Genomic DNA, 72089 nt, shown 5'->3' with positions numbered 1-72089 from the left:
GGTGTAGGCCAGAGAAATAGAACTGTGGTTTTCCTCTTCCACGGTTCTAATCTACTTTTTATTACACTCGCACTATCAATGGAAAAAGGGTTAGCTATTTTACTTCCTTTACAATGGGCAAAGCGTGTGGCAAGGGACGTGGAACTGGACGTTCTGGTGATGGTGCGTGCAGAGGACGGGGCCGTGGCCAAGGTGAAAATGTGCCACAACCAACAGCCACATCTTCTCGCTCCCACTTCTTGATCGAATTACTAGGGAAGCACAGAACAACACCAGTATTGCGAACTGATCAGTGTGAACAGGTTATTAATTGGATAGCAGATAATACTTCCAGTTACCTGGGCACCACCACCTCCGCTCTGTCTTCCACACGGTCAACTCTTAGTAGCCGTGAATCTCGACCGCATACTCCTCTTCACCCTGATGCTCCTTCCTCCCACCATGCCGAGTGTCGTCAGACAGCAATTGATCCCACACTTGGACACTCTGAAGAGCTGTTCACTGGTCCATTTCCATATTTGTGCCCCTCGCCTGCTACGCTTGAAGTGGTGGAAGAGGAGATCCCATGTAGCGATGCCCAAATATTTGAACAGCCACGGCCACAGGAAGTCGACGCTGTCAATTTGTCACAAGAGGTGGACGATGACTAGACACAATTGCCAGGAAGTGAGGAGGAGCATCGTGGTGCGCAAGTGGAAGAGGGGAGGTGGTGGATGATCTAGTAACTGACCCAACGTGGCAGGAGGACATGCAGAGTGAGGCCAGCAGCACACAGGGGGAGGGAGGCAGAGTACCCCAACAGGCTGGAAGAAGCAGTGTGGTGGCCGCAGACAGAAGGCAGGCAACCGTTTCCCGTAACACCAACACGAGGGACGTTGCCAGTACAAGCGGTAGGTCTTCCAGAGTCTGGAATTTTTTTAAAGACTCTGCTGATAACCCCAAAAAGGCCATTTGTACCACCTGCCATGCCAACATCAGCAGGGGTGACAAAACTACCAGCCTGACCACCACCAGCATGATCAGGCACATGGCAGCAAAGCACCCAACTTTGTGGGACGAACCCCAGGGTCCACGACCAGTGTCAGCGGGTGTCACCACTGCTGCTTCCGCTGTTGTGCGTGCAATAGAACCCCCTGTTGTGTGTGCAAGGCAATCCCCTGTCCATACTGCATGTAAAGATTCCCCCCTCCTCTCAGTCTTCACTTGTTATGCCAGTTTCTCAAGAAACAGAATCCACGTCCACGTTCCACCACAGCGTTCAATTGTCCATATCCCAGACCTTTGAACGAAAGCGGAAATTCGCAGCTAACGCCCGACAGGCCACAGTCCTAAATTCGCACATTTCACGACTGCTTGCGTTGGAAATGCTGCCTTTTAGGCTGGTGGAGACGGAATCCTTCCGCAAGCTTATGGCGGTGGCCGTCCCTCGGTAGGTACTCGGTCCCCAGCCAACACTATTTTGCCTGGTGTGCCATCCCCGCACTACACAAGCACGTGTCCCAAAACATCTGCCGTGCCCTCAACAACGCAGTTACCAGGAGTCCACCTGACAACGGACACGGGAACAAGTGCTTGTGGCCAGGGACGGTACATCTCTCTGACGGCACACTGGGTAAACATAGTGGAAGCCGGGACCCAGTTGGACCTTGGGACGGAACACATCCTCCCCACACCGAGGATTGCTTGCCCTATGTCAGTCAGAGTTGCCCCCACAGTGTACAGCTCCTGCGCATCCTCCTCCTCCTCCTCCTCATGTTCAGCCTCCATCTCAGATATCACCACATCAGTTACAAGCTGGAAGCACTGCAGTACTGCCTCCGCCAAGTGGCAACAGACTGTGCTGAAACTCATAAGCTCAGGTGATAAACCTCACACTGCTTGTGAGTTGTGGACAGCTGTGAAAGAGCAGGCAGATCTGTGGCTGAGACCGCTGAACCTACATCCAGGCATGGTCGTGTGTGACAATGGCCGTAACCTGGTGGCAGCTCTGACGTGAGGCGAGATCACACACGTACCATGCCTGACTCATGTGCTTAACCTCATGGTTCAGCGGTTTCTTAAATCGTACCCCGAGTTGCCAGATCTGCTCGTGAAAGTACGCCGCCTGTCAGCTCATTTTCGCAAGTCGGCTACAGCTTCCGCCGCCCTTGCTGTGTTGCAGCAGCGTTTGCAGCTTCCGGCACACCGACTGGTGTGTGATGTCCCCACATGTTGGAACTCTACCCTCCACATGTTGCAAAGGATTTGTGAGCAGAAGAGTAGTTGTGGAGTACCAGCTGCAACAAGGCCATCAATATTCAGGTCAGACTCCACACATATGACCTCATGAGTGGACCTGGATGTCTGACATATGTACCATCCTGACAAACTTTGAGGAGGCCACTAAGATGGTGAGTGGTGATGACGCCATCATTAGTGTCAGCATCCCACTTGTCTGTCTTTTGCAACGCTCTCTGCAGAGAATTAAAGAGGAGGCATTGCAGCCGAAGTATGATGAGATGGATCAAGAAGCCGTAGTGGGCGATTACACACAGCCCAGCCTCATCTCATCCCAACGTGCATTGGGGGACAGAGGGAGAGGAGGAGGAGGAACAGGAGCTGTTATCATGCGCTGTAGATGGTAGTACCTGTACAAGTGTCATACCGTCGGTTCAGCGTGGGTGGCCTGAGGACAGGGGGGAGGAGGAGAGCATGGTCAGTCGTCATCTTGGTGAGGACACGGAAATCTTGCCCGTTACCAGTCTAGCACGCATGGCTGACTTTGTTGCGCTGCCTTAACAGTGATCCTCGCGTTGTTAAAATGTTGGGTGACAGTCATTACTGGTTGGTGACACTTGTAGACCCCCGCTACAAGGAGAACTTTCACTCTCTTATTCCTGAGGTGGAGAGGTCTACAAAAATGGGCCAGTACCAGAAGGCCCTTGCTGCAGAACTGTTTAAAAAAAAAATTCCCATCTGAACACTCTAGCGGCAGAGGTCACAGTTCGTTGACCAACCAAAGCGTACAAGCGAGAGAGAGGCAACTCCAATCTAGTAGAGGCAGGGGGAACACTGTCAACGTTCTGGGACAGTTTTCTCAGACCCTGAGGCGCGGGGTACTCTCACAAGGAGTGGAAAGTTTCAAAAGATGGTGAGGGAGTACCTTGCCGACCGTACCAGCGTGCTCCCTCTGTGCCTTTTAATTATTGGGTATCCAATCTGGACACTTGGAATGAACTCGCTCTGTACGCCTTGGAGGTCCTGGCCTGCCCTGACGCTAGCGTGTTATCGGAGCGTGTTTAGTGCCGCTGGGGGAATTATAACTGATGAGCACACTCTCCTGTCAACTGACAAAGCTGACCCTTATCAAAATGAACAAGGGCTAGATTGGGAAAGACTTCTCATCACCACCAAATAACAGCAGAGTAACATAAAGTCAAATCCACGGTGTTATTTCGGGAGGTGTATTCCCATGCACCACTTCACACCCACACATGGGTATACGCTTCCTCATTTCGGCTGTTTTATGTTCTTCTCCTTATCCTCAGCCTCCACCACCACTATACCACCAGGGTGACCGTGGTCCGTGTTGCCATTATTGAAAGTTCCTCCGTCCTTATTTTTGTCAGCTTTTGCTTGGAAGGCATAAGCAAAGACTGTGGGAGACCCACTCCCCAATAATGGGAATAATATTTTTAAGATGCTGTACTGTATGGCTCTTGTAAGGGGCATTAAAAGCATCTTGTTATACCACTCTAACCTCCACGTCTCTTCTGAGGGGCATTAAAAGCGTCTTGTTATACCACTGACCTCCACGTCTCTTGTAAGGGGCATTAAAAGCATCTTGTTATACCACTCTGACCTCCACGTCTCTTCTGAGGGGCATTAAAAGTGTCTTGTTATACCACTCTGACCTCCATGTCTCTTGTAAGGGGCATTAAAACCATCTTAAGCTACTGGGACCTCCACGAGCCTTCGAACGGGCTCTGCATTTCCTCCTAATTTTTTGAAGCTTTTGCTTGGAAGGCATAAGCAAATACTATGGGAGACCCACTCTCCAATAATGGGACTTATGTTTGTAATATGCTGTACTGCATGGCTCTTGTAAGGGGCATTGCAAGTTCCTCATAATTTTTGGAAAGCCTTCCATTCACTGCTTAGGCTAACAGTGTACAGGAGACCCAGTTGGTATAAATGGAAAAAACGGTTTAGTTAAGGCCCTCTGACCTCCATATCATTTCCAAGGGGCATTGGAGTGCCTCAAAATTTTTGGTAGGCATTGCACTCACTGTATGCCCTAGAACTGTGTAGCCGAACCGCTCCTTTTGTTACAGAAACATATCCTACAAGACATATGTGGTTGACTGGCCTGATATTGATGTGAATGGTCCCTGTTCCTCCTGCTCCTTCTCCTTTGCCACTACCTAATCCATCATTTATCACCTGAAGCTTTGTTTTAACGGGAGTCATAGAACTGTGATAGTAGCAGAAAAACATCCAGCAATCCTCGGAGGAGGTAGGATATGCGCCAAAACGCTGACTACCTCAGGCCTAGCCGCTACTACATACATGCGCTTGCATTTCAAGAAAACAAAGCAGATGCTAACTTGTATCATCATCATGGTCCTCACCTTGGCACTCTCAACTCCCCTGATGGAGAAGCCAGGGCCCACCAGAGGAGTCTGGTTCTCTGGTGGTCTCGTCCAATGCTGCCCTAAAGCAGGCCGGGCTAAGAAAAGTGTGTGGGGGGGAAGTTGACAGGAGAAATAGGGGCGGCTGGGGACCGTTTATGCAAGCAAGCAGTATGGTATTGCAGCCTGGGGGTGGGTGGGTGGCAGGCTGCATACTTGCGCTTGCATTGCAAGGAATGGGAGAGGTACAATTGAACACTGCCCTGGGACAAGGACTTGAACGGGGATAGTTGCAAGTCTGCAACGACAGGTGCAGGGTGGGAGGCAACTTCGCATGTACCATGAACAGGGGTTTGGCATGCACACACTACAGCGGAATAGGCTGTCCTTCCCACTATATGCACTGGGGAGGGCACAGGTAATGTTTTGGTATACACGTTTAACCTTATGTATAAGGCACACCGGGACAAATAGGGGCTGCTGGGGACTGAGTTTGAATACCTCACTGCCGAAGCAGCCATGAGGTAGTGGCCAGTTTCGGCCTCCTCCAAACTAAAAGGCCCCATTTCAAGTGCAAGCTAGCAGTATGGTATTGCAGCCTGGGGGTGGGTGGGTGGCAGGCTGCACACTTATGCTTGCATTCCAAGAAAACAAAGCAGATGCTAACTTCTATCATCATCATCATGCTCCTCACCTTGGCACTCTCAACTCCCCTGATGGAGAAGCCAGGGCCCACCAGAGGAGTCTGGTTCTCTGGTGGTGTCGTCCAATGCTGCCCTAAAGCAGGCTGGGCTAAGAAAAGTGTGTGGGGGGAAGTTGACAGGAGAAATAGGGGTGGCTGGGGACAGTTTATGGACACCCGGCTGCCCTCAGGCGGCTGGGGACCGTGTGTGGACACCCGGCTGCGGGGCGGCTGGGGACCGAGTGTGGACACCCGGCTGCCGGGCGGCTGGGAACGGAGTATGGATTCCAGGCCGCCAACGCAGCCACGACGTGGTGGCCAGATTTCGCCTCCACATGCCTAAAAGGCCCAATTTCAAGTGAAAGCAAGCAGTATGGTATTGCAGCCTGGGTGTGGGTGGGTGGCAGGCTGCATACTTGCGCTTGCATTGCAAGGAATGGGGGAGGTACAATTGAACAATACCCTGGGACAAGAACTTGCACGGGGATAGTTGCAAGTCTGCATCTTCTGATGCGGCAAGGAAGATTTCTGATGGGCACACTTTTAGGCAGTGACCTGGGTGTCAGAGATGCTTCCAGGGGTCTTCCCCATGCTGTTCCCATGTCTTTTCAGCACTGTATGTGACTCGCCCCCTGGGCCGTGGGGCACGCGGAACCGGGCAGTAGGGGGACGCTGGGAGTAGTAGTGGCGGCGCGGTCCCGCGGCTCAGGGTGGTCAGACCAATGGTAGTCTGCTATGCACTATGGATAATGTCCGACTACGCCATCCGTGGATTGCGGTTATTAGGAACCGCCGCTGCAAGGCAGTCCGCTGGGGGCCGATGTATGCAGCTGGGATGGTGTGACTCCCCACGGGAAGAGTGCAGCCCCAGGGCAGTGTAGTGGATGGTGGGAGTGATAGTGGTGATAGTCCCAGTACCGGTAGTGCTGGAGGAGCGAAAGAGTACACAGACAACGTACTGCAGTCCAATGTCTTTTACTCACAGTTCAGGTACTCCAGGTCACTTCTGTACAGGTAGTGACCGCCCGAGCCGTGCTGCGTCCACCAGGTGAGGGGCTCAGTCAACTCCCAGGCAGTTCAGGAGTATGGCTCAGGACCCCCTTTTGTCCTTTCTCTGGCCTGCCTCACCAGTGACCCACTTTTGTCCAGCTGCCGCGGAGTTGTGCGGTTAAACGTGGGCCCCGTCCTCCGCTGTCCTATATGGTGCCTTCCTAGCAGGTTTGATGAGGTGTCGCACCAATAAATGATCACGACGACCGGTCTTTGGCTGAGGGTAGTTTCTCCTCCACCAACTTGGGATACGGTACCCTTAATCTGCCTGACCCTTCACCCTGGATTCTCGTGGGTTCTTAGGGTCCCTTCCACCTTCTTGTTCCTGAGCCCTTCTGTTTCTCTGTCTCTTCTTCTCCTTTTCCGTTCCTTCCTGTTCCCACTTCTCCTCCTTCCTCGGCCTCTTCTCTAGGATCACTTCTCCTTCTCCTCTCAGGCTCCGGCCTCTCCTCTAGGCCTGCCTCGTGGAACTGGGCCCAGACTGAGCCACAGCTCCCTGTCAGCCCTCTCTGGCTGCACTCCTTCTCTCACTGAACACTGTTCTAAGATGGTGCCCACCTTTTATACCTCCCTCTGACCATGAGCCCAGGTGACCAGCAACCAATGAGCTCCTTCCTACGCTCAGGAACCAACCCCTATCTGCCCCTACAGCACTGGGTGTTCCACCCCCCTCCCCACTCTAGGCAGGGACATAGTCGGTCGTGCCTGCACTTCTGTCTAGTGGGAGCACCGTTGAGCTGTCCCTCGGAAATGGGGTGTGTGCGCTGTATGCAGCTAACTGAGCCCTGGTCCATACTCCATCCTTACCCGGGAGTGGAATATCACACCTCTGGCAGAGGTGCAATACCCCTGTAGCGGCCGAACCCTCGGGGCGCTACATATGCATCTGTCACACAGCACATGGTCAGATAAGGTTGTAAAATGTTAAAATGACATTTCCCAGTGAATGCATTTGTCACGGTTGAAAGCAATACAAAAGTGCAAAAACGCATAAAAAATGCTACTTGTTAACATAGCCCAAGGTGTGGAGGAGTATTTTTTTGGGGGGGTTATTTATTTTACCTTATACACAAGTCTTTACCCAGGAAAGGCAGTTCCTTAACATATTTCACAGGAAAGCAGTTTTTGAATGTTTTATTGTGAGCCCTTAAAAGTGGCTTAATACCTCTGACCACGTTGTTGACAGCAGTGACCTGGGCATCAGAAATGCTTCCTTGGGCGATCCCCTTGCTGTCCCCATGTCATTTGAGCACTGTCACAATCGTTTTGGGCACTTGTTAGGCTTTTAAAAGACGGCCGGGAGTGCCATGCCAAAAATGCTCGGGTCTCCCATAGACTAACATTGGGCTCGTTGCTTGGGTCGAGCACCCAAGTATCACGGCGAGCTCGGCCCGAGCTTCGAGCACCCGAGCATTTTAGTGCTCGATCAACACTAGCGGGCACGGCTGCTGGTCCTCAAACCGGGCGGACCAATCGAAGACCGGCGCGCCGTACACCCACTCAGGTGCCGGAGGTGGAGGCTCCGGGAGGGAACCCAGCAGAAGGTTCCTAACTTCAGTGCCCGGGGGTGGAGGTTCCGGGCTGAGCAGCTTCTCCAGGGAGGGCATGGCGGGGTACGGAGAGTGCTGGTGTAGGAGGCCCAGGAGCAGGTCGGCGCTTGCAGCACCTGGGACAGGGGATTTCTTCCCACCTGCTCGTGTGCTGCACGCGGCCTCCTGGTATTCAGCGGGCTCCGCTGGGTTGCCGCTGCTGGCATCCTGTGCTGCTCTACACCGTGCTGCAAACTTCTCCAACAGCTCGCTCCTCCACTTGGTAACTGCTGCTTGCTGGGCCCGGTCCACTTGTTGGCTCAGCTCCAGAATCTCACTCTGGAGGAACTCCGCGTCCTCCGGGGATAACTTACTGGCTTCTCCCTCCAGGGTGAGGGGGGTCGCTTGCCACGGCAGCAGGCCAGAGGCGGAGGCTTGATCCTGACTTCCGTCCATGTTGTCTGCCGGGTGCGGTCTGTCTAGACTGGTTAAGACCACACCCTGTCTCCATTCCTTCTTTCCTCCTCCTCCTCCTCTTTCGGGGGCGGTCCCATGGCAATCTGCTGTCGGTCACTCCTTGTGACTGCCTCCCTGCCTTGACGGACACATCTATGCGGACAGTTGCAAGGGGCAGGGTATGCTTTTGGTGCCATTCTGGGACCCGGCCCATGATGGGAGGTTCCATACTGTTGTCTTTGGTCACGCACATAATGGCGCCCGTTCTTCTGGGGCGGGCACCACATTCAGTATCATTACACAGTTCTTTAGGCACACTTCACCCGCCGATAACTGGTTGGTCACGTATCCTGTTCGTGACGCCAGAGCTGACGCGCCCCCTGGGCCGTGGGGTACTCGGCAGCTGGCCTATGGATGCCGGTATAGGGGATATCACCGTGGCTGGCCCTGTCCGTGACCCAGGGCGGTCAGTAAAGAGGGGAAGATATTGGAGGATCTGGGGAAAGTGTTCATGACTCCACCTGTGGAAGGCAGCCAAAGGGAGCTGCCGCTGCGGAGCCGTCCTCTGGAGCTGGTGGCAGCAGGGATGGTGTGGCTCTCCACAGGTAGAGCTTGCTCCAGGGCGGTGTAAGGCGGTGAAAGATGCGCTGGGCGTTGTAGTGCAGGGAGGGAAAGATGGCGCAGATAAAGAATGGACGGAGGCAGTGCGGTGCAGTCATCTGAGTCTTTATTCACAGTTCTTATGACAGTTCCATTGGTGCACTGTACAGTTGTCGGGCCTCCCACGTCGCGCTGCGTTCACCAGGCAGGGGTTCAACACTTCGTCAGGTAGATTAGGAGCACCTGACAGAACTCCACTTTCTGTGTTACTAGCTAGACCGTCTTCACGCTGGGTCTTTCTCCCTCCTGCCCTGCGCTTCCCACTCTCAATCCCGTTCGGGTGCTCTGAAGCCCCTCCTGTACGTTGGAGTTCCCGGACCTGCTTGTCCCTCACAGGGATTAGAATGAGGCTTCGGCAACTGACTATATAAGCCAGAAGCCTCCCAGCCAAGACCTGGAGTTACACGGCTGGACCAGGGGTCCGTCCCCTTCCTGCGGCCTACGATCCCTGTCTTCTGACAGATGCGGGGCATACAGGTGCCGTCCTGCACTCGCCGTACACCCTAGGATCCCTTCCTTAGATCGGAGGCTACTCCTCTGCTCCCCTCCTGGGCCTCTAGCACTGGGCCCTGCTTGTGGAGCAGAGCTCCTAAAGAGACTCTGATCCCTGACTGTTCTCCACTGACTCCTCTACCAAACTCTCCTGCCACCCTAAAATGGCTCCCCTTTATATACCTACTACTATAGTGCTCCCTTAAACTACTTCCTCCACCCACACCCACTACTGGTTCCCCCTACCTCTGGGTTCCCCCTACTCCAGCCAGGAACAGGGCTCAGCAGTTGCGCTCATGCATGTTGCCCCTCCAGCCGGCCTGGAGCAGTGTAGTGTTGAATGCGGGTGTTGGGGTTCTGGGCAGCACTCCCTCCTTACCTGAGAGAAGGAGACACCACACTCTGGGTGAGGTGCAGTACCTCTGTAGTCACTGAACCCTCAGGGGCGCCACAATTACAAGTCACATTGTTTTCTGTTGGATTAAAGTGGGCTAATATCTGGCTAATCTAGCTGTGTAATGTGTATGGGGGTCTCCTCGCTGCCCTAACAAATGTTCAGTTCAAATATCCGCTCCTTGTTCTCTAGGCACAAATTGCTTAGGGGCAGCAGATTACCCTCCTCCCCACAGAACACATGAGAGCTCATCTGTATGTTGGGAGAGATGGCTGCTAGCCAAACAGTGTATGGCAGGCCACAAGGACTTGGCTGACTCCTTTTCAGTAGAGATGAGCGGTGTTCGACTCGAACTGTTCGCCAATCTCAACTTCGAGCTGTTTTGGGCGGTGTTCGAGCCGTTCGGCGAACACGAACAATTTGAAAATAATTCGGCTGTTCGAGGTTATGTTCGATAACTGTTCGTGCACCAAAATCATAACTGAATTTTTTCTCAGTAATGCTGAAAATTAATGTAAATACGCAGTTTGAGTGTACAGTGGGATGGGTGGAGGGGCAGGGGATGGATCTCTGCATAAATAATGAAGATCTCCATTTTTTTTTCTCTTTCCCGCATTTACAGTAGGGAGGTGCAATCTGTCAGCCTATCAGCAGCGCACACACGGAGCGAACTGCTTTTTTCACACAAGCAAGGGCATGTGTCATTGGCAGTGTATGTCACATGTCCTTGCCCTATAAGACCCAGCCATTTTCCCCGTCGCCACCATTTTCTCACTGCTGCAGCTGCGTGTTAGACGGCACCGCTGTTGCTGTGTGCGCTATACTTTGTGTTAATTTCAAGCCAATTTTCGCACAAATCTACAGATAGCTTGGGAGTAGGGAATAGTTGTGATTGCAGTCCTTTTGAGGACTAGGTTACATAATTTCCTACGACTTTTATCAGGCAGGATTGTGCTCTTAAATAGATAGGTTGGGAGTAAAGACTAATTGTAATTGCAGTCCTTTTGAGGGCTAGGTTACATCAGTTCCTATCCCTTTTTGCCAGGCAGGTCTGTACTAGTGCTGTGCAAGTTTTTTTCACAGCATTTGGCTAAATCTAGCAAAGCAAATCCTTTTTGGCCTCTTGCAGTGTGTTAGTCAGTGGAGTAGCCTATCTGTGTTGCAAGCTACACCACCTGTGTATAGAATGCAAATTTTTTTACTGCACCTAGTGAAGTAAAACCTTTTGGGCATAGCATCATTCTATTAGTCCATCTATACTTACCTACACCAGGTTGCAAATTCAAAATAATTTTTATCTGCATCTAGCTCTGAAAAAATATTTTGGCTTGTAGCAGTGTGTGGGACTTGTTCTATTAGTCCATCTATACTAACCTCCACCAGGTTGCAAATTCAAAATAATTTTTATCTGCATCTAGCCCAGCCAATACTTTTGGGCTAATACCACAGTTTGGCCACTCAGCTCTGCTCGGTTCCCATCCATTGCACAAAAAACAAACAACTCCAGAGTTGTTAAGTGGTTAACCACCAAAATGAGTGGAAAAAGGCCTGCTGCTGGTGGAAAGGGTAATAGGCATGTTGGGAAGGGAAAGAAAGGTTGTATCCATGGGGTAGGTGTTAAAGCAACAGTAACATCTGCTGAAGAAAGACCATCTTCCAGCCAAACTAAGATGTCTACTTCTTTTAGCGGACAATGTGAGAAGATCCCTTTCTTACGGCCATGCCAATCGCTACAAATTCCAGATGAGGCACAAAAACAGCATGTGCTTCAACGGATATCAAGTGCTCCTTTAAGTGGGCTCTCCTCCACCTCAACTTCAACATCACAAATACTCCAGTCCTCAGAGGTGTCACCCCAATCGCACTTGCTTCCTCACAGCTCCCAAGTCTCCAGCTGCCCGTCTTAGTATGGGGTAACACAGATGGTGGAGTCTGCAGAGCTGTTTACTCATACTATAGCCTGGGAATTAGAGGTCGGCTCCAGAACTTCTGTGAATCCAGACGAGGAAATGATCTGCACTGATGCCCAGGATCTTTGAGTCGGATCCAGGACCAGAGGCAGAAGGTTCTGACCATAATGTAGACCCTCGTTCCCTAACTGTAACTCCTGTTGGTGGAGACAATGAGGAAGACGATGATGAGACTCAAATACCTGATTGGAGCGACAACTTTAGTTTTTTGTCAGGGCAGGAAGAGGTTGGCTCTGAGGACGACGGGTGTGATAACACACAGGGTGATGATGATGAGGTTGGAGATCCCACTTACTGTCAACCCACAGTTAGCCAGTCGATGAGGTCAGCAGAGGAGGTGGAGGAGGATGCTAGTGACGACGAGGTCAGGTTGCGCCTTCCTGGACAGACGTAGTACTGGAAGCACGTCAACAACTGCATCCTCAAACACAACTCTGCCTCTGACCACAAGTTGTGGTGGCTCTTCAGGTCGCATGGGTGCTAAGCCTTGCATAGCCTGGGCATTTTTTCAGATCGATAAGGATGACCCAACTTGTGTTATCTGTAACATTTGTCAGCAAAAGCTAAGTAGAGGCCAAAAAATACATAGTTTGAGCACTTCATGCATGAACCGGCACATGGATATGAAGCATAAATTGCAGTGGGAAGCTCACTGTGCTACAATGCGGCCTAGCCGGCCGGGCCAACCGCCGTCTGCCACATCTTGTGCATCCGCGGCCTCTTCATCCTCTGTGACTGGGGGGACAGCAGTCACACCTGTTTTGGGACGCAGACCTGCCACCTCTTTACCTGCAACAGCCAGCGTGATTGGCAGGTCATCATTTTCTTTGGAGGTGGAAACACCAGCTGGTGTTCAGCGCTGTCCGACATCGATAGCACCACCTTTGGATCAAGGCAACCTAACATGTCCGCCTGCATCTTCCTCACGGACCGGCAGTTTGCCGGGGACACCCTTCTCAACCTCGTCTAAGCACAACAGCCAGCCCTCGGTCCCTCAGATGTGGACAAGTAAAAGACCATTTCCTCCTAGCCATGAGAAAGCTAAGAGGTTGAATTTCACCATCTGCAAGCTTTTGGCTACAGAAATGCTGCCTTTCCGCCTGGTGGACACAGAGGATTTTCGAGACCTTATGTCTGTCGCAGTGACCCAGTACCAGATGCCCAGTCGGCACTACTTCTCAAAGAAAGGTGTGCCTGCGCTCCTCCACCAGCATGTCGCACACAACATCACCGCTTCTTTGAGAAACTGTGTGTGTGACAGGGTGCATTTCACCATAGACACTTGGACGAGTAGGCATGGACAGGGGCGTTACATGTCGCTGACTGGGCTCTGGGTAACTATGGTGACAGCAGTACAAGGGGCTGCTGTCCAAGTCTTGCCGTCCCCATGAGTTGTGCGTCAATCCTCTTTATCTCGAAGTTCCTCCACTGCTTCTGCCTCCTCAACCTCCTCTCGGTCCTCCACCTGCACCCAAAGCCTGTCTGGTCATTCCACAAGCTTTCTAACTGCGCAGAAGGGATCCTGCACACCTCCTTACTATGCTGGCAGCAGGGCTCAACGTCATCAGGCGGTTTTTACTTTGAAATGTCTGGGAAATGTGAGTCACACAGCTGAGGAGTTGTGGTCAGCTCTGGAGAACCAATTTCATGAATGGTTGTCTCCACTGGACCTGAAACCAGGGAAAGTCGTGTGCGACAATGCTGCAAACCTGGGTGCGGCCCTTTGCCGAGGCAATGTCACACGCGTGCCTTGTATGGCTCACATGTTGAACCTGGTTGTCGAGCAACTTTTAGCCCACTATCCCGGACTAGATGGCCTTCTGCAGAGGGCACGGTCGCTGTGTGCTCACTTCCGCCATTCGCATCCCGCAGCTCAGCGACTTACATCTCTACAGAAGTCGTTGGGCCTGCCACTTCACCGGCTAAAATGCGATGTGCCTACCTGGTGGAATTCAACTCTGCACATGTTGCAGCGACTGTGGCAGCACCGACAAGCCCTGGTGCAATACGTTCTGACGTATAGCCTGGGCCAACGAGATCCAGAGGTGGGGCAAATCATGCTGGAGGAGTGGTCTCAGATCAGGGACCTATGCACCCTTCTGCACAGTTTTGAAATGGCGAAGAAGATGTTTATTGCTGACGATGCCATTATCAGCATGACTATTCAGGTGATTTACATGCTGGAGCACATGTTAAACAGAATTCGGAGTCAGGTGGTGGCAGAAGAGGAGGTGGAGGAAGTAGAGGAGGAGGAGTTGCATGAGGAAGGGCTAACATCTGCAAGGTCCAGATGGTCGGCAGCACCAAGGCGGCAGGCATGTGAGGGTGGGGGAGATGGTTTTACCAGGGCGCATGGTAGCAGCCAAACTAGTGAGGAAGGTGCAGGAGTGGAGGACGAACTGATGGAAGACTCATCAGATGAGGGAGACCTTGATCACATTTCTGTTGTGCGAGGTTGGGGGGAGAGGGCAGAGGAAGGAAGCATGATTGTTACCTCGCCACCAACACAACAGGGACTTGGTGCTCCTGGATGCGCAAGACACATGAGTGCCTTCTTGCTGCACTACCTGCAACATGACCCTCGAATTGTGAGAATTAGAAATAATCCTGACTACTGGGTTGCCACACTCTTAGATCCCCGGTACAAAAGTAAATTTGCAGAAATTATTCCTGCCATAGAAAGAGATGCACGCATGCTGGAGTATCAGCAGAGACTGTTTCAGAATCTTACATGTGCTTTTCCACAAAACACTAGTGGTGCACGTAGTGAGTCTCACAGTTCCAACTTGCCAACCGTGGGACCGTCGAGTGTTCAGCACTCAAAACTGTAACGGGTCTGGGAGGCGGAACCTCTGGGCTACTATACAAGGGAGCGGTCCTTGTAAGGGAGCGGGTGGCGACCAGGCAGGCAGTCACAGCAGGTGACCAGGACAGTCTCTGGAAGAACGGGCTGGAGGTCACGGCAAGTGACCGGGGCATTCTCTGGAAGAACGGGCTGGAGGTCACGGCAAGTGACCGGGGCAGTCTCTAGGTAAGGGGTAGGTACGACCTGTGATGGCTGAACCTCCAGGTAGGCTAGCAAGGCAGATGGAGGATGTGTGCTCCCAGGTGAGCAAGCGAGAGTCTCTGGAATAGCAGGTGGTCACAGCACGTGACGGCGGAGCCTCCAGGTAGGCAAGCAGGCAGGTAGCGGAGAAGCGCTCCTAGGTGAGCGGGCAAGAGTCTGGAATAGCTGGTGGTCACAGCACGTGACAGCGGAGCCTCCGGGCAGGCAAGCAGGCAGGTAGCGGAGAAGCGCTCCCAGGTGAGCGGGCAAGCTGGTCCATAGACAGACTGACCGGAGTTGTAAGGCAGACCGTCGGACCTCAGGCAAGCAGGCAGGTAGCTGATGTGCGCTCCCAGGTGAGCGGGCAAGTTGGTCCATAGACAGACTGACCGGAGTTGTAAGGCAGACCGTCGGACCTCAGGCAGGCAGGCAGGTAACAGGAAATCAGGCAGGATTAGGACAGCAAGCTGGCAGGAATCTGGCAGGTAACTGGCAACGGGACCTGAGGGCTGAAGCAGAGTAGAACGGTGCAACAATATTGCTCGGGCACCTCCATTTTGGAGGAGGTGCCTTATATATGGTAAAGTCCTCCGGCCATTGGCCGGGGACTCCTTAGGACGGCGCGCGCGGCCCCTTTAAGAGGGAGGGAGGGCGCGCGCCCTAAGCACAGTGGCCAGGAAGGAGCGCGCGCTGCCAGCAGAGCGGGAGAGGGATGCCGGGCACGGAGCAGAGCGGTGAGGGGAACAGCGTCCCTGCCTAGCAGAGGGCAGGGACGCCGGCACTACAGTACCCCCCCCCTTTAGGCCCCCCCTTTTTTAGGCCAGATAGAAATTTAGCTAGGATGAGAGGGGCATGGATGTTCTCCCGGGGCTCCCACGTTCTCTCCTCAGGACCAAACCCCTTCCAATCTACCAGAAAAAAGGTCTTTCCTCTTACCCTTTTGGTGGCAAGAATGTTCTCTACCTCAAACTCGTCCTCAGCAGAAACCGTAGCAGGAGGCGTACCTGTAGACTTGGAAAAAGAGTTAAGCACCACGGGTTTGAGGAGAGATACATGGAAGGAGTTAGGGATCCGTAAGTTGGCCGGGAGTTTCAATTTATAGGCCACCGGGTTGATCTGACTGATGACCTCCAGAGGACCGATGAACCGAGGCCCTAACTTGTAAGAAGGTATCTTGAGTCGGACATATTTAGATGAGAGCCAGACTTTATCTCCTGGACGAAATTGTGGAGGATCCAGGCGTTTTTTGTCAGCGTGTCTTTTCATACGCTCGGATGACAGAAGGAGTGCGGACCGGGTACTCTCCCATATGGAGGAAAATTTGCTAACGAGAGATTCCTCAGCCGGGTTGTCCACAGAGGTGGAGACAGGAAAAGGAATCCGAGGATGCTGACCAAAGACCACAAAAAACGGGGATTTGGAGGAGGATTCGCTCTCGTGATTATTATAAGAGAACTCGGCCCATGGTAGGAGATCCACCCAGTCAGAATGGTGGGCATTAACGAAGTGCCGGAGGTAACTGGTCAGGTTCTGATTGATCCGCTCCACTTGACCATTGGACTGTGGGTGGTAAGCGGAAGAGAAGTCCAGGGTGACGTCTAGTAGTTTACAAGTGGCTCTCCAGAAACGTGAGGTGAACTGTACCCCACGATCCGACACGATGTGGAGGGGCAGGCCATGAAGACGGAAGATGTGGCGGATAAAGTCTTTAGCCAGCTCGGGTGCAGACGGAAGGCCTGGCAGGGGAATAAAGTGAGCCATCTTGGAAAAGCGGTCAGCGACCACCCAAATGACCGTACAACCGGCAGAGACGGGGAGATCAGTTATAAAGTCCATTGCTATATGCTGCCAGGGGGCAGCAGGTACAGGAAGCGGAAGGAGGCGTCCGGCTGGCAGATGTCTCGGGACTTTGTTGCGGGCGCAGGACACACAGGCAGAAACAAAGTCTATTATGTCCTTGTGCAGGGTAGGCCACCAATAGTGCCGGGCAATAAGCTGGAGGGTCTTTTTCTGACCGGCGTGGCCAGCTAGTTTAGACGAATGGCCCCAGTGTAGGATCTTCTCCCGATCAGGTACTGAAACAAACGTGTTACCGGGAGGGAGACGATTTAGACTCACGGGAGCCACCTGCATTACTCTGGCGGGATCGATGATATGTTTAGGTTCTTCCTCGAGATCGGACACCAGAAAGGATCGAGACAAGGCGTCCGCCTTGACGTTTTTGTCAGCCGGGCGAAAATGAAGAACAAAATCAAAGCGAGCAAAAAACAAGGACCACCGGGCTTGGCGCGGGTTAAGTCTCTGGGCATGCTGGAGGTAAGCCAAGTTCTTGTGGTCAGTGTAAATTATTACCGGATGAAGAGCCCCCTCGAGTAGGTAACGCCACTCCTCCAACGCCAGCTTGATGGCCAATAACTCTCGGTCTCCTATGGAATAGTTGCGCTCAGAAGAGGAGAAGAGTTTGGAGAAGAAGCCACAAGTTACCATTCTCCCGGAAGATGATTTTTGAATAAGTACCGCTCCGGCTCCAGAGGAGGAGGCATCAACTTCCAGGAAGAACTGCTTGTTGCCGTCCGGGCGATGCAGCACCGGGGCGGAAGAGAAGGCCTGTTTTAGGGAAAGAAAGGCCTCCTCTGCTTCAGGCGGCCACTCTTTGGGATTAGTACCCTTACGGGTGAGCGCGGAAATTGGGGCAGTCCGGAAGAGAAGTGCGGGATGAAGAGGCGGTAATAGTTGGCGAAGCCCAGGAACCGTTGAATAGCCTTCAACCCCTCTGGTCGGGGCCATTTCTCGATGGCAGACAGTTTCTCAGGATCCATTTGTAGGCCGGTCTGAGAGATAATGTAGCCCAGAAACGGAAGCGAGGTCTGCTCAAAGAGGCACTTCTCATATTTAGCGTAGAGATGGTTCTGCCTGAGCCTGAGCAGGACCTGACTAACATCCCTCCGGTGAGTCTGGAGATCCGGAGAAAAGACCAAGATGTCGTCCAGGTACACCACTACGCAGGAGTAGAGAAGGTCACGGAAGATGTCATTGACCAACTCTTGAAAGACGGCAGGAGCGTTACAGAGGCCAAAGGGCATTACCAGATATTCATAGTGGCCGTCCCGGGTGTTGAATGCCGTCTTCCATTCATCCCCCTGACTGATACGAACCAGGTTGTACGCCCCACGGAGGTCCAGTTTGGTGAAGATTCTAGCCCCCCTCAGACGATCAAATAACTCCGGAATGAGCGGAAGGGGGTACTTATTCTTCACCGTGATCTGGTTAAGGCCTCTATAGTCTATACAGGGACGGAGAGAGCCGTCCTTCTTTTTGACGAAAAAGAAGCCTGCTCCCGCCGGGGAGGTAGATTTCCGGATGAATCCCCTGGCCAGATTCTCCTCAATATATTCGGACATCGACCGGGTCTCAGCAGCGGATAATGGATAAATACGCCCACGGGGAGGAGAAGTACCAGGTAACAGGTCGATAGGGCAGTCGTATGGTCTATGAGGGGGTAGTGTCTCTGCCTCCTTTTTATTAAAGACATCAGCATAAGACCAATAAGGAATCGGAAGTCCAGGTAGATTAGCTGGGGTAGGAGAAGGACGGACGGGATGAACGGGAACCAGACAGGTCTTATGGCAGCCCTGTCCCCAGCGAAGGACTTCTCCGGTCTGCCAGTCAAGAACGGGTGCATGTTTCTGGAGCCAAGGTAGGCCTAGCAAGAGGGCGTGAGAGAGTCCAGGCAGAACATGGAAGGAGATACTTTCAGAATGCAGCATTCCCACCTGCAGAGTAATGGATTCGGTGATGAGTTGGATGGGGCATGGTAAGAGCCCCCCATCCACGGCAGCAACAGACAAGGGTACAGCCAGAGGTTTGGTGGGGATGCGGTATTTCTCTACCAGGGACTGTGAAATAAGATTCCCGGCTGCTCCAGAGTCCAGTTGGGCTAGTTCGAAATAACGTTTCTCCCCGTAGACGATTGAAACTGACAACAGCAGGGATGGAGAGGATTTATTCTTGTCTAGGTGGACCTTTCTGAGCGAACCTAGACACAGGCGTTTCCCGACCTCTCCGGGCAGGCACGGATCCGGTGCTCCTTACTGCCACAGTAGAAGCAGGTCCCCTCGGCACGGCGTAAGTCCTGACTGGTCTTGACCATCTTGGTCTGGTCGACCTGCATAGGCTCAGGAGGGTGTACCTGGTTAGAGACAGAAGGAGTGACAGGTTTCTGGAAAGTAGGAGCTAGACGTGGTAACCTCCTCTCACGGGTGACCTCTCTGGCACGCTCCTGGAACCGTAGGTCAATCCGGGTGGCAAGAGTTATTAAGTCATCGAGAGTGGTAGGAATGTCCCGACCGGCAAGTTCATCTTTAATACGGCCGGACAGACCCTCCCAGAAGACGGAAACCAGAGCGTCGTTATCCCAGGCCAGCTCCGAGGCAAGGGTACGGAACCGTATGGCATATTGGCCCACGGTGAGACTTTCCTGACGGAGGCGTAGCAACGATGATGCGGATGAGGTCTTCCGTCCGGGTTCGTCGAAGACTTTCCGGAAAGCCGTGAGAAAAGCAGGCAAGTTGGACACCAGGGGGTCTCCTCTCTCCCATAGAGGATTTAGCCAGGCCAGGGCCTCCCCGGTGAGATGGGACATGATGAATGCAATTTTGGCTCGGTCGGAGTTAAACTGGTGGGACAATAGTTCAAAGTGCAGGGTGCACTGATTTATGAAGCCCCGAGCCTGGGCTGAGTCGCCTCCGAAGCGAGGAGGTGCAGAAAGCCGAGGTCCGGGGTAGGATATCATGTTGTTAGTGGACAGCGGAGCTGCCGGATTGCGAGACATGGCACTGGCGGAGGTTGTTGGTGGAGCAGTCAGTGTCCAGGCGAGTATTGACATTCCGCAGGTGACCCAGGATGGACTCCTGTTGGGACCTTTGACGGGACAGTTCATGACACAGGTCCGAGAGCGAGGGAGCTTGGGTGCCACCGGGTTCCATGGCCCGAGCAAACTGTAACGGGTCTGGGAGGCGGAACCTCTGGGCTACTATACAAGGGAGCGGTCCTTGTAAGGGAGCGGGTGGCGACCAGGCAGGCAGTCACAGCAGGTGACCGGGACAGTCTCTGGAAGAACGGGCTGGAGGTCACGGCAAGTGACCGGGGCAGTCTCTGGAAGAACGGGCTGGAGGTCACGGCAAGTGACCGGGGCAGTCTCTAGGTAAGGGGTAGGTACGACCTGTGATGGCAGAACCTCCAGGTAGGCTAGCAAGGCAGATGGAGGATGTGTGCTCCCAGGTGAGCAAGCGAGAGTCTCTGGAATAGCAGGTGGTCACAGCACGTGACGGCGGAGCCTCCAGGTAGGCAAGCAGGCAGGTAGCGGAGAAGCGCTCCCAGGTGAGCGGGCAAGAGTCTGGAATAGCTGGTGGTCACAGCACGTGACAGCGGAGCCTCCGGGCAGGCAAGCAGGCAGGTAGCGGAGAAGCGCTCCCAGGTGAGCGGGCAAGCTGGTCCATAGACAGACTGACCGGAGTTGTAAGGCAGACCGTCGGACCTCAGGCAAGCAGGCAGGTAGCTGATGTGCGCTCCCAGGTGAGCGGGCAAGTTGGTCCTTAGACAGACTGACCGGAGTTGTAAGGCAGACCGTCGGACCTCAGGCAGGCAGGCAGGTAACAGGAAATCAGGCAGGATTAGGACAGCAAGCTGGCAGGAATCTGGCAGGTAACTGGCAGGTAACTGGCAACGGGACCTGAGGGCTGAAGCAGAGTAGAACGGTGCAACAACATTGCTCGGGCACCTCCATTTTGGAGGAGGTGCCTTATATATGGTAAAGTCCTCCGGCCATTGGCCGGGGACTCCTTAGGATGGCGCGCGCGGCCCCTTAGGGAGGGAGGGCGCGCGCGCGCGCGCCCTAAGCACAGTGGCCGGGAAGGAGCGCGCGCTGCCAGCAGAGCGGGAGAGGGACGCCGGGCACGGAGCAGAGCGGTGAGGGGAACAGCGTCCCTGCCTAGCAGAGGGCAGGGACGCCGGCACTACAAAAACTTAACATAAACACAGTATCTGCTGGTAACATCAATTTTGCGGAATCATTTCACCACTTTTTTAGCCCATCCTTTGCAAGGCCACAGGAGACAAGAAGTCTGACATAGTCAACGCCTAGAGACGATGGTACAGGAGTATCTCCAAGTAAACATTGAAGCCATGACTGTGTCACTGGACCCTTGCTCTTTTTGGGCTTCCAATCTGGATAAATAGCCGGAGCTTGCCACTTACGCCTTGGAGATCTTGTCATGCCCCGCAGCCAGCGTTCTGTCTGAACGTGTGTTCAGCGCTGCTGGTGGTGTGCTGACAGATAAGCGCACGGGGCTCTCCACTGATAATGTAGACAGACTCACGTTCATAAAGATGAACAAATCATGGATCCGAAATGACTTTTCTACCCCTGTGTCATGCTGGGGAGAGTAAAAGCTTGATGATTTGTTAAAATCACCTCACCAACCGTTATAAGCTTTCAAATTACTAATCATGTTTATCTGTATCTTGGCTGGAAAATAATTTGGGCCTTGTAGCTGTGTGCAGTACTGATTCTATTAGACCATCTATACTAAGCTCCACCAGCTTTCAAATTAATAATAATTTTTTGCTGCATCTAGCCCGGAAAATAATTTTGGGGCTCCGAGATGCGCAAGACACATGAGTGCCTTCTTGCTGCACTACCTGCAACATGACCCTCAGATTGTGAGAATTCGAAATAATCCTGACTACTGGGTTGCCACACTCTTAGATCCCCCACACTCTACGATCAACCTTTTCATTTTAATAAAGAGCAAAAAAATGGTCATTTTTGAAATTATAAGCATTAGCCGGTTATTACAAACTGTAATCAAACAGTTTTCAGCTCAAAACTTTATTCTAGGTGATGTTACATTTGCACATAGGACCCCTTGTTCGAAAGGAGCTTCTGAACTCTCTCGTCCATTGAATTTGTCAGGTTTTGGATGGTTTCTGCTTCAATTGTTTTGCATGAGGACAGAATACCCTCCCTGAGCTGTTGCTTAGATGTGAACTGCCTCCCGCCATCATAGACACTCCTTTTGATGATGCTCCAGAGGTTCTCAATGGGGTTGAGGTCAGGGGAGCATGGGGGTCACACCATAAGTTTGTCCCCTTTTATGCCCATATCAGCCAGAGATGCAGATGTGTTATGTGCAGCATGAGACGGTGCATTATCATGCATGAAAATGATCTTGCTGCGGAATACACGGTTCTTCTTCTTGAACCATGGCAGGAAGTGCTGATTGAGAAACTCCACATACATTATGGAGTTCATATTTACCCCTTCAGGGATCCTAAAGGGGCCGACAATCTCTCTCCCCATGATTCCAGCCCAAAACATTACTCCACCTCCTCCTTGTTGGCGCCGTAGCCGTGTTTGCATGGGGTGTCCATCAACCAGCCATCCTCCACTCCATCCATCTGGACCATCGAGCGTTGCACGGCACTCATCGGTGAACAAAACAGTTTTGAAGTCCGTCTTCATGTATTGTTTGGCCCACTGTAGCCCTTTCTGCTTGTGTACATTAGATAGAGGAGGTCGACAGGATAACTTACGCACAGCTGCAAACCTCTGAAGGACCCTGCATCTTGTTCGGGGGACGTTGGAGGCACCAGCAGCTTCAAAAACTTGTCTGCTGCTATGACAAGGCTTTTTTGCCGCTGCTCTTTTAACCTGACGTAATTGCCTGTAGGAAAGAGTCCTCAATTTTCCCTTATCAGCATGCACACGTGTGTACTGTGAATCAGCTACATACTTCTTGATTATGCGATGATCAGGATGAAGTGTCTTAGCAATGTTGATTGTAGTCATGCCTTGACCTAAACACTCCACAATTTGTTGCTTCTCAGCAGCCGACACATCCTTTTTCTTTCCCATTTTGGCAGAAAATGTAGGCTGCTTAATAATGTGGGACAGCCTTCTTAAGAAGTCTTGCCTTTCATTGGACACCCCTGCCAAACTAATTAGCACAGGTGTCTGCAATTGCTTACAGTGATATAAAGAGCCCTGACACACATCACCATCAATGAGTTTAACTGACAAACAAACAAATTCTTCCCTTATCACTCCTAAACACTTTTTGCATAAGAATTTGGAACACAGTGTACATGTGCTTTTCCACAAAACACCAGTGGTTCACGTAGTGAATCTTACAGTTCTAACTTGCCAACCGTGGTCTGTATGGAGTTGTTCAATAAAGGGCCCAAAATTAAGATAACATAGACGGGAGAGGTCTCTATGAATACGAATTCCTAAGTATTTGATACCCTGTGAGGGACAGGCAAAGGGAAAGTTGGACTGAATGGAATCCTGTATGGATTTGAGGAGGGAGACATCGAGGGCCTCAGACTTCGCTGCATTGATTTTAAAATTTGACCATGTAACAAAGTGATCGATTTCAGCCATAACAGCAGGGATGGATATATGTGATTGAGTGCTATATACTAGGACATCATGAGCAAATGCAGAGCACTTGTACTCTGTGCCTGCCACCTCAATCCACCTAATATTGGGGTTATGGCGAATTGATGAGAGCAGGTGCTCCATCACTAGGATGTATAAGAGAGGGGACAGAGGACGTCCCTGCCTTGTCCCATTGGTGATTATGAAAGGTGATGAAAATGTTCCATTCATCTTCAGCCTAGGTGACGTATTGCGATACCGGGCTGTGATTTTGCCTATGAAAGGGTCCCCTAGATCCCTACCCCAAGCTTTTTAAGAAAATAATATATGGCGTGCCAGGAGACTCTATGGAATGCTTTCTCAGCATCCAACGAGAGTATCTAATTACAAATTTTTAACTGTATCTAGCCCAGGAAATACTTTGGACCTAGTAGCAGTGTCTGCTAGTCAGCGGATTATCCCAACTGTTAAGCAAGCTGCACCACCTGTAGTTTGGACACTTAATTTTTTCAAAGGAAATGCTTCGGGCCCCCGGGACACTCAGTGAAAAGCATCGGGGAGGCACCCCAAGGCATAGGGGCTGGGACTGGCGGTAGGACGCTTTGCGGTGGACCGCCAAGCTCAATCCTTATAAAAGCTTTTTAACTGTAGCAGCTTTAGTGGACGCTACTGGAGCTGGAATTACGCGGCTGCTGGCATCAGACTTGCCCTCCAATAGATCCTTGTAAAAGGATTTAAAGTGTGCTCATTCAAATTACAGAGACAATTTAAATTAAAAAGCTTAGACCTGCCTCCACCGCAGGGGGGCTCGCTCGAGCCACCAGAGGACAGGCACCAGTATTGGGAGAGGGGGGGCTGGCCGTCAGGTTCCACCGCAGCTCTGGCGCAAACCCCGCGACACGGAGGTCGCACGGGCAGGAACGGACTGGCCGTGTTAGCTTTGCATTTTTGGGGTTTTAGAAGGGCATGACATGCCTATATCTGTGTCTCCCCCTCCTTTTACTCCTCCACCTCTTTTCTTTTCGCATGACTATATGTACTTGTCACTTTTACATGTGTGTGTTGTGTCCTCTGAGCAGTTTGTCAGCTTTTGGACACCTTTTGAAGGTGTTTTCTACGTGTTTCTATGTGTTTTTGTTTGCCTGCCATTGGTTTTAACGGTGTTCGAAGGTGTTCGGCGAACATACAGGTGTTCGACGAACCGAACTCTAACACTACGGGGGTGGCTCAACACTACTTTTCAGATCATATATGGAGAACCTAATGGTAAACCCTGGATAAATGAAGCTTGTGACCTGGTTCCTGTTCCCCACTAGGTTTCTGGCACTTCTGATAAGACAGACGAGCAGCAGTACCCCGACACTGAGAAGTTTGTTCCCTACAATCCTGCAGGTAACTTTTCCACACTTTGCTGTACCTATTGCCTGCCATTAGCCACTGGCCTTTACATTTAATTTTGAGCATCAGAATCAATTATAATACTTGCATCTGAAGCTGGATGGGGTTAGTGAATTTGTCACCAGGATTTTGCTGCCCCATCTGAGAGCAGGGTGATTTAGGAGCAGAGACCCTGATTACAGTGATGGATCGCTTGGTGCAGTTGAGAGTAAGGCTATGCTCCCATGCTGTGGAAATGAAGCAGAAATTTTCTGCTTCATTTCTGCATGTCCTCTCCCGGATAAACGCATGTGGAATTCCGCACGCGTTTATCATGCTTTTATCGTGCAATTTCCACATGCGGAATTGCCTTGAGTTTTTAATTGTACTGCAAAGGCAATTCCGCTTGCGGAAACGCAAAATGAATGAACATGCTGCGGATTTTTCCCCGCAGCAAAATCGCTGCTGAAAAAAACGCAGCATGGGCGTTGAACTTGCGTAATCACATTGGGGACCATGGGGGGCGGATAACATAGCGTTAAACAAGCCTTTACGCTGCGGAAATTCTGCAGCATATCCGCTTGAAAAACGCTACGTGGGCACATACCCTAACTGTGTCTGCTGCAGTTCTACAAATTCTCTGAATGCTGGGCTCTGTATAACCCCACCCACACCACTGATATGCAGAAAGCTACCAATGCACAGTGTACAGAGCTATTCATCAGTTGTGGGGACAGGGTTGGACTACATGGCAGCAGCTTTACTAGTCCTCTGGTGGCAGTCTCCTGCTGGTGGAGGATCACTTATCAAAACTACATCAGTCAGCCCAGAGAGCAACACATCGCTGGAATTGGGGATCTTTGTCCCCACGTTGTGCTGTGCTCAGATCAGGTGGCAAGAAACCTGGTGACATTCCCTTTGTCAGGCAAAATGTATTTTTGTCCTAGTTTTAAAAATGTTGAAAGGACAGCCAGAGATGTCTTATATCTCCGCCCCCTGTTCACTTGGAAGGGACCTCCATAGAACTCTACTCTTGCTTCCCCCAAACAAGGAATTTTTATAACCGCCATAAACCTCAGCCCAGGGCAAGCATACTGGTATACACTGGATTTCCCCTCCAAAGCCCTATTGTGTAACTGTACAAACTTTTAATGTCAAGTTTAATAATGCACATGACGGTCACAAACACATGGACCACATTTTTGGGATGCTCGCCTTTTTCCAGTTATGATGGTGTATCTTTCATAACTGGGAAACCACCAGAAACCTAGGAAATGGTTTCTGAGCTTCTGAACGTCATAGAAATATCATATTTGATATCAATCTACGTCAATATTGGTGACGGCAAACTTTCCTTTGGAAGTGCATTGAGGTGAAGGGTGCATTGCTGGAAAAGGGGAAAAAAACAGAACAAAACCTCTTTAAATCTCTTAATTTGCAAGTGTGAACGAGCTGAGTGTGACCAGAGCATAAGTGCGAACGAAAGTAAGTGTGTGACTTATTTTTCAGTGACTTGGATTCAGGAAGTTTGGAAGGGAGGACTTTGGACTGAATTGCTGTCTGCATTTCATTAATTCTTTGCTTTTCTTTTTACTTAACATTCTGTCTATTGCAATCCCCATTAGGAAATGAGCTCCATTATTGACAATGCTATCCAGTGTACATCTTGCCACATGTATGCAATCCTGAACAGCCGGTCGTGGTTGCTTACTGCTGCGTGAGATGTGAGCACGTTGTGCTTTTGGAAGCCCAGATACTGGATCTAAATGAGCAGCTGGCAACACTGAGATCCATTGACAACATGGAAAGGAGTCTGCTGCTCACTGAGCAGCATCTCACTGGGGTAGATGTGGGGGAGGGTGGTAGTCTGGAGCTGCAGGACAGTGAGGCCGTTAGTTGGGTGACAGTTAGAAGGGGGGGTAGAGGGAAGAGTGCAAGGGAGGCTAGTCCTGATCTGGCACACCCCAATAAGTTTGCAAAGTTGGCAGATGAGGGGAGTGACGGTACAGGGGTAGCACTGCTGCAGCAAGGCATGTCCCCTGAAAGCCGGAGGAGTGTTTGCTCCAGTAAAGAGGGAAATAGGAGAGTAGGGCAGGCCAGGCAGGTGCTGGTAGTGGGGGACTCAATTATTAGGGGAACAGATAGGGCAATCTGTCACAAAGACAGGGATCATCAAACAGTGTGCTGCCTACCTGGCGCTCAAGTCCGGCACATCGCTGATCGGGTTGACAGATTACTGGGAGGGGCTGGTGAGGACCCAGCGGTCATGGTGCACATTGGCACAAATGACAAAGTTAGAGGTAGGTGGAAGGTCCTTAAAGATGATTTCAGGGAATTAGGCTGCAAGCTGAAAGCAAGGACCTCCAAGGTGGTATTCTCTGAAATACTTCCGGTACCGCGTGCCACGCCAGAGAGGCAATGGGAGATAAATAAGTGGCTCAAGAACTGGTGTAGGAAGGAGGGATTTGGGTTCCTGGAGAACTGGGCCGACTTCTCAGTTGGCTACAGACTCTATACTAGGGACCGGCTGCACCTTAATGGGGAGGGTGCAGCTGTGCTGGGGGAGAAAATGGGTAGAAGGTTGGAGGAGTGTTTAAACTAGGGATTGGGGGGGAGGGTATTCATTTTATAGGTGGGGAAGATAGTGCAGATAGTGACCTGGGCACAAATAAATTGGGGGTGGGGTTAGAACAGCCAATAAAGTAAGAAGGAATAGAGGTACAGAGAGATACATAAAATGCATGTACACTAATGCCAGAAGCCTCACCAACAAAATGGAGGAATTAGAATTAATTTTGTTGGAAAATAATTATGACATGGTAGGAATATCTGAGACGTGGCTGGACGAGAGCCATGACTGGGCAGTTAATTTACAGGGCTATAGTCTGTTCAGAAATGACCGTACAAACAAGCGAGGGGGGGTGTGTTTATATGTAAAATCATCCTTAAAACCTGTCTTGTGGGAGGATATATGTGAATCTAATGAAAATGTAGAGTCCCTGTGGGTGGAGATAAGGGGAGGGGGAAAAAATAATAAATTACTGATAGGGGTTGGTCTCCAAAAATAATGGAAGTAGCAGAGAATATCCTCGTAAAGCAAATAGATGAAGCAGCGACTCAAAGAGAAGTCATTATTATGGGAGACTTCAACTACCCTGAAATACATTGGGGGACAGAAACATGTAGTTCAAGCAAAGGTAATAGGTTTTGACAACTATGAGAGACAATTACCTTTCACAACTGGTTCAGGACCCAACAAGAAGGGGGGCACTGCTAGACCTAATATTAACCAATAGGCCAGACCGCATATCAAATATACGAGTTGGGGGTCACTTGGGTAATAGTGATCACAAAATAATACGTTTTCATGTAACCTTTAATAAGATGTGTAGTAGAGGGGTTACAAGGACACTAAACTTCAGGAAGGCTAATTTCCAACGGTTGAGAGATGATCTTAGTGCAATAAACTGGGACGATATCCTGAGATATAAAGCTACACAAAGCAAATGGGAGACGTTTATTAACATCCTGAATAGTACCTGTGCACAATATATACCCTTTGGGAATAAACATGCTAGAAATAGGAGGAAACCACTATGGCTAAATAGAGCTGTAAGGGGCGCAATAAGTGACAAAAAGAAAGCATTTAGAGAACTAAAGCAAGTAGGTGGTGATGAGGCATTAAATAAATATAGAAAATTAAATAAATTATGTAAAAAGCAAATCAAGGCAGGAAAGATTGAGGCAGAGAGAATCATTGCCAGAGAAAGTAAAAATAACCCCAAAATATTCTTTAACTACATAAATAGTAAAAAACTAAAAAATAATAATGTTGGCCCCCTTTAAAAATAGTCTGGGTGAAATGGTGGATGAGGATAAGGAAAAAGCCAATATGCTAAATGATTTTTTTTCAACCGTATTTACACAAGAAAATCGCATGACAGAAAACATGATTAGTGATAACAAAAATTCTCCATTAAATGTCACTAGCTTAACCCAGCAGGAAGAACGGCGGCGTCTAAAAATCACTAAAGTTGACAAATCCCCGGGCCCAGATGGGATACACCCGCGAGTACTGCAGGAATTAAGTAACGTCATAGATAGACCATTATTTTTAATCTTTAAAGATTCAATAATAACAGGGTCCACAGGACTGGCGTATAGCAAATGTGGTGCCAATATTCAAAAAGGGGACAAAAACTGAACTTGGAAATTATAGGCCAGTAAGCTTAACCTCTACTGTGTGTAAAATCTTGGAGGGTTTCCTAAGAGATGCTATAATAGAGTATCTGAAGAAGAATAACCTCATGACCCAATATCAACATGGGTTTACGAGGGACCGTTCCTGTCAAACTAATCTGATCAGTTTTTATGAGGAGGCAAGTTCGGGACTGGACCAAGGAAATGCAGTGGATGTTGTGTATATGGACTCTTCAAAAGCTTTTGATACGGTTCCACACAAAAGGTTGATACATAAAATGAGAACAATGGGGATAGGGGAAAATATATGTATGTGGGTTAAGAATTGGCTCAGTGATAGGAAACAAAGGGTGGTTATTAATGGAAAACTCAGACTGGGTCTCAGTTAACAGTGGGGTACCACAGGGGTCAGTATTGGGCCCCCTTCTTTTTAACATTTATTAATGACCTTGTAGGGGGCATACAGAGGAATATTTCAATATTTGCAGATGACACTAAACTCTGCAGGGTAATCAATACAGAGGAGGACAATTTTATATTACAGGAGGATCTATGTAAACTAGAAGCTTGGGCTGATAAATGACAAATGAGCTTTAATGGGGATAAATGTAAGGTAATGCACTTGGGCAGAGGAAATAAAATGTATAATTATATGCTTAATTGTAAAACACTGGGCAAAACTGTAACTGAAAAAGACCTGGGTGTATTGGTGGATGACAAGCTCACGTTTAGTGGCCAGTGTCAGGCAGCTGCTGCAAAGGCAAATAAAATAATGGGATGCATTAAAAGAGGCATAGATGCTCACGAGGAGAACATAATTTTACCTCTATACAAGTCACTAGTGCGACCACACTTAGAATACTGTGTACAGTTCTGGTCTCCGGTGTATAAGAAAGACATAGCTGAACTAGAGCGGGTGCAGAGAAGAGCGACCAAGGTTATTAGAGGACTGGGGGGTCTGCAATACCAAGACAGGTTATTACACTTGGGGTTATTTACTGTGGAAAAAAGAAATGCTTAGAGGTGATCTTATTACTATGTACAAGTATATGAGGGGACAGTACAAAGACCTTTCTACTGATCTTTTTACTCTGAGGCCTGAGACGGGGACAAGGGGGCATCTTCTACGTCTGGAGGAAAGAAGGTTTAATCATAATCACAGACGGGGATTCTTTACTGTAAGAGCAGTGAGACTATGGAACTCTCTGCCGCATGATGTTGAAACGAGTGATTCACTTTTTAAATTTAAGAAGGGCATGGATGCCTTTCTTGAAAAGTATAATATTATAGGTTATAAATACTAGATTCCTTGATAGGGCGTTGATCCAGGGAACTAGTCTGATTGTCGTATGGAGTCGGGAAGGAATTTTTTTCCCCAATGTGGAGCTTAGTGTTTTCCACATGGTTTTTTTTTGCCTTCCTCTGGATCAACATGTTAGGCTATGGGTTGAACTAGATGGACTTAGTCTTCCTTCAACCTTAAAAAAAAAAATAAAAAAATGATGTATTCACCTTGGATGTGGGCCCCCCCCCATACCAAGATATGGAAGATGAAGGATTTTTATGTCTTGTGCAGCTGGGTGGGTTCACAAAACAGAGCCCCGTGTGAGGTAAACAACATGGGTGTGTCCTAGTGTTTTGCCTCCTTACTAAAAACCAGAACGTCCATGTTGGCTCATTCCAACCCAGGGACGTCAGATGCAAGCACTCCTCGTTGCGTGGAGGAATCACACCTAATTTCCGGGGAGCCGTCCCCGCCACAGAATCTGAGACCATCACCTCGTGGCGCAGGTTTTGCTATTATTTACCCCTTTTATTTTAATAACTGTTTTATGCATATATGTAAATTGTCTCTTTTATAATATCTTGTATATCTTTTGTAAACACTGCCAACTTTCGGGAGTAAATTATTATTTACCAGCTTCGTTCTTCTTGTCCTATGTCGAGCAAACACGTTCCTCACCCGCTAATTCACGTTACCTAACGGGTACCCAATCCACCTGTTAAGAGATCGGTGGTGGCAGCATACGGTGTATTTATGTGATATTGTGGTTGAGGGTGGTGGGATTTAGGTATATATACGTTCCTGGACTGAACTGGTGGTATATATACGTCCTGTCACATCACGAGCCACAATAGTCGACATAAATGAGAGCAGCTGCGCCCTGTCGCTTATCCTCAGTCAATACCGTGTTTGACCAGCAGGATAAGGGGGCGCCAGAGGGCTGCAAAGTCTGACTAAGTTTTCCTGACACCCTTTAAATGCAGTTTAGGGCCATCTCTGTTGCACTCTTACTCTCTATTGGCTGCAGTGTCCCATCTGCCTAATGCTGCCACAGATCTCATGGCTGCAGTATCCAGATCTTCAGCAACTTGCTGACATCGTGTCAGTTAATCCAATGAGTGTTTGCAGTGACAGCAATGTCTGTTAGCTGGGTTTCTGATGTTGCTCAGTTGTGGAGGAGACAAGACAGATGTCAGTGTGGTGTTCGGAGGCTCCTGAGGCCCCTGCACATGACCTCATGAGTGCCAGAGATCCAGCATGTGATCTTGTGGTCTTGGGCTCCAGTATACAGGTGGGACTTTGCAGCTATTTGGGGGGGCGGGGGAGAAGGGCACAACACTGACGTGTGCAGTGAAGGTGGTTAAAGTTCATTGACGCTAGATGACTCATTTTGGTGCATTGACCCCATAGGCAAACTAGGAATGTCAAAGAACCAATCAAGAACAACCGAACAAAATTGTCAAATTATGCATAAATAGGAAATTAAAAAACCTATAATAAATACACGGTTAAGTAAGACACCATAGAGACAGGCACTCACACCAATGTACGTACAATAGTTAAAATAGAAAAATATAGAATAGATGTATACTACCAGGAGTAGTTCTAGAACCGCCCACCAGGGGTAGTTCTAGAAGCGCCCACCAGGAGCAGTATTAGAACCGCACACTAGAAGAAGTTCTAGAACCGATCATGGCACCAGGGGTAGTTCTAGAACCGCCCTCCAGGGGGTAGTTATAGAAGCGCATAACGGCATTAGGGGTAGTTCTAGTACTGCACACTAGGAGGACTGCTAGAACCGCCCACCAAGGGTAGTTCTAAAAGCGCCCACCGGAAGTTCTAGAATCGCTCACGGCACTGGGGGTGGTTCTAGAACTGGACACTAGGAGTAGTTCTAGTAGCGCCCACGAGGGTAGTTCTAGTAGCGCCCACGAGGGTAGTTCTAGTAGCGCCCACGAGGGTAGTTCTAGTAGCGCCCACGAGGGGTAGTTCTAGTAGCGCCCACCAGGGGTAGTTCTAGAAGCGCCCACAAGGGGTAGTTCTAGAAGCGCCCATCGGCACCAGGGGTAGTCCTAGAAGCGCCCATCGGCACCAGGGGTAGTCCTAGAAGCGCCCATCGGCACCAGAGGTATTTCTAGAACCGTACACCAGGAACGAGGGTAGTTCTAGAAGCGCCCTCATGGGGTAGTTCTAGAAGTGCCCACCGGCACCAGGGGTAGTTCTATAACTGCTCACTAGGAGTACTTCTGGAACTGCCCACCAGGGGTAGTTCTGGGACTGCCCACCAGGGGTAGTTCTGGGACTGCCCACCAGGGGTAGTTCTGGGACTGCCCACCAGGGGTAGTTCTGGGACTGCCCACCAGGGGTAGTTCTGGGACTGCCCACCAGGGGTAGTTCTGGGACTGCCCACCAGGGGTAGTTCTGGGACTGCCCACCAGAGGTAGTTCTAGTAGCGCCTACAGACACCAGGGGTAGTTCTAGTAGCGCCTACAGACACCAGGGGTAGTTCTAGTAGCGCCCACCGACACCAGGGGTAGTTCTAGAAGTGCCCACCAGGGGTAGTTCTAGAAGTGCCCACCAGGGGTAGTTCTAGAAGTGCCCACCAGGGGTAGTTCTAGAAGTGCCCACCAGGGGTAGTTCTAGAAGTGCCCACCAGGGGTAGTTCTAGAAGTGCCCACCAGGGGTAGTTCTAGAAGTGCCCACCAGGGGTAGTTCTAGAACCACCCATCGGCACCAGGGGTAGTTCTAGAACCGCACACTAGAAGTTCTAGAACAGCTCATGGCACTGGGGGTAGTTCTAGAACCGCCCACCAGGGGTAGTTCTAGAAGAACACACCGGCACCAGGGGTAGTTCTAGTACTGCACACTAGAAGTACTTCTAGAAGCGTCCACCGTCACCAGGGGTAGTTCGAGAACTGCACATTAGGAGTACTTCTAGAACCGCCCACCAGGGGTAATTCTAAAAGCGCACACCAGGAACAGTATTAGAACCGCACACTAGAAGTTCTAGATCCGCTCACGGCTCTGCGGGTAGTTCTAGAACTGCACACTAAGAGTACTTCTAGAAGCGCCCATGAGGGGTAGTTCTAGAATTCGCCCATGAGGGGTAGTTCTAGAAGCGCCCATGAGGGGTAGTTCTAGAAGCGCCCGCCAGAGGTACTATTAGAAGAGCCCGCCAGTGGTACTTCTAGAAGCGCCCGCCAGTGGTACTTCTAGAAGCGCCCGCCAGGGGTACTTCTAGAAGCGCCCGCCAGGGGTACTTCTAGAAGCGCCCGCCAGGGGTACTTCTAGAAGCGCCCGCCAGGGGTACTTCTAGAAGCGCCCGCCAGGGGTACTTCTAGAAGCGCCCGCCAGGGCTACTTCTAGAAGCGCCCGCCAGGGCTACTTCTAGAAGCGCCCGCCAGGGGTAGTTTTAGAAGCGCCCGCCAGGGATATGACGCGCCCCCTGGGCCTGTGTTGTGCATGGGAGCCCGGAACCGGGCCTGTTGTAGAATGCTGGGGGTTGTAGTGTTCGTGTGGCGGTGACCCGGTCCGTGCCCACGGTGGTCAAACCAGTGGCAGTCTTAATGTATAGCAAATGTCCGACTACGCCACCCGTGGATTGCGGTCAGTGGGGACCGCCGCTGCGCTGCCGACCGCTGAGGCTGATGTTGTTTGCGCAGCCGAGTATGGGATAACTCCCCATGGGAGAAGTATTGCCTCAGGGCAGCTAATGTGAGAGATGATGGGAGTGATGGTGTGAGGGTCCCAGTGCTAATGGTGCTGGTGCGGCAAGGAATCACAGAGACGTGAGGTGCAGTTCAGGGTCTTTACTGATGGTACAAGGCAGACCCTCCCGGGAGTACTGGCTAGTATAAGGGGCCTGGTCAGTCTGCGAGCAAGCAGGAGTTCCCCTGGCCAGGTGGAGTTGTAGGCCTCCCCGTTTATCTGCACTCTTCCTGGCTACCTTGCTGTCAGCGGTTTCAAGTAGCCCACGTCCCTGAGTATACCGTGTGGTGCTCACCCGTATGGCTGGTGACTTGGGGCCTTCTGTTAGCCTCCGCTCCTGGATGGCGGCGCTGGTCCCTTCTTTGTGACTGAGCCTCCGGGCTTCTATGGCCAGAGGACCTGGAATCCCCTGCCGGCTGGTTTCTGCTGCTGGGTATATATCAGTCCCCACAGCCTCGGACTCCTGTGTCCGGTTTTAGTAACTTCAGCCAGGGCGAGCTATATCTCTGCTCACAGCCCCTGGCCTTCAGCTGCTGCTCCTACAGAGCTCCTGGTTCTTACTTCCCCTCTCCAGGCTCTGACTCCTCTGCTTGTTCTGCAGGCTCTGTCTCTGTCTTCACTCACTAATCCCACCCCAGACCCAGTTTATAAGGGAAGATTCCTCCCCTCCCAGGTCTGGGCGGACCGTGTTGCATGCTTAGGGCTCCTGACCAGAGAAACCTCCCACTTGCTCTCAGACATAATATCTCTATTACTGTGGCAACCAGACCCCTGGGGTGTCACATTCCCCCCTAGTAAATTTTAGTACTCCGGGACTAAACATATTTTTAAAGAAACATAAATACAGGGTATAAACAATAATACGATAACATATTTACAAGAAGCTTTAGTTCTTTAAAGGTCACGGCGTGTCCGCAACCGGGTGTCCATTTCACCCAAGGTGAAGTTTGTGAAACAAGAGGGTGTCCATGTCACCCAAGGTGAAACTTTAAGCGAAGTAGGGGACCTGTCCAAAGCAAACCCCTTGCGTTGGCCCTGGGCGTGGCTGCAAGGCTGGAGCTAGCTACTTTGGGCCGCAAGTAGGCCACGCCAGACAGGTTTTCTCTTCCGCGGCCGTCTTCACAAGAGGCACCAAGGTGCAACTATCTACAAGAATGTTTCGGTTATCCAGTGTCCATAACCTGTTAGTCCAAATAAATCTGCAGGGTAACTGAGAAACATAATTAATAACAGGCAACAAACATAAACCATAAACAGTTAACAGATAAATTCACAGTGCATTAGTTTAGATTATCCAGCGAGCGGGCATCTGACCTCTAGTGACTCTAGTGGACCTACGGAGCTCACTAACTGGTTCTGCACTACAGGATGTAGGAGGTGTTATGGGTAAGCTGGGCAGCTGTCTGCGCACTCTTTGGCTCACTAGGGGCACGGCAGGCTCACTACTAGCAGAGGGTTGATCCTCCTGTACTGCTGGTGTGGACTCTTCTGCCTCTTGGGCCGGCTGCTCTTCCAGCTCTACCGGTTCCTCTGTAGGCACTTGCGGGGCTGGCTGGAGAAAGGTGAGGACGGGTACCACGACAGCGCCGTTTACTTGTGTCCAAGACCGGGGGAAGTCTCCGAGTACGGTACTGATCATTTCTTCCCTTTCCTCTGCGGGTTGAGGGTTTTCTTGATCTTCTTCAGGGCTTTGCAGCTGCTCGGGACACTTCTTCAGGTGGTCTCTGGAGACAATGGCTGTGGTTTCTCCATCCTTACTGATTACGCAGATTTTTGGGTTCTCATGGCTTGATGGCAGTACGGTGTACGGGTCCTTCTCCCACTGGTCGTCCAACTTGTGGAGCCGCCTCTTCCTCTTCAAGACCTGCTCTCCAGGTACCAGGGGAACAGCGGGAGCATACTGGTTATAAGCCTTCTCTTGCCTTTCTCTAGCTTGAGACAGACTTCGCTCGACGCTCTCCTGTACTTTCCGATACTGCTGCTGCCGTTCTGTATCCCAGTCTGCCTCTGGCGAGGTGTCCTCAGGCGTCAGGACTCCCATATCCATGTCAATAGGCAGCTTACCAGGTCTTGCTCTCATTAGGTAAGCCGGGGTACAGTTGGTGGAACCTACAGGGATGTGGTTATACAGGTTCACCAGATCGGGCAGTTTCTCAGGCCACAGACTGCGTTCTTCCAGGGGCAACGTTTTTAGCAGATCTATCACCACCTGGTTCATCTTCTCACAGAGTCCATTGATTTGAGGGTGATAGGGCGTTGTTCTTATCTTCTTGCAGCCATACAGGTTGCAGAACTCCTGGAAGACCTCCGCTTCGAAGGCTGGTCCTTGGTCTGTCAACACTTGGTCCGGGTACCCGTGTGGACGGCAGAAGTGCTGCTGGAAGGCTCTAGCTGCTGTTTGAGCCGTTAAGTCCTTGACCGGGACCACCACCAGGAACCGGGAATAATGATCTACGATTGTGAGGGCGTAGACCTACCCAGATCTGCTTGGAGCCAGTTTCACATGGTCCAGGGCTACCAGTTCCAGTGGCTGTCTGGTGATGGGCTGCAGGGGAGTCTTCGGGCTGGCTCGGTCTTTTCTTCTCAGGTGGCACGGGCCACAGTCTCTGCACCACCTCTCGATGGCTCCTCTCATGCCTACCCAGTAGAACCGTTCACGCAACAAGTACTCCAGCTTCTTCCATCCGAAATGCCCTGCTCCATTGTGGTATGCCTCCAGAACCATAGCCGCGTCTCGTCTTGGGGCCACTACCTGCCAGGTCAACTCATGTGTTCGAGAGTTAACCATTCTCCGGCACAGCTTCTCCCTGTAGAGGAACAGCTTACTTTTCTCCTTCCACAGTTGCTTGGTCTCCTCCGGAGCATCTGGGTCAAGACGGGCATCGGCCTGGGTCAGCATTTCCTTCACCAAATGGACTGCGGGATCACTGTCTTGCGTCTCCGCCCAGTTGTAGTGGGGCAAGGGATTGAACGTCACGGAGCGCCTGTCCTTCACACGGTGGGAATACAGGGTAATCCCATGACGGTGGAACGCAGGGAGCTCAACTTCTTCTGGATCTTCCCCTACGTCCGGTAAGTTTGGCATTCTAGACAGGGCATCCGCGTTGGCATTTGAGCGTCCTGCCCGGTATTTGATGGTGAATTCAAAGTTGGACAGGCGGGCCATCCATCTCTGTTCCAGGGCACCGAGCCTTGCAGTGTCCAGGTGTGTCAACGGGTTGTTATCCGTGTACACGGTGAATTTGGAGGAGGCAAGGTAATGCTTGAAACGTTCGGTCACTGCCTACACTACTGCCAGGAACTCCAGCTTGAATGAGCTATAATTCTCAGGGTTCCTCTCCGTGGGCCGTAGCTTTCGGCTGGCGTAAGCGATTACCCGTTCTTTCCCTTGCTGGATCTGGGACAGTACGGCTCCTAGCCCGATGTTGCTTGCGTTCGTGTGGAGGATAAAGGGCTGGCTGTAGTCTGGATATGCCAGGATTTCATCCCCCGTGAGGGCCATCTTCAGCTGGCAGAAGGACTCCTCTTCCAGCTTTTCCCACCTGAAGGGCGGCTTCTGTTTTTTAGCTTTCCGAGATTGACCTATCAGGAGGTCCTGCATAGGGGCTGCCATTTTGGTGAAACCGGGAATGAATCTTCGGTAGTAGCCTACCAACTCGAGGAACTGCCGCACTTCCTTTATGCTGGAGGGTCTTGGCCAGTCCTTAATCACTGTGATCTTATCAGTGTCAGGAGCTACTCCGTCAGCACTCACCACGTGTCCCAGGTATTGCACCTTTGGTTTCAGGAGGTGACACTTGGAGGGTTTCACCTTTAGGCCGTAGTTTGCCAGAGCTTCAAACACTTCTGGCAGGTGTTTCAGGTGGTCCTCGTAGGTCTTGGAATAGACGATGACATCATCCAGGTATAACAGGACGTCTCAAAGTTCCGGTGTCCCAGACAGCATTCCATCAACCGTTGGAAAGTTCCTGGTGCGTTGCAGAGCCCGAACGGCATACAGTTAAATTCGCTGAGACCCATCGGGGTGGTGAATGCGGTCTTCTCCCGGTCCGCCTCTGCTACAGGAACCTGCCAGTACCCGCTAGTGAGATCCAAAGTAGAGAAGAAGTTAGCAGATTTTAATGCAGCTAAGGACTCTTCTATCCTTGGTAACGGGTACGCATCTTTGTGTGTGATATGGTTGACCTTCCTGTAGTCTACACACATTCTCATGGTGTTGTCTTTCTTTTTCACTAAGACTAGTGGAGCTGCCCAGGGGCTACAGCTGTCCCTGATTACCCCAGCCTCCTTCATGTCTCTAAGCATCCCCTTGGCGTGTTGGTAGTGTGCCGGGGGTACGGGTCGGTATCTCTCCTTTATGAGAGGATGGTCTCCCGTGGGGATGTGGTGTTCTACCCCCTTTACTCGCCCGAAGTCTAGCGGGTGTTTACTAAACACTCTCTCGTACACTCGAACCACCCGATCACTCCCTCACACCAAAAACAGGGAGTCTGAGTCAGTACCCAAATGCAGTTGCTGACACCAGTCCTCCATTGGTTTCTTTGAGCCGTTACCTTCCTCTGGTTGAGATGGAGGCAAGGGTTCCACGGCCTGTACAGAGTTCTGGTTGATGGTGAACAATTTGGCTAGCGTGGCATACCGGGGCAGGTGTACTTCTTTCTCCCCGATATTTATGATGCGGACGGGCACCCTCCCATGGCGTACATCGACCACCCCCCCGTGCTGTCAAAATGGTGGGCCTACTGTCTGAGTAGACGGGTTCTACCATTGCTTGGTAGTCTCTACCTCTTAGACCAATAGCTGCCCGGCACCAAATCATCATCTCACTTTTTGGGGGCATGGCAATAGGGAACGGGTCGCACATTCTCACGCTACCTATCTCACCACCAGATAGTTCCACCTGTTGCCGCTTCATTAGTGCCCGGATCTCTTTTTGGAGCACACGCTGCTGGCCGGAACTGGCGTTCTTGGCAACCTGCTGTAAAATGAGAATCACCTCTGCAAGACAATTTTCAATCACATTACTTCCCAAGGTTATTCTAGGGTGACTCTCATGACGGTCTATGTCCACTATAATCAGTCCTTGTGCCGCCAGTTCGACTTTACCGATCTTAATGGTCACCTCTTTGAATCCCACCTGCGGCACGGGCTGACCATTGCTGGCGATGATACTCAGGTCGTCATCTGGGTAGCGGGTTATGTCCGAGTCATTCCAGTACTGTTTAAAGAGCACGTACGGGATGGTGGTCACCTGTGACCCAGTGTCTAGTAGGGCACTCATAGGAATGCCATCCAGTACCACAGGCAAGATTGGACGTCCCCCTACATATTTATCACGCCAGTTTGATGGGCCTGATGGTCTTATGCCTGGGGGTTGGCCCTCTACCCCAGGTTGTGCCCGTTTAAATGACAGTACCTTGCCACATGTCCGGGTTGATTGCAGCGGCGGCAGATGGGTCGTCCGTCCTCGTTGTATCTGTCGCTGGGTCTTCCTCTGGCCGGTGGGGTCCTCCTCAGTCGGCGCCACGGGACGTCCTCCAGTCCGGATGCCAGCTGGATCTTTCCTGGAGAAGAGACCTGTAAAGACTGCACAGTTCTGGTTAGCGCGGCAACGCTCTTAGTCAGCTCTTGGACCTGATGGTGCAGGTCTGTAGTCGGGTTATTGTTCAAAGCCTGCGCATCAGCTCCCACAGGCCCTGCAGACAAGGGCGCCGTCTCCTGGTGGTAAGTGATAGCAGGGCGCCTGTGGGTCACAGCGCCACCTGGTGCCGGTTCTCCGAGCACCCGGATGGCTCTGTCCTTGAACTGTGCAAAGTCCAGGTCAGGGTCCTGTAAGGCCATTGCCCGCAACTGGGTTCGGTGGGCATTGCACAGTAGACCCTCAATAAATTGTTCAGTCAACAGCTTATCTTCATTTCCCACGCTGTCAGGGTCTGCCTGCTTAATGGCTCTCAGGGCCTCTTGTAGGTTTAGAGCATAGTCTCTTATACTCTCATGTGCCCGCTGTTTACACCCGTAAAATCTGAGCTTTATTTCGGCTGAGGTGCGGGTATCAAATGTGTCTTTCAGCCGGGCTAGTATTTCTCTGACAGTCCTCTTCTTCCCAGGTGGCCAGGACTTTACTTCCCTTTGGGCTGCTCGATTAATTGGGCCACCAGGATGCTCACTTTTTGCTCTTCTGTGAGGGGGTACACCTGGAAGAGGCTATCCAGTCTTTCGCTAAAGTCATTTAGAGTATGTGACTCCCCTGAGTACTGGGGTAGCCAGGTTGCCCCCGGGATATAGGGCATGGTGAATGGCATGACTGCTGCAGCGGTTGCGCTGGCGGTGGCTGTGGCAGTGGAGCTCCCCTCGGTATCCGGCATCCTCCTCCCCCCTAGTGGACCGTGGCCTACCTTGCGATGCTCTTCTTCCGTAGGCCGCGGCTCCGCAGTCAATCGTCGGGGTTGAGGACCTGGCGTCGCGCTCCGATGACGTCAGCGTCGCTCTTCCTCCCTTCCAGGACCTTGCGCAGCGTCAGAGCGTGGGGCGGAGCTTCGGCGTCCACGCCCCTCTTCTTCCCGTGCGGCGTCCCGAAGATGGCGTCCGAAGGCGGGAAGCAGCTGCGGATGGCGGGAAGAAGGCAGAAGACGGCGGGAAACGGTCCAAGATGGCGTCTGATGGCGGGAATCGGCTCCGGATGGCGGGAAACGACTCCGGACGGCGGGAAACTTAACCACAGGTAAGTATAAAAGTCTCTTTTTCAGTCACGCAGTATCCAGTGGTTGCGGGCACGAAATCCTGCCGACTACGCCAAAGTTGACGCGCCCCCTGGGCCTGGGTTGTGCATGGGAACCCGGAACCGGGCCTGTTGTAGAATGCTGGGGGTTGTAGTGTCCGTGTGGCTGTGACCCGGTCCGTGCCCAGGGTGGTCAAACCAGTGGCAGTCTTAATGTATAGCAAATGTCCGACTACGCCACCCGTGGATTGCGGTCAGTGGGGACCTCCGCTGCGCTGCCGACCGCTGAGGCTGATGTTGTTTGCGCAGCCGAGTATGGGATAACTCCCCACGGGAGAAGTATTGCCTCAGGGCAGCTAATGTGAGAGATGATGGGAGTGATGGTGTGAGGGTCCCAGTGCTAATGGTGCTGGTGCGGCAAGGAATCACAGAGACGTGAGGTGCAGTTCAGGGTCTTTACTGATGGTACAAGGCAGACCCTCCCGGGAGTACTGGCTAGTATAAGGGGCCTGGTCAGTCTGCGAGCAAGCAGGAGTTCCCCTGGCCAGGTGGAGTTGTAGGCCTCCCCGTTTATCTGCACTCTTCCTGGCTACCTTGCTGTCAGCGGTTACAAGTAGCCCACGTCCCTGAGTATACCGTGTGGTGCTCACCCGTATGGCTGGTGACTTGGGGCCTTCTGTTAGCCTCCGCTCCTGGATGGCGGCGCTGGTCCCTTCTTTGTGACTGAGCCTCCGGGCTTCTATGGCCAGAGGACCTGGAATCCCCTGCCGGCTGGTTTCTGCTGCTGGGTATATATCAGTCCCCACAGCCTCGGACTCCTGTGTCCGGTTTTAGTAACTTCAGCCAGGGCGAGCTATATCTCTGCTCACAGCCCCTGGCCTTCAGCTGCTGCTCCTACAGAGCTCCTGGTTCTTACTTCCCCTCTCCAGGCTCTGACTCCTCTGCTTGTTCTGCAGGCTCTGTCTCTGTCTTCACTCACTAATCCCACCCCAGACCCAGTTTATAAGGGAAGATTCCTCCCCTCCCAGGTCTGGGCGGACCATGTTGCATGCTTAGGGCTCCTGACCAGAGAAACCTCCCACTTGCTCTCAGACATAATATCTCTATTACTGTGGCAACCAGACCCCTGGGGTGTCAGATACTTCTAGAAGCGCCCGCCAGGGGTAGTTCTGGAAGCGCCCGCCAGGGGTAGTTCTAGGAGCTCCCGCCAGGGGTAGTTCTACAACCGTGCACCGGCACCAGGGGTAGTTCTAGGAGCGCCCACCAGGGGTAGTTCTAGAAGCACCCACCAGGAGTAGTTCTAGAACTGCTCACTAGGAGTACTTCTAGAACCACCCACAAAGTGTAGTTCTAGAAGTCTCCACAGTCAACAGGGGTAGTTCTAGAACCGCCCATCGGAGTAGTGCTAGAACTGCACACCAAGGGTTGTTCTACAAGTGCACACGAGGGGTAGTTCTACAAGCGCCCACCAGCACCAGTAGTTTCAGAACCACCCACCATGGGTAGTACTAGAACTGCCCACCAGAGGTAGTATTAGAAGCGCCCACAATGGGTAGTTCAAGAACTGCATACTAGGAGTACTAATAGAACCGCCCACCATGGGTAGTTCTAGAAGCGTCCACCAGGAGCAGTATTAGAACCGCACACTAGAAGAAGTTCTAGAACTGATCATGGCACCAGGGGTAGTTCTAGAACCGCCCACCAGGGGTAGTTCTAGAAGCACACACCGGCACCAGGGGTAGTTCTAGTACTGCACACGAGGGGTAGTTCTAGTATCACCCACGAGGGGTAGTTCTAGTATCACCCACGAGGGGTAGTTCTAGTAGCGCCCACGAGGGGTAGTTCTAGTAGCGCCCACGAGGGGTAGTTCTAGAAGCGCCACGGGGGGTAGTTCTAGGAGCGCCTGCCAGGGGTAGTTCTACAACCGCGCACCGGCACCAGGGGGTAGTTCTAGGAGCGCCCACCAGGGGTAGTTCTAGAACTGCAAACTAGGAGTAGTTCTAGAAGCGCCCACCGGCACCAGGGGTAGTTCTAGAACTGCTCACTAGGAGTACGTATAGAACCACCCACAATCGGTAGTACTGGAAGCGTCCACCAGGGGTAGTTCTAGAAGCCTCCACCGTCAACAGGGGTAGTTCTAGAACTGCACACCAAAGGTTGTTATGCAAACGCACACGAGGGGTAGTTCTACAAGCGCCCATCAGCACCAGTAGTTTCAGAACCACCCACCATGGGTAGTACTAGAACTGCCCACCAGAGGTAGTTTTAGAAGCGTCCACCAGGAGCAGTATTAGAACCGCGCACTAGAAGAAGTTCTAGAACTGATCATGGCACCAGGGGTAGTTCTAGAACCGCCCACCAGGGGTAGTTCTAGAAGCACACACCGGCACCAGGGGTAGTTCTAGTACTGCACACGAGGGGTAGTTCTAGAAGCGCACACTAGGAGAACTAATAGAACCGCCCACAATGGGTAGCTCAAGAACAGCAAACTAGGAGTACTAATAGAACCGCTCATGAGGGGTAGTTCTAGAAGCTCCCACCTGACGTAGTTACCGCTCACGGCATCGGGGTAGTTCTGTCCCGGTGGGCAGAGGCGGGCCCCCATCGCCTGTCCCGGTGGGCAGAGGCGGGCCCCGATCGCCTGTCCCGGTGGGCAGAGGCGGGCCCCGATCGCCTGTCCCGGTGGGCAGAGGCGGGCCCCGATCGCCTGTCCCGGTGGGCAGAGGCGGGCCCCGATCCGATTTCAAAGGTATAAAAATTTAAGACGCGGAAGTAGCATTTAATCATTTCGCCATATAAAAATGTTAAATTATTGAACCCATAATATTAGCTCCATAGCAATTATTTACCCCTTTAATAACCATATAACATACCCAAATAATGATTTTAAAAAATAATCAAAATCTTCTTTGTTCTCTAAACTTTTGTCAATAAAAACATGAGCTTCACTCACACAAACTAAATCCTCATTTTGCTTTACCAATAGGAAAATATTTGGCCACAGGAAATAGTGGGAAACGAGTTATTTTCTTTGTTGCAAAATGAAATAAAATAAAATGTTTTCACCACTAAGATAAAAACAAACTATACAACTATATATTTATCATATGTCTGAAATGTGGAGAGAAAAAAAATCTTTGTTGGGATGAAATAATGAGATAAAAGCAATTCCACTATTGTCTTTTAAGGATTTGTTTTTAGATTATAATATAATTCTCCAGGTCATTGAGATAACCGCAATACCAAACTCAAGTTGTTTTATCTCCCACGGTGGTTAAACAACTATGTAACAACACTAAAGAAATTGGTTTGGGTCACCATATTCTGAGACCTTTTACATTTTTTTTTCTGTTGATGGACCTTTGTGAGGGTGTGATTTTGCGTAGCTTTTATTGATACAATTTTGGGGTATACTAAAAGGTTTGCCCAGGTTTGGGGCGCCATCTGCAGTCAGACTTGTGGCTCCTTAAAGTGCCCAGTGTGCGAACGGACAGAATTTCTCTAGTACTGGCGCCGCAAGATTGCAATTTGCATACACGCTATCACGTGCCGACTGGATGTGTTCAGCCTCTCTCAATACAAGTGTATTGATCCGTTTTTGATACCTTTTTGGGTTGCATTAAATGTCATTGCTTTTGATTGTGTTTTTTTGTGAAGAAGAGCATTTCATTTTTTGTTTTGGGGGGTATTTTAACATAATGGTTGAAGTATAATTTAAACGTTCATATTTTTCAAAACTTTTTCAATTTTTACTTTATTTTTAAGTTAACTTAGTGGACTTGTGATCATTTAACCCCTTATACTATATTTTGTATTATTGCAGTATATACATGTAGTTTAATTGACATTCTCTTGTGAAGCCGAGCTTTATAGGAGTACTAAGATGGCAGTGATTGAATCCTTCTTTAAGGCCCCTGACTGCCATGGTAAATCTTCGGCAATCACTTCTATGGGGCGATGGGAAGAGGTACATGAGTGAAGTAGCTACCAGGACACTTAAATGCCCCTGTTAGTGATTAACCATGGTATTGACTGAACGGCAGCATTTAATGCTCCCTCCCTCCTGCATCTGACACAGCGGGCACGATGACGACACTTCATCGCACTCCATGCTGTGTCAGATAGTGTAGCTGCTGAGGTGAGTATATGCGCTGCAGAGACTGAAGCAGTGGGGGAACAAGGAGCGGTGAGTATTGTATTTTTCTTAAAAAAAATCAGTGAGTACGTGGTGCCCATAATACTGGAAAACTGTGGGCTGCATTTTACCCTATGGGGGGTGGGGGGGGGTTGAGCTTCACCCTATGGGGGGGTGGGGTTGCGTTTTACCCTATGGGCGGGTGCATATTACTGTGAGGAGGACCATGGGGAAGTGAATTATGCTCTGTGGAGGACTATAGTGAGTATTTTATTGTATGGAGGATTATGGTGGCGTGTTATACTATGGGGGGCCATTATAATATTTGAAGGGTTGTGTGGGGCCATTATACAGTATGCAAGCAATTATACAGTGTTAAGATTTGTGTGGGGTCCATCATGCTTGGATTGAAGTGAATATCCAGCTCCAGTAAAAAAAACAAATGGATTGTTGTGACACCATTTAGCTGTAGTTGGGGGTTTGGAAGGTGTAGAAAATGTGCAACACCGAACGCGTTTTGAACACTCTGCATGTTCTTAGACTCCTCTTTTGTGCATCTTCCAAACCCCCAACTACACCTAAATGGTGTCACAACAATGCCATTGTTTCAATCGTTCTTATAAAGACTTTTTTTGTACTGGATTTGGATGCACCTTGCTTCTACATCTGGCAGAGACTGGATCCTGTGCTTCGTTATATGGAACCCGCTGGGAATCCTTCAAGGGTGAGCTGAATATTACTCTGACCTATGTGGTGTCTATCATACTGTTTGGAGGGCTAGTGCAGACTATTGTACAGTGTGGGGCCATTATACTGTATGTAGGCCCATTACACTGCATGGAGGGCTGTGTGGGGGTCAAAGTTGGGGGATTACTGTGTTGTGGTCACCTTACTTTGCCTTGGGAGTTGAGGGGGGGGGGGGCACAGTTTGATGACCCTACTGTACATGTGGAGGTTAAGGTAGAGGAATTCACCATGGGGGGTATCATACTGTTTTTGGGGGGCACTTTTGTTGGCATCATACGTTATGGTGGCAATGAGAGGGGAATCTAGGACTTCAGCAGGAGGAAAATTACTATGTAAAGGCTGGAAAGTTGTGACACTGACAAATATAATTGTTTTATTCATTTCTTTTGAAGGGAGAGACCTCAACTCAAACTTCTGCTATGGGCCCGATGATTTCTATGTACGCCCCTGCCCCACAGCATCAATATACGCGCACAGCACTGCTACAGCAATACACAGAATTAACAAAATGAAGGTGAGTGACCCCCTAACCTATTAGCCCCTTGTGCAGCTGCACTGGTTGCACCAATGATATCCACTTAGTCTAGTAAAATCTGTCATCCCTCATCAAAGCTGAGCAACAAACTCTCCTAGTTACCCATAGCAATCAGAGATTAAAAGGGTATTCCCATCTCCAAGATCCTATCCCAATATGTAGTAGGTGTAATAATAATATTAGCAAAAACCTCCAATTAGAAATGTAGAATAGTTTTTCTGCTTCGCTGTCTCTTTCCTCATGTGCAGGCATTGCAGGACCTTAGGTATCCATGGTTACGACCACTAGCAACTAGATAACTGGTGGTTGTAAGCATGGATATCTAATATTATTATTATTATTACACCTACTACATATTGGGAGAGGATTTTGGAGATGGGAATACCCCTTTAATAAAAGCTGAGCTCTGACTGGTTGCTATGGGTAACAAGAATAGTTGTAATGTTGCTACATAATCTACATAATTTCTCCCCTTTCTCATCAGTCAGGTGGATGTGACGGGGTCCTGGGTCTCCTCCTCCGCTTCCATCCGCTCAGTCTTGTCATGGCTCAGTGAAGGCTAAGAAGCGGGTTATTCTGTTCTTGGCTTTCTCCTGTCCCTGTTCTCCAATCGATTCTTCTTGCCTTCCTTGTGGTTTCTAAGCTCCTGTGTGTCTCCTCTCACCTGCGCTTCTGTGTATATAGGCGCCTGCCATTGTGATGTCATCGCTATGTCATAAATTCCACATTCCGGCACCTCCCATTGTGATGTCATCGTTGTCATAGATTCCACATTCCGGCACCTCCCATTGTGATGTCATCGTTGTCATAGATTCCACATTCCGGCACCTGCCATTATGATGTCATCGCTATGTCATAGATTCCACATTCCGGCACCTGCCATTGTGATGTCATCGCTATGTCGCCATGCTTCCACATGCTGGTATGTGCCTCTGTGATATCACAGCTTTGGCCAATATGGCTGTAGTCCTGGGGCAGCATAAGTCACATGACTGGTACAAGTCGTATGGTTCAGGACATTGCAGTCCAATTGAAGAAATCATTGCTTGATTACAATCCGGTTTTCCACACCATTTACCTCACACACATTATTTACACCAGTGCATTATTAATGGCCGTACAGAAGTAGGCCTCAAAAAGGCTGGGTTTATTGAGGTCCTGACAAGACCAGGTAATGAAGGGTTTATTACAGGGTTTGATATGGAGGTTGGATGTGGAACTAGGAATGTGATAGGCTGGTGGAGTTATAGTGAGATTTATATAATAGGAGGGCAGCCATCTTTGGCGTGACATTCAGCGCTGGCTTCACTTTCCTCTCCTACAGACAACATTGACATCTGGAGGAAGTGGGAGAGCAGCTGCAGCGGTCAATTCCTCCAAAGTACGAGAGAGTGAAGATGACTCGCCCCCTGGGCCGCATGGGGAACCCGGAGCCGGGCCTCTGGTGGGATGCTGGGGGTGGTAGTCTCAGTGTGGCGGCGACCCGGTCCGTGGCTCAGGGTGGTCAAACCAGTGGCAGTCTTAGTGTAATAACAAATGTCCGACTACGCCACCCGTGGATTGCGGTCAGTGGGGACCGCCGCTGTGCTGCAGGCCGCTGAGGCTGATGTTGTAAGCGCAGCCAAGTATGGGATAACTCCCCACGGGAGAAGTATTGCCTCAGGGCAGCTAGTGTGGATGATGGGAGTGATGGTGTGAGCGTCCCAGTACTAATGGTGCTGGTGCGGCGATGAAACACAGAGACGTGTGGTGCAGTTCAGGGTCTTTACTGATGGTATAGAGCAGACCTTCCCTGGAGTACTGGTTAGCAGTAGAGGCCTGGTCAGTCTGTGAGCAAGCAGGATCTCCCCCTGGCCAGGTGGAGTTGTAGGCCTCCCCATCTATCTGCACTCTTTCCTGGCTACCTTGCTCTATGCGGGTAGAAGTAGCCCACGTCCCTGAGTATACTGTGTGGTGCTCACCCGTATGGCCGGTGACTTGGGGCCTTCTGTTAGCCTCCGCTCCACGACGGCGGTGCTGGTCCCTTAGTGTCTTCAGCCAAGGCGAGCTATCTAGCTTCCAGCCTCTGGCACTCACTCCTGCTCCTACAGAGCTCTTGCTGTATCTTTCCCTCTCCAAGCTCTGACTCACCTAATCCCGCCCCAGACCCAGTTTATAAGGGCAGATTCCTCCCCTCCCAGGTCTGGGCGGGCAGTGTTGCATGCTTAGGGCTCCTGACCAGAGAAACCTCCCACTTGCTCTCAGACATAATATTTCTATTACTGTGGCAACCAGACCCCTGGGGTGCCACATTCCCCTCTAGTAAATTTTAGTACTCCGGGACTAAACACATTTTTAAAGAAACATAAATACAAGGGTATAAACGATAATACAATAACATATTTACAAGAAGCTTTAGTTCTTTAAAGGTCACGGCATGTCCGCAACCGGGTGTCCATATCACCCAAGGTGAAGTTTGTGAAACAAGAGGGTGTCCATGTCACCCAAGGTGAAGCTTTAAGCGAAGTAGGGGACCTGTCCAAAGCAAACCCCTTGCGTTGGCCTTGGGCGTGGCTGCAAGGCTGAAGCTAGCTACTTTGGGCCGCAAGGAGGCCACGCCAGACAGGTTTTCTCTTCTGCGGCCACAGTGTGCAACTATCTACAAGATTGTTTCGGTTATCCAGCGTCCATAACCTGTTAGTCCAAATAAATCTGCAGGGTAACTGAGAAACATAATTAATAACAGGCAACAACAAAAACCATAAACATTTTCAAGAAACAGGTAAATTTACAGTGCATTACTTTATATTTTCCAGCGAGCGGGCATCTGACCTCTAGTGACTCTAGTGGACCTACGGAGCTCACTAACTGGTCCTGCACTACAGGGTGTAGGATGTGTTATGGGTAAGCTGGGCAGCTGTCTGCGCACTCTTTGGCTCACTAGGGGCATGGCAGGCTCACTACTAGCAGAGGGTTGATCCTCCTGCGCTGCTGGTGTGGATTCTTCTGCCTCCTGGGCTGGCTGCTCTTCCAGCTCTACCTGGTCTTCTGTAGGCACTTGAGGGGCTGGCTGGAGAAAGGTGAGGACGGGCACCACGATAGCGTTGTTTACTTGTGTCCAGGACCGGGGAAAGTCTCAGAGTACGGTGCTGATCATTTCCTCCTTTTCCTCTACGGGTTGAGGGTCTTCCTGATCTTCATCCGTGTTTTGCAACTTCTCGGGGCACTTTTTCAGGTGGTCTCTGGAGACAGTGGCTGTGGTCTCTCCTCCATCCTTGCTGATGACGTACACCTTTGGATTATTGTGGCTTGAGGGCAGTACGGTGCTCGGGTCCTTTTTCCACTGGTCGTCCAACTTATGGAGCCGCCTTTTTCTTTTCAAGACCTGCTCTCCAGGTACCAGGGGAACAGCGGGAGCATGTTGGTTATAAGTCCTCTCCTGCCTTTCTCTTGATTGACAGAGACTTCGCTCGACGCTCTCCTGTACTTTCCGATACTGCTGCTGCCGTTCTGTATCCCAGTCTGCCTCTGGCGAGGTGTCCTCAGGCGTCAGGACTCCCATATCCATGTCAATAGGCAGCTTACCAGGTCTTGCTCTCATTAGGTAAGCCGGGGTACAGTTGGTGGAACCTACTGGGATGTGGTTGTACAGGTCCACCAGATCGGGCAGTTTCTCAGGCCACAGGCTGCGTTCTTCCAGGGGCAATGTTTTTAGCAGATCTATCACCACCTGGTTCATCTTTTCGCAGAGTCCGTTGGTCTGCGGGTGATAGGGCGTTGTTCTTATCTCCTTGCAGCCATACAGGTTGCAGAACTCCTGGAAGACCTCTGCTTCCAAGGCTGGTCCTTGGTCTGTCAACACTTGCTCCGGGTACCCATGTGGATGGCTGAAGTGCTGCTGGAAGGCTCTAGCTGCTGTTTGAGCCGTTAAGTCCTTGACAGGAACCACCACCAGGAACCGGGAGTAGTGATCTACGATTGTGAGGGCGTAGACATACCCAGATCTGCTTGGAGCCAGTTTCACATGGTCCAGGGCTACCAGTTCCAGTGGCTGTCTGGTGATGATGGGCTGCAGGGGAGTCTTCTGGCTGGCACGGTCCTTTCTTCTTAGGTTGCACGGGCCACAGTCTCTGCACCACCTCTCGATGGCTCCTCTCATGCCTACCCAGTAGAACCGTTCACGCAACAAGTACTCCAGCTTCTTCCATCCAAAATGTCCTGCTCCGTTGTGGTATGCCTCCAGAACCATAGCCGCGTCTCGTCTTGGGACCACTACCTGCCAGGTCAACTCATGTGTTCGAGAATTAACCATTCTTCGGCACAGCTTCTCCCTGTAGAGGAACAGCTTACTTTTCTCCTTCCACAGTTGCTTGGTCTCCTCCGGAGTGTCTGGGTCAAGACGGGCATCGGCCTGTGTCAGCATTTCCTTCACCAGACGGACTGCGGGATCACTGTCTTGCGTTTCCGCCCAGCTGTAGTGGGGCAAGGGATTGAATGTCACAGAGCGCCTGCCCTTCACACGGTGGGAATACAGGGTAATCCCAAGACGGTGGAACGCAGGGAGCTCGACTTCTTCTGGATCTTCCCCTACATCCGGTAAGTTTGGCATTCTAGACAGGGCATCCGCGTTGGCATTTGAGCGTCCCGCCCGGTATTTGATGGTGAATTCATAGTTGGACAGGCGGGCCATCCATCTCTGCTCCAGGGCACCGAGCCTTGCAGTGTCCAGGTGTGTCAACGGGTTGTTATCCGTGTACACGGTGAACTTGGAAGAGGCAAGGTAATGCTTGAAACGTTCGGTCACTGCCCACACCACTGCCAGGAACTCCAGCTTGAATCAGCTATAATTATCAGGGTTCCTCTCCGTGGGCCGTAGCTTTCGGCTGGCGTAAGCGATTACCCGTTCTTTCCCCTGCTGGATCTGGGACAGTACGGCTCCTAGCCCGATGTTGCTTGCGTCCGTGTGGAGGATAAAGGGCTGGTTGTAATCAGGGTACGCCAGGATTTCATCCCCCGTGAGGGCCATCTTCAGCTGGCAGAAGGACTCCTCTTCCAGCTTTTCCCACCTGAAGGGCGGCTTCTGTTTTTTAGCTTTCCGAGATTGACCTATCAGGAGGTCCTGCATAGGGGCTGCCATTTTGGTGAAACCGGGAATGAATCTTCGGTAGTAGCCTACCAACCCGAGGAACTGCCGCACTTCCTTTATGCTGGAGGGTCTTGGCCAGTCTTTAATCACGGTGATCTTATCGGGGTCGGGAGCCACTCCGTCAGCACTCACCACGTGTCCCAGGTATTGCACCTTTGGTTTCAGGAGGTGACACTTGGAGGGTTTCACCTTTAGGCCGTAGCTTGCCAGGGCATCAAACACTTCTGCCAGGTGTTTCAGGTGGTCCTCGTAAGTCTTGGAATAAACGATGGCATCGTCCAGGTATAATAGGACCGTCTCAAAGTTCCGGTGTCCCAGACAGCATTCCATCAACCATTGGAAGGTTCCTGGTGCCTTGCAGAGCCCGAACGGCATACAGTTAAATTTGCTGAGACCCATTGGGGTGGTGAATGCGGTCTTCTCCCGGTCCGCCTCTGCCACAGGAACCTGCCAGTACCCGCTAGTGAGGTCCAAAGTAGAGAAGAAGTTAGCAGATTTTAATGCAGCTAAGGACTCTTCTATCCTTGGTAACGGGTACGCATCTTTGTGTGTGATATGGTTGACCTTCCTGTAGTCTACACACATTCTCATGGTGTTGTCTTTCTTTTTCACTAAGACTAGTGGAGCTGCCCAGGGGCTACAGCTGTCCCTAATTACCCCAGCCTCCTTCATGTCCTTTAACATCCCCTTGGCGTGCTGATAGTGTGCAGGGGGTACGGGTCGGTAACTCTCCTTTATGGGAGGATGGTCTGCCGTGGGGATGTGATGTTCTACCCCCTTTACTCGCCCAAAGTCTAGTGGGTGTTTGCTAAACACTCTCTCGTACTCCTGAACCACCCGGTAGACTCCCTGTTTTTGGTGTGAGGGAGTGGAGTCAGTACCCAAATGCAGTTGCTGACACCAGTCCTCCATTGGTTTCTTTGAGCCGTTACCTTCCTCTGGTTGAGATGGAGGCAAGGGTTCCACGGCCTGTACAGAGTTCTGGTTGATGGTGAACAATTTGGCTAGCGTGGCATACCGGGGCAGGTATACTTCTCTCTCCCCGATATTTATGATGCGGACGGGCACCCTCCCATGACGTACATCGACCACCCCCCGTGCTGTCAAAATGGTGGGCCTACTGTCTGAGTAGACGGTTTCTACCATTGCTTGGTAGTCTCTACCTCTTAGACCAATAGCTGCCCGGCACCAAATCATCATCTCACTTTTTGGGGGCATGGCAATAGGGAACGGGTCACACATTCTCACGCTACCTATCTCACCACCAGATAGTTCCACTTGTTGCTGCTTCATCAGTGCCCGGATCTCTTTTTGGAGCACACGCTGCTGGCTGGAACTGGCGTTCTTGGCAACCTGCTGCAAAATAAGAATCCCCTCTGCAAGACAGTTTTCAATTACGTTAGTACCTAGGGTTATTTTTGGGTGACTCTAGCGACGGTCAATGTCCACAATGATCAGTCCTTGTGCCGGCAGTTCAACTTTACCGACCTTGATGTTCACTTCTTTAAATCCTATCTGTGGCACGGGCTGACCATTGCTGGCGATAATGCTCAGGTCGTCATCTGGGTAGCCGGTTATGTCCGAGTCATTCCAGTACCGCTTGAAGAGCACGTACGAGATGGTGGTGACCCGTGACCCGGTGTCCAGTAGGGCACTCATAGGAATGCCGTCCAGTACCACAGGCAAGACCGGACATCCCCCTACGTACTTGTCACGCCAGTTCGATGGGCCTGATGATCTTAGGCCTGGGGGTTGGCCTTCTACCCCAGGTTGTGCCCGTTTAAATGACCGTACATTGCCATATGTCCGGGTTGATTGCAGTGGCGACAGATGGGTCGTCCGTCCTCGTTGTACCTGTCGCTGGGTCTCCCTCTGGCCGATGGGGTCCTCCTCAGTCGGCGCCACGGGACGTCCTCCGGTCCAGATGCCAGCTGGATCTTTCCTGGAGAAGAGACCTGTAAAGACTGCACAGTTCTGGTTAGCGCGGCAACGCTCTTAGTCAGCTCTTGGACCTGATGGTGCAGGTCTGTAGTCGGGTTATTGTTCAAAGCCTGCGCATCAGCTCCCACAGGCCCTGCAGACAAGGGCGCCGCGTCCTGGTGATAAGTGATAGCAGGGCACCTGTGGGTCACAGCGCCACCTGGTGCCGGTTCTCCGAGCACCCGGATGGCTCTGTCCTTGAACTGTACAAAGTCCAGGTCCGGGTCCTGTAAGGCCATTGCCCGCAACTGGGTTCGGTGGGCATTGCACAGTAGACCCTCAATAAATTGTTCGGTCAACAGCTTGTCTTCATTTCCCACGCTGTCAGGGTCTGCCTGCTTAATGGCTCTCAGGGCCTCTTGTAGGTTTAGAGCATAGTCTTATACTTTCATGTGCCCGTTGTTTGCACCCGTAAAATCTGAGCTTTATTTTGGCTGAGGTTCGGGTATCAAATGTGTCTTTCAGCCGGGCTAGTATTTCTCTGACAGTCCTCTTCTTCCCAGGTGACCAGGACTTTACCTCCCTTTGGGCTGCCCCGATTAACTGGGCCTCCAGGATGCTTACTTTTTGCTCTTCCGTGAGGGGGTATACCTGGAAGAGGCTATCCAATCTTTCCCTAAAGTCACTTAGGGTATGTGACTCCCCTGAGTACTGGGGTAGCCAGGTTGCCCCCGGGATATAGGGCATGGTGAATGGCATGACCGCTGCAGCGGTTGCGCTGGCGGCCGGTGTGGCGGTGGAGCTCCCCTCGGTATCCAACATCCTTCTACCCCCCTAGTGGACCGTGGCCTACCTTGCGATGCTCTTCTTCCGTAGGCCGCGGCTCCGCAGTCAATCGTCGGGGTAGAGGACCTGGCGTCGCACTTCGATGACGTCAGCGTCGCTCTTCCTCCCTTCCAGGACGTTGCGCAGCGTCAGTGCGTGGGGTGGAGCTTCGGCTCTCGCGCGCTTTCGGCGTCCACGTCCCTCTTCTTCCCGTGCGGCGTCCCGAAGATGGCGTCCGATGGCGGGAAGTGGCTGCGGATGGCGGGAAGACTGCAGAAGATGGCGGGAAACGACCCAAGATGGCGTCCGATGGCGGGAAACTACTCCGGTCGGCGGGAAACTTCACCACAGGTAAGTACAAAAGTCTTTTTCAGGCACGCAGTACCCGGTGGTTGCGGGCACGAAATCCTGCCGACTACGCCAAAGTTGACTCGCCCCCTGGGCCGCATGGGGAACCCGGAGCCGGGCCTCTGGTGGGATGCTAGTTGTGGTAGTCTCAGTGTGGCGGCGACCCGGTCCGTGGCTCAGGGTGGTCAAACCAGTGGCAGTCTTAGTGTAATAACAAATGTCCGACTACGCCACAGGGCAGCTAGTGTGGATGATGGGAGTGATGGTGTGAACGTCCCAGTACTAAGGTGTTGGTGCGGCGACGTGTGGTGCAGTTCAGGGTCTTTACTGATGGTATAGAGCAGACCCTCCCGGGAGTTCTGGTTAGCAGTAGAGGCCTGGTCAGTCTGTGAGCAAGCAGGATCTCCCCCTGGCCAGGTGGAATTGTAGGCCTCCCCGTCTATCTGCACTCTTTCCTGGCTACCTTGCTCTATGCGGGTAGAAATAGCCCACGTCCCTGAGTATACCGTGTGGTGCTCACCCGTATGGCCGGTGACTTGGGGCCTTCTGTTAGCCTCCGCTCCACGACGGCGGTGCTGGTCCCTTGCTTGTGACCGTGCCTCCGGGCTTCTAAGGCCAGAGGACCTGGAATCCCCTGCCGGTTGGATTCTGCTGCTGGACCTGGATGTCCCCACAGCCTCGGACTCCGTGTCCGAGTTTAGTGTCTTCAGCCAAGGTGAGCTATCTAGCTTCCAGCCTCTGGCACTCAATCCTGCTCCTACAGAGCTCTTGCTGTATCTTTCCCTCTCCAAGCTCTGACTCACCTAATCCCGCCCCAGACCCAGTTTATAAGGGCAGATTCCTCCCCTCCCAGGTCTGGGCGGGCAGTGTTGCATGCTTAGGGCTCCTGACCAGAGAAACCTCCCACTTGCTCTCAGACATAATAATTCTATTACTGTGGCAACCAGACCCCTGGGGTGCCACATTGACACCTCTGATTGGCCGCAGGGATTGCGGACCCCGGGAGAGCCAGTGCTGACACTGCTGGAATGGCACAGAGTAGAATAGTTATTATTTTACTGAGGGGAAACAGTGATTGAGAAGTTGTCTGAATAGTGGAAAAGCCTTTTAAGTTTGGGGGTGGCGCGTTCTCATGAAGCCTCAGCGCCACCTGATGGTGTTTAGGTTTTCTACAATAGGGGGCTAGTTAATGTTGTGACTTCATTGCCACCTGCTGGTCATTCAGTGCAATGCAGAAGAGTTTACTTTATTATTATTATTTTTCATTATTGCAGGCTTCATCAGAGGTCGTTAATCCAGAAGATACTTTGCATCAGGTCCTCAGAGTGCCCAGAGTCAGTTAGGATGGACCATTAGTGGGTTGTGGTGATGACCTCCGGTGAGACATGCCAGTTACACGCTTTCACACCTCACGTACGGTAACCTGAGTACATCTTTTAGGCCACCGGGTGTTGCAGTTGGGACAACAGTGTGAGGGGCCTGTAGCAGCATGGTCTGTTAGGGTTGATGATGCGGAAGGATGTGTTGGGACTTGGCCAGTGGCAGCAGAGACTGTTACCAAAAATAGGCTTGTCCGTCTGCAACAAAGTCTGACTTGGGAGCGTGTGTGTATGCTTTCAAGGACCATTAGGGCCTCATTTAAAAAATGGAAGTTAAAAATATTTGGAAAAGGAAAACTGCAGCTATATCTACTTTACTGCCTCTTGAGTGTTTCATCACTGAAATGTGGGAGCAGGGAAAAAGCATAGGGAGGTGGAGGGTGAGCAATGTAGGAGGCACTTTTGGAAATTGGCTACAGGCATTTATTATTCTCGGCAGGGTGCTAGGTGAGGAGAATCCTGAGCACTGTTCAGATCTGTTCTGTAGTGATAAGCTAACGTGCTCCGATAAGGCGTTATCCGAGTATTCTCGGGTGCTAAGAGTATCTTCGGCGTGCTTGAAAAATATGTTTGCGTCACCGCGGCTGCATGTCTCACGGCTGTTAGACCGCCGCAATACATGCTGGGCTTGCCAGTTTGTGTGCAGCCGCGGCGGTGTGAACATATTATTAGAGCACGCAAAAGATAATCTGTTAGCACCCGAGCATGCTCAGATGACACCTTATCCAAGCACGTCTGCGCAACACTACTGTTCTGTTATCTTGATGCAAATTGGGAGGATTATAGTGTGTATAATAATGATGATGGCCACTGGATGCCATACCATAATGATACTGGCCACTGGATGCCATGCCATAAAGATACTGGCCAATGGATGCCATACCATAATGATACTGGCCAATAGATGCCATACCATAATGATACTGGCCACTGGATGCCATACCATAATGATACTGGCCAATGGATGCCATACCATAATGATACTGGCCACTGGATGCCATACCATAATGATACTGGCCAATGGATGCCATACCATAATGATACTGGCCACTGGATGAGCTTGAGAGCAGAAGTCGGTGCAGACTTCTGGACAAACCAGGTCTTCATAGGTAATTGAATAAAATGGAGGTTAATTTAGAATAAACTTACAATTAAAAAAGGTATAGATAAGGCTAAGATATAAAAAAAACTTCTACAGAAACCTCTAGGAATGAGCAGTGGGTCGGCCTTCTTGCAAAAGGGTGAAGTATATAAATGTAAATTTCTCTCATGCATGTGTAGCACCCTGAGGATTCGGCTGCTACAGGGGTATTGAACCTCAAGCCAGAGGTGTGGTATTCCACTCCCGGGTAAGGATGGAGTGTGGAACTGAGCTCAGTAGGCTGCATACACTACATACATCCCATTTCCGGGGGACAGATCAACGGTACTCCCACCAGTTTATGTGCAGGTACGATAGTGTCTGTCCCTGGCTGGAGTGGGAGGGGGGTGGAACATCCCAGTAGTGTAGGGGCAGATAGGGGGAGCAGTCTGGGTAAAGCTAGGAGCTCATTGGGTGCTGGTCACCTGAGCTCACACATAGAGGGAGTATATAAGGTGGGAACCAGCTTAGATCAGGGTCAGACAGGCAGACAGCTACTAGTCAGTCTGTTGTAGAGGGTCAAGCAGTCCTGAAAGAAGGAAGAGAGAGAGGAGTCAGAAGGACCCAGAGGGGAAGAAGAGGGAACCCCAAGAGCCCAAATACAAGCAACAGGGTGAAGGGTTGGCACAAGGGTACCGGATCCCAAGCTGGTGGAGGGCACTAATCCTCAGCCAGAGACCGGAGGTTGTGGGCAGGATCTGCCACGACCCCCCACTATATCCACCCGAAAGGCAGACCAGGTATAGGGTCAGGGAACCCAGAGGAGGTGTACCCACCAAGAGACCCGAGGGAGCCGGACATAGGTGGATCCCTGGTGGGGAAGGCCAGAGAAAAGGAACGTCAGAAAGGGAGCTCATTATCACGCTCCAGAATTACCTGGGGGTTGGCCGAGTCCAGGACCTGGTGGACGCAGCACGGCTCGGGCGGTCACTCAAGGCCGGAGTGACCAGAACAACAGCAGTAAGTAAACACCCTGAACTGCACAGCCCGACTCTGAGTCTTAATACCATCCTCACTGCACCACCACAACCACCACCCTCTACAACTGACCCCCTGAGGCTATACCCCTCCCGTTGGGGGTTATACCACCAGAAGCTGCGCACACACCACCAGCCTCAGCGGACCCTGCTGCAGCAGCGGCCGTATTGACCGCAAATCAACGGGTGGCGTAGTCGACACGAAAGAACATCCAGCAACATCTGTAGGACTGCCACACACTGAGCTTGACACCCTGGGCACGGACCGGGTCACCGCCACTCGGAGACTACAACCCCCATCTGATCCGGCTCCGGGTATCCCCCAAACAATACTGGCCCAGGGGGCGCGTCAACTTTGGCGTAGTCGGCAGGATAACGTGCCCGCAACAACCGGGTACTGCGTGCCTGAAGAAAAGTTCACCGTTACCTTAAAAAGAAGTCTCCCGCCGGTTCCGGAGGGTCCCCGCCAACGGACCCCATCACAGGTCGTTTCCCGCCGGTTGTCCGCCATTTGCAGCTTTTTCCCGCCATTTCCAAAGATTTCCCGCCTTGGAAGAGCGGACGCCATTATGGGCGTGCCAGAGGGTGGCAAGAGGCCACCTCCCATCGTGGGCCAGGTCGAAGAATGGCGCCAAAAGCGGAAACCGCGCCCACCAACAGAGACTGTGATGCTGGAAGTGTCCATCAGCGTAAGAGAACTGCCCCTGGAACTGACAATCACAAAGTTGCCCCGGGACCACCCTCAATGTGGGCGGAGACTGAACAAAAGAACGAAGATGGGTGCAGCCTGGAGGAGTCTGGAGAGAGCGCACCCGGAGATGGAGGGAGAGACAGGCAGCACCGACCCAGTGGTCAGGAGCCTGCTGCAAGCAACAACCCCACTAGGCTTAGTGGAGATCCTGGCACAGCTCCCCCGAGACCGGGAGTGTGCACAGACCGCGCTGGAGGGCCTCGCACGGAGGATGGCCCAGGTGCAGCAAGACACGCTGACGGAGTGGAGCCGTGAGATGGCCCAGCAGACCGGAACCCGTCAGCGGAGCACGCCACCCGAGACGAGGAGACAGACCGCCTCTGAGGATGGTGCAGGAGGAGTGAAGGCCGGAGACGGTGCCGAGGAGGGAGCTGAACGGACGGAGGCAGGTAAAGGGGACGTCTCTACCCCGAGCCGAGAAACCGTGTACCTGTCCCAGCTCCCCGTCGCAGAGCCCGAAATTCCCCCTGCCGTGCCCGTCGCTGCATCGTCACCGTGCCGGACTAGGTCTCAAGCAGAAGCCGCGGCCGCGACCCCTGTGACGTCACACGCCTCGACCCTGAGCGCGACCAAACAGGAAATACCAACGGCCTGGTCGCAAGGTCTAGTACCTCCGGGCGCCGCAATTCCAACAGCGCCCCCTACCTCCGCGGAGCCACCGGCCTGGTCGCAGGGCCGAGTACCCCCGGGCGCCGCCGTCCTTACAGTGCCCTTTACCTTTAGGGTGCCCCAAGCCTGGTCGCAAGGCCTGGTCAACCCGGGCGCCGCTACCATCAACGCGCCCTCAACATCTCGAGTGCCGCACCTGGGCGAAGATCTATTTGCCAAGCACACGTGCCCGGATGGGCAGCCCTTTGTATGGCCCCAGGAGTACTACCAACTGGAACTCCGAAGAGCAAGGCCCCTGTGCGAGCCTCTGATTCCTGCTCCGAAGCCCGTCAGGAGAACCCCGCTCCCGCTAGAAGAAGCACAATTCGAGTGGAACCCCACCGGAGGAGACCTCATGGGGTTCACTCAAGAAACGCGGGCAGCTGCAGCAGAGCGAGTGGAGTGCTGCCGCCAGCAGTTGGCAGACTTCGAGCGAGAACGGAAAGAGAGGCGGATCCGAGAGCAGCGGCTGCAAGAACAGAGCGCAGGGCAGAAGAGCCGGACCAGGAGGAACCCCCGTGCAGCTCATGGTCCCCGTACCACCGGGACTGTGATTAAATTCAACCTGCAGCATGGGTGGGGCTTCATAAGAGACCATCATACCCCCGGCGACGTCTTTGTAACCCGCAGAGACGTAGAGAGCCATCTGCCGGAGGGACACAGAGGTCGTGACCTGTACGTAGGGGACGAGGTCACGTTCACCCGGCACAAGTGTGCCAAAGGACCCTACGCCCTCCATGTACACCGGCTGACGGAGGAGGAGCTACGGTGTGAGGAGGAGCAAGAGGACCCGGACGGGTCTGAAGATAAAGAAGGAGCAGGAGGATGCCGTCGTTAAAGTACGGTAAAGAGACTGTAAATAGTTACCCGCCGGGGTACAGTGAACTGTTGCTGCTTTAAATATGTCCCCGTTGGGACAAGTTTAAACTGTTACCCGTATTTCCCTTAATCCAACTGACCGAGGACTGAGAGCGGTCATTCCTTCCTTATACCTGGCCGAGGACTGAGAGCGGCCATACTTTCCCCTGTATATAGTTGCGCTTTCTAAGGCGCCCCCTACCGGTTTTATAGGAAACTGTTGTTTTTCTTGAAGAGACTGTCGCACTTTACCCGGTCACAAGTTGCACCGTGGCCGGAGGAACAAGAATGTTATTTATGAAAAGTTTATGCTGATATATATACTGTTTTATATGTTTATGTTTTATGGAAAAAAATTTGTATGTTTTGGATGTTTATTCTCTTACAGCCCGAGGACGTGCTGTGATTTACCAGGGGGGAATGTAGCACCCTGAGGATTCGGCTGCTACAGGGGTATTGCACCTCAAGCCAGAGGTGTGGTATTCCACTCCCGGGTAAGGATGGAGTGTGGAACTGAGCTCAGTAGGCTGCATACACTACATACATCCCATTTCCGGGGGACAGATCAACGGTACTCCCACCAGTTTATGTGCAGGTACGATAGTGTCTGTCCCTGGCTGGAGTGGGAGGGGGGTGGAACATCCCAGTAGTGTAGGGGCAGATAGGGGGAGCAGTCTGGGTAAAGCTAGGAGCTCATTGGGTGCTGGTCACCTGAGCTCACACATAGAGGGAGTATATAAGGTGGGAACCATCTTAGATCAGGGTCAGACAGGCAGACAGCTACTAGTCAGTCTGTTGTAGAGGGTCAAGCAGTCCTGAAAGAAGGAAGAGAGAGAGGAGTCAGAAGGACCCAGAGGGGAAGAAGAGGGAACCCCAAGAGCCCAAATACAAGCAACAGGGTGAAGGGTTGGCACAAGGGTACCGGATCCCAAGCTGGTGGAGGGCACTAATCCTCAGCCAGAGACCGGAGGTTGTGGGCAGGATCTGCCACGACCCCCCACTATATCCACCCGAAAGGCAGACCAAGTATAGGGTCAGGGAACCCAGAGGAGGTGTACCCACCAAGAGACCCGAGGGAGCCGGACATAGGTGGATCCCTGGTGGGGAAGGCCAGAGAAAAGGAACGTCAGAAAGGGAGCTCAGGATCACGCTCCAGAATTACCTGGGGGTTGGCCGAGTCCAGGACCTGGTGGACGCAGCACGGCTCGGGCGGTCACTCAAGGCCGGAGTGACCAGAACAACAGCAGTAAGTAAACACCCTGAACTGCACAGCCCGACTCTGAGTCTTAATACCATCCTCACTGCACCACCACAACCACCACCCTCTACAACTGACCCCCTGAGGCTATACCCCTCCCGTTGGGGGTTATACCACCAGAAGCTGCACACACACCACCAGCCTCAGCGGACCCTGCTGCAGCAGTGGCCGTATTGACCGCAAATCAACGGGTGGCGTAGTCGACACGAAAGAACATCCAGCAACATCTGTAGGACTGCCACACACTGAGCTTGACACCCTGGGCACGGACCGGGTCACCGCCACTCGGAGACTACAACCCCCATCTGATCCGGCTCCGGGTATCCCCCAAACAACACTGGCCCAGGGGGCGCGTCACATGGAGTTTCCACGCACGCCCAGACAATATAATGAAATGACATGGAAATCTGTATTCCAAGCAAAACATCCATATTCACAGGTGATTAGAATGAGAGAAAAATGTATTTTGAATAATAGTTACAGTTCAGAGATGGAGATGAGACATAAATTGTGTATACAGGACCCCTATGAATGAGAGAGGGACCTACTCTGTTACAGAAGAGTGCAGTATCTAAACCAAAGTTCTGGCTCACAGTAACAAAGTTTCCATGCATGTTCAGATTAAACATTACAATTCTTAGTTCTCAAGGATAAGTCTGTTGCAGGAGACCTCCAGACACCTGGTTTCTGTGAGTACATTTTATCCATAGAATAACATGGTACAGAACTTTCTAACAATATCTGCAGGCTCAGCCTTGATTTCCTTTACAGAAACAAAACATGATTTACTAAAGCTAGACTATATCAGACGTATCACAAGTAATATAACATATTGGAATATTATGGATTATAATTACTGTATTGATTATTTTCTTTATTAGAAATATTTAAAGTAAAATATAATTAGTTCTTAAGCATAAATCTGACAAGGAGGCTTCCAGGCGGTTTGTTTTTGGAAGAATATCTGATCTATAGAGCAATGTCTTACAGAACCTTCTGACCATATCTGCAAGCTTAGCACAGAGGCAGATCTGTTTTCCGGCACCCGGAGCAGGAATTCAGTTTGGCGCCCCCCACACACACCGCTCATGCAGTTTGAATAGTAGTCATGTGACCGCTCATCTACGATTTGCTTTTTGACAGTCACGTGACTAGCTACTCTTCCTAATTCTCTCAATTTCAGTCAAAAACTACAGCCTACAGGCTAGTTGTCACATAACCGTAAGTATGAAAATCACATACGAGTGGTCATGTGGTGTCTGCTGGACCCAGCTAGCAGAGCTGAATCCTGACATTGAGTATATTACACGCTGTTAGGATTGGGCATGCTACAGTACTTAATTGTATAATTAAAAGGGTTGTCCAGGTTTGTGAATAAAGTCGGAAGAACTCTAGGTGACTGCAGACTTCTGAATACTCGCAGCGCATGCACTGCACACTTTCACCTTTCCTCCAGTACAGGAGAATCCTGAAAGGTCATGTGAGTCCAAGTATGAGATTTTCATATTTCTGGCCACATTCCAACTAAACGTGACCAGCCTCACTCAAGTAATTTGTATAGAATGAGGCCACGCATGTCTAGTCGGCATGTGACCATTAGAGATGAGCGGTGTTCGAATCGAACTGTTCGCCAATCTCAAATTCGAGTGGTTTTGGGCGGTGTTCGAGCCGTTCGACGAACCCGAACGATTTGAAAAAAATCCGGCTGTTCGAGGTTACGTTCGATAACTGTTCGTGCACCCAAATCATAACTGGATTTTTTCTCAGTAATGCTGATAATGTTAATACACAGTTTGAGTGTACAGCGGGGTGGGGGGAGGGGCAGGGGATGGATCTCTGCAGGAATAATGAAGATCTCCATTTTTTTTTTCTCTTTCCCGCATTTACAGTGGGGAGGTGCAATCTATCAGCAGCGCACACACGGAGCGAACTGCTTTTTTTCACACAAGCAAGGGCATGTGTCATTGGCTGTGTATGTCACATGTCCTTGCCCTGTAAGACCCAGCCATTTTCCCCGTCGCCACCATTTTCTCACTGCTGCTGCAGTTAGCGCTATATTGTGTAACTGAATTGCAAGCAAATTTTCTCTTAAATAGACAGAAAGGTTTAGGGAGTAGGGACTAGTTTGTAATTGCAGCCCTTTTGAGGGTTAGATTACATCAGTTCCTATCACTTTTTGCCAGGCAGGTCTGTGCCAGTGCTGTGAAAGTGTTTTTGACAGCATTTGGCTATATCTAGCTAAACAAATCCTTTGGGCCTATTGCAGTGTGTTAGTCAGTGGAGTAGCCTATCTGTGTTGCAAGCTACACCACCTGTGTATGTAATACTCATTTTTTACTGCACCTACCCAAGTAAAACCTTTTGGGCCTGTAGCAGTGTGTGGTACTCAATCTATTAGGCCATCTATACTAAGCTCCACCAGCTTTCAAATTACTAATAATTTTTAGCTGCATCTTGCCTGGAAAATAATTTTGGGCATAGCAGTAGTGTGTGGTAATCATTGTATTAGGCCATCTATACCAAGCTCCACCAGCTTTGAAATTAATAATAATTTTTAGCTGCATCTAGCCCGGAAAATAATTTTTCTTCCCAATAGTGGTAGCAATAGAAATATGGGGCGCGCGCCTGGCTAACAAAAATATACGCTTCATAACAAAAATCACCAGCCTAGAGCACTGCATTAATAAGATGGCATTATCGTCTCTCCCAGTGCTAGGCCAACTACGCCGGCTAGCATTCCTGTGCCTAAAACACAATGTATGGGTCCGCGCTAGCCACGATGCTGAGGGGTCTAAAGCTGCTGTTAACGCTTTATCACAATTCAATTGGCAGATTTTCACAGAGCTCCTCCCCAGCGCCCACCCATCGGGCAACAGTTGCCCACCCTCCCTATGGGATCTAGTGGCGAATAGTTGATGCCATTAATCAGAGCGTCAGTTGCCCCGTCGACGTGGCAAGCATACGGTAAGGCATGGGAAGAGTGGACACGACTAGTAGCAGGCAGACGGGTTGACCAATGTGAACAAGCCAGATTACAAGTCACCATAGAATTTCTCCACCAGCTAATGATGAGGGGCTTTTCAGGGGCGTCAGCGCAGCGGTGTCTGACCGGAGTAGCATTTCACTTCCAACTACTGAATTGAGGAGATGTGACAAAGAGATTCATCATCAGACAATCCATAAAAGGGTGGAAAAGGGGTCAGCCAAGTCAGGAGTGTAGACGTCCCATCCTGTGTCAGTAAAACTGATTTCTCACATCACATCCCTAACACCATTAACATGACACTCACAATTTGAAGCAACACTACTGTCTACTGCATTTGCGATCGCCTTCTTCGGGGCGCTATGTATAAGCGAATTAGTCCCTCAATCCAAAATTACCACCAGTGGAGGCTTATTACACCAGGACGTAGTCATAGCCAATAATGCTATACGTCTACGCATACGCCAATCGAAAACGGTTCCAGCAGGCAGGGGCACTTGGGTACTTCTACAACCCACAAACGGTACACTGAGTCGGGTAACAATAGTAAAAACATATATAACCATCAGATCACAAAGTAATTTCTTCCTATCACACATTGATGGAATGCCATTATCAAGATACCAGTTCCAAGCTATATTTAATAAATGCATAACATCCGCAGGGAATCACCCCAAAGATTATGGGACACACTCATTCCGCATAGCCGTGGCCACGGAAGCAGCAAGAGCAGGACTGTCAGAAACGGAAGTTCAGAGGATAAGGAGATGGCGTCCACGTGTTTGGCGAGATACATAAGACCGGACTTGTTATCCTAACGTGGTTTGTTTCTTCTACAGGTGACGCTAAGTCAACAGTGTGGGTGATAGGCCACTCGTATATATATTGGGCAGAAAAAAGGGCGAAAGTCCACCCAGGCGGGAGGAAATTAGTTTCATAACACATATTTCAACTGCAGAGGTATTAGAGGCCTGCTATGGCCACAGGTACTAATGGAGGTAATCAAGGTAGGGAGAGAGGCAAGAGGTCTGGTCATCTTAGTTATACAGGCCAGGGGAAACGACCTAGGTCATCACAAGAGCGCATAACTAATGGCAATAATGAAACTAGACACTGAGCGCTTCAGAGAATTTTTCACAAAACTAGCTATAGTATGGTCAGAGATTGTGCCGATAGCGGTGTGGCAAGGTGCGCGAGACATCACGGCCATCGAACGGACAAGGCGGGTAATAAATATTCGGATGGCAAAATTTAGAAGCGACAGAGGCGGTGTAGTGATACGACACCGACAACTGGAAGGAGATAAAGCAGGCCTCATACGGCCCGACGGTGTTCACTTAATGGATATTGGACTAGACATATTCCTGTCAGGACTCCAGGACGGAGTGGAACAAGCGTTAAGAGTGATGGGTGGGGGTCAGAGTCCTGCATACGAGTACGCAGGATCCTCCGTGGCCTGGAAATAGAAAGGACATGTTGGAGAGTTACATTTGTTGGCCAACTTGCCAGAGTGGAGACCCAGGGCATGCTGCAACAAGCTGAATTATTTTAGAAATAAAATGCCTTTCTAATGGAATGAGTATAAAGAGTTAATAAAGCTGTGACCGATCCTCACCCATCCAGTTGTAAGAGTTACATTATTGTATCGTCAAGGAAAGGGGGGCGGTAGGGGGGCTGAGCGTCTGGGTTTGGTTGGGGGTCCCCACAGTCTGCCTAGGCTAGATGCATTTAAAAATTCTTATTAGATACACAGGCGGTGCAGCTTGCTTCGCAGCTGGGCTACTACGCCCAAAGTATTGCCTAGGCTAGATGCAGTTAAAAATTCTACGCTGACTAGCAGACACAGAAGCTTTGGAGCAGACCTCTGAGTAAACAGCTCTTCACACTCAACCATCTGTGTTACCCCAAGCCATAATGTATGTAGTTTCTCACAGTTAAAAGGGGGGGGGGAGCGACCCAACCCACCTGGAATTGACGATGCCAACGTCACGTAAGACACAGCAAGGGGACTCAAAAAAGAGTCTCCATTTTTTCCCAAAATTGTGGCACAGACACCACTTAACGCTAGAACGCATACCTGGGGCCTCGCAGGCCCTCCCTGTTAATTGTTTTCTATTTTCTGCAAGATTACTTCAGTTAGAATTTTGAAACTCTAGGTATTCTTCATGTATATAGTTGTTTGTCATTTGAGTTTGAGTTATTCCATGTTATTTGCACACGGGCCTGAAAGGTCCCAGGTATGTGAAAGTGTAGATTTTTATGGTCATGCGTTCTAGGGTTAAGTGGCATCAATTGCCCCACAGTTGCTTAAAATGGTTGGTGAGGTGATTTTACGAAATCCTCAAGCTTTTAGTCTCCCCAGGATGACACAGGGGTAGAAAAGTCCTTGCGAATCCATGATTTGTTCATCTTTATGAACGTGAGTCTGTCTACATTCTCAGTGAACAGCCGTGTGCGCTTATCTGTCAGCACACCACCAGCAGCGCTGAACACACGTTCAGAGAGAACGCTGGCTGCAGGGCATGACAAGATATCCAAGGCGTGAGTGGCGAGCTCCAGCCATTTTTCCAGATTGGAATCCCAAAATGAACAAGAGTCCAGTGACAGTCATGGCTTCGATGTTCACTTGGAGATACTCCTGTACCATCCTCTCTAGGCGTTGACTATGTGTCAGACTTCTTGTCTCCTGTGGCCTTGCAAAGGATGGTCTAAAAAAGTGGTGAAACTATTCCACAAAATTGCTGTTACCAGTAGATACTGTGTTACTGTTACGGTTTGAGTGATGAAGACTCGACAGTCCCACGGTTGGCAAGTTAGAGCTGTGAGATTCACTACGTGCACCACTGGTGTTTTGTGGAAAAGCGCATGTAAGATTCTGCAACAGAGTCTGCAGATACTCCTGCATGCGTAAATCCCTTTTTATGGCAGGAATTATTTCGGCAAATTTACTTTTGTACCGGGGATCTAAGAGTGTGGCAACCCAGTAGTCGGGATTACTTCGAATTCTGACAATCCGAGGGTCATGTTGCAGGTAGTGCAGCAAGAAGGCACTCATGTGTCTTGCGCATCCAGGAGGACAAAGTCCTTGTTGTGTTGGTAGCGAGGTAACAATCATGCTTCCTTCCTCTGCCCTCTCCCCCCAACCTCGCACAACAGAAATGTGATCAAGGTCTCCCTCATCTGATGAGTCTTCCATGCCCATCGCCAGTTCGTCCTCCACTTCTTCCTCGGCTCCTGCACCTTCCTCAACAGTTTGGCTGCTACCATGCGCCCTGGTTAATCCCTCTCCCCCACCCTCCCATGCCTGCTGCCTTGGTGCTGCCGACCGTCTGGACCTTGGAGATGTTATCCCTTCCGCAAACCAATCCTCTACTTCCTCCACCTCCTCTTGTCCCACCACCTGACTCTGAATTCTGTTTAATGTGTGCTCCAGCATGTAAATCACCGGAATAGTCATGCTAATAATGGCATCGTCGTCAGCACTAAACATCTTCGTAGCCATTTCAAAACTGTGCAGAAGGGTGTGTGGCGCCCCTGAGGGTTCAGTCGCCACAGAGTTACTGCATCTCACCCAGAGGTGTGGTATCTCACCCTCAGGTAAGGAAGGAGTATGGCTCGGGACCCTAACACCTGCATCCAACACATACCCGCAGTGGGTGTAGGGTGAGATTACTCCTAAGGGAGAGCACAGTCCCAGGTCCCTAGCTGGCGGGAGGGTCCTATATAGTGGGTGCTTAGGGGAGCAGCTTAGGGGAGCACATGACAGGGAGAGTATAAATAGGAAGCCATCTTAGAAAGAGCAAGCCAGTCAGAGGAGGAAAAGTGACAGGAGCAGAGGCTCTGCGCCGGAGGCGGGCCTAGCCTGGGAGGCCCAGGACTGAAGGAGAGAAGAGAGGAGTGGGAGCAGGAAGGCTCCAGGAACCGAAGGGACCCTAGGGGTACGGGCCGTGCAGAAGGCCACCTGTACTCCCGCTCAGGGGCGGACACAGACTGTAGTGGGCCCCTGTGCAAGAAATTTTGGGGGGCCCCCCCTGCCCTTCATAAGGCAACAAAGTTATGTAAACATAACCCCCCATGTGCATCTCTCACCCCCCCATGTGCAGCTCTCATCCCACCCATGTGCAGCTCTCACCCCCCGTGCATCTCTCATCCCCCCCATGTGCATCTCTCATCCCCCCCATGTGCATCTCTCATCCCCCCCATGTGCATCTCTCACCCCCCCCATGTGCATCTCTCACCCCCCCATGTGCATCTCTCACCCCCCCATGTGCATCTCTCACCCCCCCATGTGCATCTCTCACCCCCCCAATGTGCATCTCTCACCCCCCCAATGTGCATCTCTCACCCCCCCAATGTGCATCTCTCATCCCCCCCATGTGCATCTCTCACCCCCCCATGTGCATCTCTCACCCCCCCATGTGCATCTCTCACCCCCCCCATGTGCATCTCTCATCCCCCCCCGTGCATCTCTGATTCCCCCCACTCCTAGTTAATTAATTGTATTTAAAAAAAATAAAACTTGTTATACTTACCCCCATGCAATCCCTGCAGAATCCTGGCGCTCGTCCACGTCGCTGCCACCAGGTTCTCCTGACGTTCGGCCATGTGACGGCGCCACATACATAGCCATCAGCTTTTGTTTTGGCCAAAAGATTTTTAAAGCCGCCACCACGATAAGGTAGACTCTTCTGGGCGGGCCCTACTCTAACCTATTAAAATTTTCTTAAAATATCCAATATTCTTTTTAGATATATTTTTATTTAGTTTTCTTTAAGGGAATGTGTCATATACATTTTTTTTTTAAATGACCAATAATACCACATACAGGGAATACCGCCACACCATGACCAGACCACATATTACCACAACATAGTGACCGAATAATACCACACAGAAGGGAGAAAAACTGCCACACCATGACCAGACCACATATTACCACTACATTACTAATATTACCACCACATTACTAATATTACCATAAGTGTCATTATACACGGGAGCTCTATACATGGTATGTATAACGTAAGTGTCCAGGTAATCTAGTGATCACCAGTGAAATTATACACAGGAGCTCTGTATATAGTGTCAGTGTACAGGTAATACAGTGACATTATACACAGGAGCTCTGTATATAGTGTACAGGTAATACAGTGATCATCAGTGACATTATACACAGGAGCTCTGTATATAGTGTCAGTGTACAGGTAATACAGGGATCACCAGTGACATTATACACAGGAGCTCTGTATATAGTGTCAGTGTACAGGTAATACAGTGATCACCAGTGAAATTATACACAGGAGCTCTGTATATAGTGTCAGTGTACAGGTAATACAGTGATCACCAGTGACATTATACACAGGAGCTCTGTATATAGTGTCAGTGTACAGGTAATACAGTGATCACCAGTGACATTATACACAGTGTACATGTAATAGACTGACTCACCGGTGACGTCTCTAGGTGAAGTCCTTCATCTTCGCTTTTCTCCTTCATCCAGCACAGACCGCCATCACGTCTTCCAGCCAGGACTCGTCTCTGCATAAAATAACACAGTTATCTAGAGCACATTCCCCAACTTCTACATTACGCAGCTGAATACAGACGTGCATCCACCATCAATATATGGTTAGTTATTAGGCAACCTACCATTCCAAATATAAATTGTAATCCACCACTGTGCCCCCATTAACTGTAAATAGGCACTTAATATATAATTTAATTAGAACCTCTACTCTTTCCGCCAATTTGTTACCAGTCACACTCCTGCATCCGCAACGCCCCCTACTCTATACTTCCTGCTCCCCGCATTCAATATTTACATGCACCCCCTGCCCCAATTCATTATATCATGTCCGTGCTCTCCCCACCCCATCATCATTTATCATTTACTCTCCCCCACCCCACATTCGTTATGTGCAGCTCATTATCCCCCTACTCCCAATTCCTCCATGTGCAGCTCTCATCCCCCTCCATGTGCCCCTCTCTCACCCCCTCCCCCCCACATGTGCCCCTCTCTCATCCCCCTCCACCACATGTGCACCTCTCTCATCTCCCCCCACATGTGCATCTCCCATCTCCCCCCCCCACACATGTGCATCTCCCATCTCCCCCCCACACATGTGCATCTCCCATCTCCCCCCCCCACACATGTGCATCTCCCATCTCCCCCCACACATGTGCATCTCCCATCTCCCCCCCACACATGTGCATCTCCCATCTCCCCCCCCCACATGTGCATCTCCCATCCCCCCACCCACATGTGCATCTCCCATCCCCCCCCACATGTGCATCTCCCATCCCCCCCCCCACACACATGTGCATCTCCCATCCCCCCCACACACACATGTGCATCTCCCATCTCCCCCCCCACACACGTGCATCTCCCATCTCCCCCCCCACACACATGTGCATCTCCCATCTCCCCCCCCACACACATGTGCATCTCCCATCTCCCCCCCCCACACACATGTGCATCTCCCATCTCCCCCCCCACACACACACACACATGTGCATCTCCCATCTCCCCCCCCCACACACATGTGCATCTCCCATCTCCCCCCCACACACATGTGCATCTCCCATCTCCCCCCCCACACACGTGCATCTCCCATCTCCCCCCCCACACACATGTGCATCTCCCATCCCCCCCCCCACACACATGTGCATCTCCCATCTCCCCCCCCCCACACACATGTGCATCTCCCATCTCCCCCCCCACACACACACACATGTGCATCTCCCATCTCCCCCCCCACACACACACACATACATACACACACACACACACATGTGCTTCTCCCATCTCTCCACTCCTAGTTAATTGTATTTTAAAAAAAATAAAACTTGTTATACTTACCCCCATGCGATCCCTGCAGAATCCTGGCGCTCGTCCAAATCGCTGACAGCAGGTTCTCCTGACTTCCGGCCATGTGACGGCACCGTCACATGACCGGAAGTCAGGGGAATCATGAAGGCGCTGCTGCAACAGCGCAGCTCAGCGCTGAAATGTCCCGGACCCGGCGCATAGCATGGGGCCGGGGGCCCCATGAGGAGAGAGACGCACAAGAGGGTGGCCCCCGAGGGGGCCCCTACCGGCCGGGCCCCATACTAGAGTCAGGGCAGTCATGCCCTGATGGCGGCCCTGCTGGAGGCTGGAGGGGCCCCCTCTCCCTCGGGGCCCCCGTTCAATGAACCGGCTGCACGGGCGGTAGTTCCGCCCCTGCTCCCGCTGCTACCAGGAGGTAGAGGGGTCAGGCCAGATAAGGGGAACCAGTCCCTCAACTAGCGGAGAAACAGCAAGGCTCAACTAGAAACCGGAGGCTGCAGCATTTCATTTACTGCAGGCCAAAGTCCACACCAGTCTCACTAAGAAGGTAGCCACATAGGACCCAGGGGACGGAACACACGTCGCCCGCCAAGGCCCGAGGATACCGGATAGAAGTGTCACTGGGTGTGAGGTGCAGGGAGAAGGCCAGAGAAAGGACACACAGAAGGGGGTCCTGCTAAGTACCCCAGAGCTATCTGGGGGTGGACTGAGCCCCTCACTGAGTATGCACAGCACAACGGGGGAGATTGCTCTGGTACCTGTAATCTGGACTGCAACAACTGTGAGTAAAGATCTTGGGACTGCATCACATGGACTCTGTGTTCATTACTGACTCCCTGCCCTACAACTACCATCATCCACCCACACTGCCCTGAAGCTACACTCTTCCTGTGGGGAGTAATAATACCATTGCTGCAAAACCACCAGCTTCAGAGGACTGTTCCGCAGCAGCGGCCCCTTTTGCCGCACTCCAGAGGTGGCGTAGTCGGACATCATAAAACCCATATATACAA

The sequence above is a fragment of the Phyllobates terribilis genome, unplaced genomic scaffold (assembly GCF_046119375.1).
Source record: "Phyllobates terribilis strain yellow unplaced genomic scaffold, ASM4611937v1 Scaffold_232__1_contigs__length_3120203, whole genome shotgun sequence".
In the NCBI taxonomy this organism is placed as follows: Eukaryota; Metazoa; Chordata; class Amphibia; order Anura; family Dendrobatidae; genus Phyllobates; species Phyllobates terribilis.
Note: the sequence above shows the minus strand (reverse complement) of the source record.